General features: G+C 33.5%; 4 protein-coding genes and 1 long non-coding RNA gene across 5 annotated transcripts; 2 read left to right on the plus strand and 3 right to left on the minus strand.

Annotated features, from left to right (window-relative positions):
- Window positions 1-22,808: 22,808 nt before the first annotated feature.
- On the plus strand, window positions 22,809-25,513 carry LOC112706902 (pentatricopeptide repeat-containing protein At2g27610). Its single transcript, XM_025758419.3, has one exon. It carries the CDS (start codon window positions 23,171-23,173, stop codon window positions 25,466-25,468), a length of 2,298 nt encoding a protein of 765 aa, XP_025614204.1. The 5' UTR covers window positions 22,809-23,170; the 3' UTR covers window positions 25,469-25,513.
- A 126-nt stretch (window positions 25,514-25,639) lies between these two features.
- LOC112706904 (protein SUPPRESSOR OF K(+) TRANSPORT GROWTH DEFECT 1) lies at window positions 25,640-28,609 on the minus strand. Its single transcript, XM_025758421.3, has 8 exons — window positions 27,756-28,609; window positions 27,267-27,372; window positions 26,841-27,030; window positions 26,639-26,707; window positions 26,475-26,549; window positions 26,264-26,362; window positions 26,028-26,183; window positions 25,640-25,937 (listed from the first exon to the last, which is right to left on the minus strand). The coding sequence occupies exons 1-8, from the start codon at window positions 28,171-28,173 to the stop codon at window positions 25,812-25,814; spliced, it is 1,239 nt and encodes a 412-aa protein (XP_025614206.1). The 5' UTR covers window positions 28,174-28,609; the 3' UTR covers window positions 25,640-25,811.
- Window positions 28,610-29,258: 649 nt separating this feature from the next.
- LOC112706903 (protein SUPPRESSOR OF K(+) TRANSPORT GROWTH DEFECT 1) lies at window positions 29,259-34,234 on the minus strand. Its single transcript, XM_025758420.2, has 8 exons — window positions 33,377-34,234; window positions 32,712-32,817; window positions 31,793-31,991; window positions 30,299-30,367; window positions 30,143-30,217; window positions 29,944-30,042; window positions 29,701-29,856; window positions 29,259-29,522 (listed from the first exon to the last, which is right to left on the minus strand). Exons 1-8 carry the CDS (start codon window positions 33,855-33,857, stop codon window positions 29,397-29,399), a joined length of 1,311 nt encoding a protein of 436 aa, XP_025614205.1. The 5' UTR covers window positions 33,858-34,234; the 3' UTR covers window positions 29,259-29,396.
- A 2,247-nt stretch (window positions 34,235-36,481) lies between these two features.
- Window positions 36,482-37,033, minus strand: LOC140174829 (uncharacterized). The gene is made up of 2 exons (XR_011864760.1): window positions 36,889-37,033; window positions 36,482-36,721 (listed from the first exon to the last, which is right to left on the minus strand). It is a non-coding gene; the product is annotated as an uncharacterized lncRNA (long non-coding RNA).
- On the plus strand, window positions 36,619-38,077 carry LOC112706905 (zinc finger A20 and AN1 domain-containing stress-associated protein 3). The gene is made up of 2 exons (XM_025758422.2): window positions 36,619-37,174; window positions 37,318-38,077. The coding sequence occupies exon 2, from the start codon at window positions 37,346-37,348 to the stop codon at window positions 37,835-37,837; it is 492 nt and encodes a 163-aa protein (XP_025614207.1). The 5' UTR covers window positions 36,619-37,174; window positions 37,318-37,345; the 3' UTR covers window positions 37,838-38,077.
- The last annotated feature ends 32,411 nt before the right edge of the window (window positions 38,078-70,488 follow it).

Raw genomic sequence — 70,488 nt, forward strand, 5'->3', positions numbered from 1 at the left:
TCTTAGTAGAATAAATAATATATTGCAAGTTCGTTCATCATGTTAATTAGTTTAAATAAGTGAGAATGAAATAAACTTAATTAAACTATGACACTGGCTTTAGAGATGCCATTACATACAATTTCTCAAGGCATATATCAATCAAATTAAATTTCTAATAAGATGGTGGAATAAAGGAGATATACCACATTTTGTTATATTATATTATGTTATCAAAATGAGTAAATCTTGCTTGGTAGATACGGCATGGAATGCGATATTCTGGATTCTAATTGGTGGAAGTTGGGCAGCAGAAGAAGATAACCAAACAATAATTGAAACTCGCTTGCTCCAAGAACGTTATATTCATGACCTTCAACACGCTATATATATCAACAATATTTTTTAAAATTAAATAATATTAATATAGTAGGAGTGAGCAAACCCCATTTTGGTCATTGCTTGTGAATTAAATCTGAGAGATCTATGAACCATGTGCCCAAGTTATAAGGAGGTCCTCCAGCAGCTGGATTTAGATAGTGATAGGTTTTAAAATAAAAGTGAAAGGTTTTAATTTTTTTAATATATTTAATGTGTAAAAAATTTTAAATCTTGTGTTTAATTTACATTTTTATTTGTAATATTTAGAAAATTAAAATACTACTTGTTAACGAGATCTTTTTAACAACAGGTTATAATTTATAAATAGCACATAAATAAAGTTTTTTTTGGAGTAAATAAAATTAAAAATATAACTACTGGACCTTTTTTTTTTTTTCAATTCATGGCAACTCTGGCGAATATGTTGCTGAGAACCCAATTAGGCAAGTGCTATTAAAAATAAAACAAAAAGTAGTAATCAATGCGACAAAGAAAGATGTGTATAGTTTAACCAACAGAGTTGGAAAACACTAAATAAAGAAAGAATAGAAGGACCACAGGCACAAGAAAGTCTCTCAAGTCAATTTCTTTTTCAGGGTAGTGAAAATGATCCATATCATTTCTCTTCATGATATTTTGTTCTACTTTGACAATCAAATCATTCTTCAGTTCTTGCCCCTTGGTCATTTTTGTTCCCAGAAAAATGCAAATAAGAATTTGCTAGTTGCTACTGTCTGTATTCCTTTGTACAATAGATGTATATATGGTGTGTTTGATGTACTACTGGAAATTATTATTAATGTTTTAAATCCTGTGTTACAGAAAGGATAAACCATAAAAAATATACCTGAATTATTTTAGCGCTCACAAAAATATTTTTAAATTTTTTTATTAACAAAAGTATCTTTAAATTATTTAAAAATAAGACAAAAAGTTTAAAAAGAATATTATTTTTTCATAAATGACAAATGACTTTTGTATTTAACAAACTGTTATATATTTGATCCAAAAACTTTATAAGAATATTTAGATAACTATTTAAAAAATATAATAAAAAATCATATTTGATCTCTAGATTTTTTTAAAATATTATTGGCTGTTGACAAAAAAAACCAAAAAAATATATAATTAGCGAAAAATAATCAAATTTTAAGGATAAAAATATTTTATTTTTTTAATAATATTTATAAAAAATCGCATCATAAATCTCTAAAATATTTTTTAAAAATATATCTTTAATATTAGACATTTTTATTATATATTTAAATAATTTAAGAATATTTTTATCAATAATAAATTCGATAATATTTTTATCAACATCAAAATAATTTAAATATATTTTTCATAATTTACCTGTTATATAAATATAGATCATAAAAAACATACAGGTTCGGCTCACATGGCGTGGGAAAAACTCGGACTAGACATTCATTTCCAACTGAAATTAGGCTGGATTTGTTTCTTTTGTTAGAATAATAAAAGTATAAATACAAATATATATATATATATATATATATATATATATATATATATAAATGCACATAAATTTATGTAGTTTGTTTAATTATTAATTAATAAAAAAATATTAATACATTTTTTATTAAAAGCTAATGTAATTTTTAATAAAAAAAATACTATTTTGATCTTCAATGTTTGAGATTAATCTTATTTTGACTTCTAATATTTTAATCGTTTTATTTTTATCCTAAAATATTTAAAATAAAATCAATATTATCCTACTATCAAATTTTTCATTAACACTTAACGAAATTAATGTACTGTTAATCAGTGACGAATTCAAAAAAATTTATCGAAAAACAAAATATATATAATATAATAATAATTTTTATAATTATACTATGGTATTATAAAATATGATTACTCCTCAAAATATTTAACTAACAAATTAAAATAATAATATAATATCAAATAATTTAGAATTTCATTCTTCTAAGTTTCCTATTTTTAAAAAGATTGAATTATTTTTTTATTGTTAATACAATCAAATGTTTCTCTTTCTAAATATGTCACTAAACAATTATTTAAAAATTCATCTCCCATACAGTTACGAAGTCAGCTCTTTATGATGTTAATAGCAGAGAAAGTTTTTTCAACTGATGCAGTTGCTACGGGCAAAACTAAAGCTAATTTCAAAAGAAGAAACACTAATGGATAAACAATAATTTTTCGAGTTTCAACCAATTTCTGAGAAAAGGCACTAATTCCATTTAAATTTGAGAATTGATTATGAGAACGCACATTTAATATGAAGTTCTCAAGTTAATTATCAAGTGCCAAAAATTGAGTGGACGAAAATTTTAATGGATAAAATTGAACTAACTGGATTAACTTCTCCTTATCAAACGCAAAAAATGAGTGTCTTGGATTCAGACAAGTTAGACAAAAAAGCAATTCAGTATTCACTTTTGAAAAATGATAGAATATCTCAATTTGAAAATAATACAAATTTGAGATCTTTTGAGTTTTGTGTCTTGATCTTTCTTGAGACACAAATATATCATCAATTTTTAGAACAGTAATATTATGTTTGTCACAGAACAATAAGACTTCATCAAGTAAAAGAGACCAACCATCATCTCTTATATTTTGTAACCATTGCTTAGACACTTTAACCAATGCCATAGCATTTACAATGTCTTGATCATTTCTTTGTAATACTTGAGATAACTCATTAGTAACTCCCAAGATATTTTTCATCAAGTGCAAGTTGAAAATGAATTCAAAAGATTGAATGACATTCATTAAATGACATGCTTCAACTCTTTATTCCGAATTATTTCCATCTTCTTCAACATATTCAAGAACACTGACCACGAATAGAAACAAAGAAATTAATCTAAGTATAGTTTCATAGTGTGAACCCCATCTAGTGTTTTCAGCTCTTTTTAAAGCTATTTCTTAATTCAAACCACGTTGAGTTGAAATTTTTTAACTTTGTAATGCTTCAATTGTCTTAGTCATCTGACTATCACGAAGCATATCTCTTTGTTTACACGAAACTCCAATAACATTATACAATTTGGTTAACAAATTAAAAAGCAAAACGATTTTAACTTATTTTTTTACAACCATTATAAGAGCTAACTGAAGTTGATAGACAAAACAATGTACATAGAAAACAAAAGAATTTTCTTTTAATATTAAAGTTTTCAAACCATTAAATTTCCCTTACATATTATTTGCATCATCATATCTTTATCCACATATTTTTGATAAACTTAAATTATATGTTTCTAATAATGACTTCAATGCTAATTTTAAAGATAAATCATTGGTATTAGAAACATGAACAAGACCAAAAAAATGCTCCCTAACTTGTCTTTTTTATTCACATACTTTAAATAAACTGACATTTGCTCCTTAATAGAAATGTCACGGCTTCATCAACCAAAATAGCAAACAATTCATTCCCAAGATCATCAACAATAACTTTATCGTTTCACTTGCAGTAGCTCTTACAATGTCTTTTTGAATTGAGGGTGCTCTTAGTTTAAGATTCCCACGAGCATTTTTAAAGCACGATCAATCTCTTCATTATGTTGCGCAAGAAAGTTTAGAAGTTCCAAAAAATTTTTTTGATTAACAAAATCATTTGTCTCATCATTACCACGAAAGGCCAAGCCTTGTCACAAAAGAAATCTAATACAATCAATTGTGATTGTCAAATGAGTTTGATAATTCTTTTTAGCTTGCTTAGATTGCTTTTCAATAGCAGCACTGATTTGTTGTATGTTTTGGCTTCATAAGTGCTTCACATTTTCTCCAAACTTGATTATGAGCACTATTATAAATCCCAACATGAGTTTGTAGTCTCTTTTTTTTTAATTTGAAAAGCCATTAGTTATAAAAGCATCACCATCTCCAGTCTCAGGTTTCATAAGATAATAACAAAGATAAAAAATGTAAGATCCCAAATTTTTGAAAATTAAATAGTAAGTTATTTATAATTTATTATATTTTTTGATAATTTTATTTAAAGAAAATCATTTTTCTAAAAGTAATTAAATTAATTTTTTTATACTTTGAGTTTAAAATCTGTTCATTTTGCCAGGTATCGAACGAGTTGGTTGAACAGAATGGGTGTAAGAGACTGGGAGTCTGGAAGTGGGTTACTGGTGAAGGGACGGACTTTTCAGGTTCGTATAAAAGGATGGACGGCTGGGGCCTCGCGACCTTCCGAGTCGTGGTATTGGAAAGAGGGGGAGCCGCCTGCAAAAAGGACTCCGACGCTCAAGTCAGAATTCGTATAGATGGCAGTAAAAGTGAGGGTATAGTGATGTACCTCGGGGAGGGGTAGGGTCCTCCCCTTATATACCCTGTACCTAGGGCGGGTTCCACAGGAGCAGACTCGCCTTCCAAAAAGTTTCCTTTTCTCCCAGCTGTCGGATGTTGTGCTGGAGGGGTGGAGGTGTCGGGTCGGTCTCCCGATTTGGGTCCGACAACTTCGTAAGGCCGGCCGCCCGAGTCGGGGCATAATGCCAGCTGGGCCGGGCCGGAACAAAATCCATTAGTATTTATAGAATTTTCTAAATAATTAAGTATTTTTATATTAGGAATTTATTTAAAGTTTTAATAATTAAAAATAATGAGAATTTTATACAATTTAAATTGAATAATTGAAAGTTTTGATCAATTTTATGAAGTAAAAGAAAATTTATTTATTTATTTCTAATTTTAAATTAGAGTACTTAATTAAAAATAATTTGTAAGTTGAAAAAAAAATAAATAGTATTCTTAAAATTAATTATATTAGATTAAATTTAGTTTTTAATTAATACTCTACCCAAACCCTAATTCTCAAATCAAAACCCTAATTTTACCTAACCCTGGCCTAACTCACCCACTACCTAAGCCTAGCTGCCACCCCCCTCTTCAGCACACACACGGACTTACCTTCACCACCTTTCACACACACACACACACACACGGAAACAAAAAAGAAAGAAAGTGAAGAGAGAGTTGAATGGAGAAGAAGGAAGGGAAGGGAAGGCCTTGCCGCCGCCAAACTGTCGCATGCGGGGAGCTCAAGGTCGTCGTGGAGATAGGGAACAACACGATCAAAGAGAGGAGGAGGGAGACCCGCGCAGCTGTTGGAGCCATCGTCGTGCCAGTTGCCGCCGCTGCCGATGATGGAGCGATCGCCGAAGCTCGTGTCACTGTCGTCCTTGCCAGCTCACGAGAGAGAAGCACGATGGAGCTCCTCCGTTTCTGCTGCTCTGGTCTGCCAAGAGAGAATCTCGTGGATGGAGGAAGGCCGACTAAGAAAGAATGCCGTTGAGAGAGGGAAGACACCGTTGTCGTGCTTCACGATCGCGGTGATGGAGCCCGCGTCACCGTCACCCTTGATCACCGTTCTTACCATCGCTGATGAAGCTCATTGGAGTTGCTCGGAGGCTACCGCCGCTCTATTTGGTTCTGTTTTGGGCTGCGCCGCCGAAAACCGCCACTGGAGCCCCTCCCTTCTTGGATTGAGTTTCGGTTATTGCATGTTGAGATTCATGGTTGTTGCATGTGAGATCAAGCTACTTCGTCATCACTAGAGCTGCCGCCGCTCCATTTTCTCAGTTATTCGTAAGTCTGGTAAGTTGTTCCTTGTTTCGTACCCTTTTAGTCACTATTTCTGTTATATGTTGTTGAGAAATTTACGACGTTATTATGATAGGGTTGAGTTTTTGAGGTTGTATGTAGCGATTAGAGTCTACGGTTGTTGCGAAAGCGGTATGGAGCTGTAGTTGCTGTTGCCGCTGCTGCAGGCCGGTAGAAAGGGGTTTGCTGCGTTTGATAATTACCGTGTTTCGATAATCGGTGTAGGGTTTTTCTTAAAACTTATTTTCTATTAAGGAATTGTTATAAATAGATTCGATGTGAAAAACATATTTCTGTGATTATGTGAATCTTATGGATGTGATTGTTTGCTTGATGAAATTATTGGTTGCTTTTTTTTACAAAGATAAGAAGACTCAAATTCGCGGTGTGTATGGGGAGACTATGTTATTTGAGTTATAGCTCGTTGGCAAAATTATTGGTTGCTTGCGTGGTGAGTGGTTGCTGATAAAAATGAATTTGAAAAGTTGATTTGATTGAGTATTATGAAAAGTAATTTTCTTGGTTTGGAGTTGAATTGATATTGAAAAATGAATTTATACTGAAAATGGTTGAAATTCGAAGTGGTTTGATATTGAACCTGATTTGATGTCAGAATTGGTTTAAAAATTGGAAAGAATTTGATATTTGATAATTGTTTGATATTGAAAATGGTTGAAAATGGTTTGGAAAATGTGGTTTTGATGGAACCCGTAAGGGTGGCAAAGTCTAAGTTTTAAAAGGGTTGCTATCGAAATTTTTATAAAAATTGGAGACTTCGTTTAAAATGGTTATTTAGAAAGATTTGAATAATGGTTATATGATTTGATTTTGAATTATTAAAAAAATGATTACATTTTGAGTTTGATCTATTTAAAAAATAATGAATTATGTTTCAAGTTTCAATTATTAATGAACGGAACGGAAAGCGTGATAATAAGAAATAATGATGATTGAATTTGAATGAAGGATGACGAGGATTGATTTTAAAGTATGATTTTTGAATGAATTGAATGATATTGAGAATTGATTTGAAAATGAAATTTAATGATTGAGTTATCTAGGCATTAGCAAGGGTTGGGATTCGTCCCACTTGCTCCAGATCAGTGATTGAGGCACCTGCGCAGTAGCAACAGTAGTTGTTTATTTTACTTGCTCCGAGTTGAGCTTGTAAATACCCACCTAGGTAGTAGTAAGGGGTTGTGGTTCAATCCCACTTGCTCCGCGATGTGGTGTTTCTGTCCAAAGTTAGCTACCAGAATATGTCGGGTTGGCAATATAACCGACAGATGATATCATCAGCCGTAGGACAGGCATGCATCATATGTATTTGTGTGCTTTATTTGAGTTTGAATTTATTTTAGTTTGCCTATGTGAATAATTCTGTTTAACTGCTAATTGTTATACTTGATATAATTGCTTTTGATTGTATTTGAACTCCACTACTTGTGATTGTGACTGATTATTTGGATTGTGGTGAATTAAGTGTTGATTTGATTTATTTGGGTCGGAGACCGTGATTGATTATGTGATGGGTCGAAGACCGTAATTGATTTGTGTTTGAGGCTTAGTTAAGTATGAAAAATCAAGTTGGTTTGGTATGACTTAATGAACTTATACTTGGAATAGGTTGGTCATTTATACAGTGTAAAAAACTTTTTAAGATTTTCTTATAGGAAAAGAAAGGTTTTGGATTTTTGATAATTAACTGATTTCATTTAAAAAGGTTTTGGATTTTTGGATGTTAAATCGTTGATTTTTCAAAAGATTCATAAGACAAGCGATGATCAATGTGCTTAAAAACAGTTTTCTTTTCAAATATCTACTTATGATAATTTTGAAAAATCTGTGGTGAGACCATGTGGTTAGGTTCTCACCTCCCTATAGCTTTGTCTTTTCAGGAATCGGATGAAGAAGCTGACGAAGAGTTTAATTGCGTTTTGCTATGCGAAATTGTTATATTAGTTTAGTTATTATTTATTTATCTCTCGCCATTAATATTGTATCTTGTAGAAAGGGTTAGGAGTTGTGATGGTTATATTTGTAAGTTATTGTATAAAAAACTTAGTTTGTGCTTGATTTGTATATATGTATGTGTATTTCCAAACAAAAAGTATTTTCGGTTTTTAAAAGAATAATTTATACGGTTTTGAATTTTACAAAGGCTCCTATTTTATTATTAAGTATATGGAAGAAGTCGTAATACTCCTCACTATCAAATTGGCACAGCCGGAAGCATGACATTCTGGTAGTAAAGGTGTTACAAAAAACATCATCTTTTGATATGCTATACTCTAACCAGTTGCCATAGTCATCAAACGTTTGCGGGAAATCATGAATCCTTGGTTGACAAGGACCTTTTTGCAAATATGCACATCTAACTTTGTCTCTGTCATTCGGATGATAACTTAAAATTTTTGGTCGTTGTTCTGGATTTGCTATAAGACTCTCTACTTCAAATTCTAAAATCCTTCTTTTATTAGAAGAGCTCGATGAATTATTTTGGGATCCAATCTCCAATGATGACATTCTTTTGAAATATTTCTCAATTACTAATAGGATAAAATTATAAACCTAAGTTAATTGATTAAGATAAATAATTCATAATTTTACACAAATTAAAAAATACAGTATAAAACTATGAATACAAAACTGACAAACATGTGTCATTCAAATTAATTTCCAACCGCAACAACTAATAATATCCTAAATTCCTAATTCAAAATAACTCAATACACAAAAATAATTAACAAACAAATTAATAAAACCAAATTAGAAATTACATAGACTGAACAAATTTAATCACAATTAACAAACCAACTAACATAATTATCAAACAATGAAGCAAATAAGCAATGAAGCAAGCAGTCAGTGATTCAGTATTTCAAATTTTTGGTGAATCATGAATGTACAAGAGTCCAAGATTGAACTGCTAAACTCTAGGAGGCAGAACCCAGCAGCCATGTGGCACCCAATGGCAGCAGGACGAAGGTTAAACTGCTGAAGACTAAAAAGTGAAGAGGATCGCAGTAATTCACAGATTCGCATGAGAAGAAGGCAGAAATAGAAGAGGAACGCAATTATGCAAAAGAGAAAGAAGAAGGTAGAACCAGAGCACTAGATAACTAGTAAAGCAGAAGAAAAATGCTGAAGAAAAACGCGGAACCAAATGCCGAAGGAACGTAGCGACAGAACCACACAACCAGTGAGACAGTCACGCGGAAGAAGAAGGCAGCCGTAGAACCAGACGCGGGCACGCGGCTATGCAAGGAGAAACCAGTGGAGCCACACAAGAGAAACACTGAATGCTTGAATGGGACAGCGATATCAGCGACTGTGAGCCAGTGACATTGGCGGAATGGCGGCAGTAACTCTGGAGGACTAGAGTGGAGCTGTGCAGGGCGGAGGCTGGAGTAGAGTAAGAAAATTGGAAAAGGGGAGAGGGAGAAGTATTTGGATTTTTGGAGGGTGGGGTTAAACTTGATTAAGTAGGGGGCAAATTGGAATATTGTTAAGAACTACTCACTAACTTTTGAAATTTCACTGGAGGCACTTGCCCCCACTACCCAATGAATACATTCGTTCCTGCTGTTAATAATATTTTTATTAAAGTTATATTTGTTCAACCCCTCTTTTTCCACCTTCACTCTCTTAACAAGTTTAAAGAGAAATTTGAGGAGAAAGAAAAATGGAGTAAAAGAATGGAGTTTAGACTTATAGAATTTGGTCAAACACAAATTAAACTGTAAATTTTGACATCATTTGATCTATTTCCATATCTACTCATTTAATCATTCGTTCAAACCCAATAAGCACCTAACAACTTTACCGTTAAGGAAAAGATAATAAATGATTTCAAAAATGCTATGTGTCCAAATGTTTTCATTAACTAAGTTAATCAAGTTATTAAAATTTAAACTTCAATCACGCTCCTAGCTCCTTCTCTTCCTCGTCCTCCTCCTCCTCCTTTAATATCGCCATCGTTGGCACAATAAGTTTGTCGCCACCACCAGCATCATCATCGTCACTGCTGTCACTGTCACCTTCCTCCGCCGCCGCTGGCACCATTGTCGTCGTCTTCTTCTTCCGTCTTCTTGTTGTTGTTATTGTTTAATTTCTTCTTCTTTCTGAATTTTATGTATCTTCTTTATTGAGTGAAATTAAAAAGGTATGAATGTCTTTTATATTATTTTTCTATGCTCAATATTTGTGTGTTATATATGTGAATTTGTGTGTTATGCTGAACAAAAATGTGTGCTATGCTTAAGTATTTGTGTGCTGTAATAAACTAGAATTTATTTAATGATATTTGTCAAATTAGTGTGAGTTACCAAACTATTAGCTTTGGTTACTTGTGTGCTGTGAAAATGAAGGAATGTGTGTTGTTTTACTTTGATTTACACATGTGATGTGATATGGTGTAACAAAACTCAATAAAAGAATATACAAATAAATTTTGGTATAACAAAATTTTTGTGTTATACTTCATCAACAATTTGTGTTATAATTTCAAAAATTTATATACTATATACAAAAATTTGTGTATTATATTAATAAATTTGTGTTATGTACTAATTTTTGTATGTTATATTTCAAAAACTTATGTGTTATGTTTTGAAATTTATGTATTTTCTAAGTATAAAAAGACTTGTCTATATAGTACAAGCTCTTTAAATTATACGCTAGTGGAATACTTGAATACGTGTCACTTGTTTTTATTTTAAGAGTATTTTTTATTGTAATCGGATCAACTTAGTTAAACTTAATTACTAAAAAAATTTGTACATATAGCATTAATTAAATATTTTATTTTCACAAAACACATACACATAAAGTTATATTATCTCGTAGAATTCCACATCTTACTAGCTTATCTCTTCTTTTATTGAGTTTTTTCAAAATTACGAACTATGTTAGAAGCTCTCTGATGATTAGATTTTTGACGGTTTAGAATTTCACAAATGAAATCTCGTTGAAGTATAGTCTCTAAACCAACAATAATCCTCTCATACAAAAATTTGTTTGTCACAAGTACAAACCCCTAAAATCTATAAACCGAAGTATTTAAACCTCGGGTCGTCTCTCAAAGGACTTGCAGGGTAGTGTTCTTGTTATTGGTTATGGACTTGTTTATTTTGGGGTTTCGGATGAGAAATATGAATAGTAAATGGTAAGAAAACTTTATTAACAAAATGGTCTTGGCAAGGTTTGGTTGTCAAGGGTCTTCATCATTATCACTAGCCACAAGTATGGTAGTTGCAAGGATTAATCCCACTTAGTTATCCTTAAATCAATTAACAAAGGAAAGTCAAGTGAGTTATATCAATCCTAGTCCATAAATTCTAGCTTTCCACTAATTGGATTAATGAAGGCTAGAGTTAATGGCTATCAACTATCAATCAATTGGACACTAGAAACTCAAGAAATCCTAAGTCACATTCTCAAGCCAAGAACATAGAATTCTACTCTAACATCCTCTCAAGCATTTCATCAAACACTTGGAGGGTAATGAAAGAAAGCATTTTTATTTGTAAGAATAAAAGGAATCAACAACTAACAATTACAAAGAATTAACAAAACAACATCACAATCACATGAATTATCTCAAATTGCATTATTAAAAGAAAACAAAAGAACAAAAATATCTCAATTACAAAATCTAGAAACAAAATAAGAGAAATTACAACAAGAGGATAGGGATAGAAAGAAGAACCAAAGTGTAGCAATCATCAATTGAAGGTAGAAGTAGAAGGAGACTTGAATTAAACCTAGAACTATGAGATCCTAATCTAACCCTAATTCCTAATCCTAATTCTAGAGAGAAGAGAGAGCTTCTCTCTCTAACTCTAACTACTTCTAAAACTAAACTATGACTAATGATTAAAAGTATGTTGATTCCTCTTCAATCCTTGGCTTAAATAGCATCAGAAATGAGTTGGATTGGGCCCACAAGGCTTCTAAAATCGCTGGCCACGTGTTGCATTAAGTGGGTCATGTGCCACCATCGGCGCGTCCGCGTACCGTGCGCGTGCGCGCCCCTATGTGTGATGCAACTATGACAAATCTTATATCGTTTCGAAGCCCCAGATGTTAGCTTTCCAACCCAACTAGAACCGCATCATTTGAACCTCTGTAGCTCAAGTTATGGTCAATTAAGTGCGAAGAGGTCAGGCTTGACAGCTTTTTGGTTCCATCATTTCTTCATGAGTTCTCTAACTTTACATGCTTTTTCTTCATTCCCTTAATCCAATCTTTGCCTCCTAAATCTGAAATCACTTAACAAACATATCAAGGCATCTAATGGAATCAAGGTAAATTACATTTATCTATTTTAAGACCTAAAAGATATGTTTTCACTCTTAAGCACAATTAAAGGAGAATATACAAAACCATGCTATTTCATTGAATAAATATGGGTGAAAGGTGATAAAATCCCCTAAAATAAATACAAGATAAACCCTACAAATGGGGTTTATCAACCTCCCCACACTTAAACCAAGCATGTCCTCATGTTTAAGCCAAGAGAAAGTAAAGGGCATCAACATTTATTCAATGTAAATAAACTATATGCAACCTAAATTATATGCAACTAAATGCAAAATGGTTTTACCTACTTGGTTAAAAATAAATCAATCCTCCAAGTGCATGTATAAACGGGTAGGGCTAAGGTCATATGACAATTCATGAATCCTACCAATTCAAGTGTGGAAATGAAGTTCAAATAGACTTGCGAGAAGAACGCTCATGAAAGCCGGGAATCAAGGAATTGAGCATCGAACCCTCAGTGGGAGTGTTCGCACTCTAGTCGCTCGGTGTTTGGGGTTGATTCTCTCAATTTTCCCCTAATCATGCTTTCCAAGATTTGTTTTTCATCTAACAATCAACAATTATTCAATGCATGCATACATGTATCATGAGGTCTTTTCTTTAGGTTGTAATGGGGCTAGGGTTAAGGTAAGATCATATATGGCTAGTGGACTTAGGATTTGAATCTTTGATTAACTTAAACTTTCCCACCTAACCTATATAATAATAACCTATACAATTAAGTACTAATATAACTCCCCATTCCTCACTTTTTCGCATACTCATGCATTCTCTTTTGATTATCACACATATGCATTGATTTTATTTGAACTTTACTTTGGGGCATTTTGTCCCCTTTTATTGCTTTCTTTTTTTCTTCTTTTTTTTCTTTCTTTTCTATTTTCATATATATCATTTTTTTCCTTTTGTTTTTCTCATTTTTTTTCTAGAATATCAATGCATAAGGTCTTACATTTAATTAACACATGAGTATGTACCCGATTTCCAAATATAAGAGTACAAAACAAAACACATCCTTTTACCTCAACCAATGTCCCTCCCAAGTTTCCCACACTTGAATGATGCTCACACACACTAGCCTAAGCTAATCAAAGATCCAAATAAAGGACATTTATTGTTTTTCGCTTTAAGGCTTGTAATGTGCTAAAATTGAGAATAAGTGGGTTAAGCGTAGGCCCAAAATTAGTTACAATGGAGAGTAAAAGGTAGGCTATTTGGGTAAGTGAGCTAATGAAATGATGGCCTCACTCATATAAATGCATGAATACACAAAATAATGGACATAAAGAATCAAACAAATCAAAGATTACATTCATAGAAAGAGAATAATGCACACAAGAAGGAAAAATAAGTGGTTATAAGATGTAACCACACAATTAGGCTCAAATCTCACAAGCTTGTGTTCTTAGCTCAAAAACCATGTTCCAAAATAAATTCTTTCAAGCAAGTTCCACAAATTTTCTTTTTCAAATTGGTAGGGTGCCCTAAAACAGTTTCTTGGAAAGAAAATCATCACCCTAACCAAGTAGTCCTAATAAGAAAGAAGTGGTAAAAATATGTACAAATTCTAACTAACATGCAACCTATCATGCAATGCAATAGCTACTCTAATAAAGAAAATAAAAATTTGGTGTTGAAAAGGAAATTGTTACCCACGGAGATCGGTCAGACGACCTCCCCACACTTGAAGATTGCACCGTCCTCGGTGCATGCAAAAAAGAGCAAGGTGGACGGGTTGCTACAATTGATGAGCTTCTTCACAAGGTTGTGCGGAGGACTTGTTTGTTGCCCCATTTAAAAGCTTTTCCTTTCTCCCTCCTTGGTGGCCAACCTAAAAGGATAGAAAAGGAAAGGAATATTAAGCCTATAGCAAAGATATCAAAGCAATTAGAACATAGGCGGGGGCTAATGCCAAATAAGAGTATGATTCTCTACTACATGTTAGCTAAGCATGTGAGTGAGAAAACAATGTAAGGTAAGGCATATCATTAAACTCGATGCAAGAGTAAAGTTAAAGCATGAAGAGTGTATTGAGCATCAAGTTCCAATGAGAAGAAGTGGGTTATGAAAGACAATATGAGGTCATATCAATGCGCAAAGACACAAGAGTCATACAAGATGAATCATTGATTTAAAAGTTTCATCACCCAACAATATCAAACAAGTCAAGAAGCACCAAAATAATGTAAGAAAGTCTCAACAATTGAGTAGGAAAGTTCAACACCATTATTAAAATGGAAAACTTAGAAAATAAAATGAGAACAAGGTAGAAAAAATAAAATTAAAATGCAATGAATGAAAATAAGCAAATGCAATAAAAGAAAATGGAGGAAAAGAGAAAAAAAATTTTTGTTTTTTTTTAGTATTTTATTTATTTATTTATTTATCTATTTATTATTATTATATTATTATTATTTTTTTTTATTAAAAGAGAAAAAAAATTTTCCAGAGAGGAAGAAGAAAGAATAAAAAAGAAAAAAAAAGTAGAAAGAAAGAAGAAGAAAAGAGGAAAGAAGGAGAAAGGAGGAAGGAGAAAAGCAGGGTGCAAATCCGCGCGCGCACAGCGTGCTAGCGCGTGGATGCAGCAGGGACAATCTGCGCGCGCGCACACAGCGTGCTTACGCGCGGATGAGATTGTGCTCCCAGCACAATGTTAGCACAAAGCGCGCACAACTCTCTGGTTTTTGTATTGGAAGTTGCGGAAGTGCTATCCGCGCGCGCGCACAGCGTGCTAGCGCGCCGATGCCCTTTTTTTTTTGCCCAAAAAGCAGAGAAAAAAATGCCCAAGAGCTCCCTATAATGCCTACAACTCTTCTTTATTCAATCAAATATCATACAATTCACAAAAATGCAATTTGATTTAAGATTTATTCATCTACTACTAGTGAATACAACATACTAACAACCAATCTTTACAAACAAATCAATATGAAATGAAAATCTACCTACAATGGCAACTCAAATCACTTATTAAACAAAACTAAAAGAGGATGGAAAGAGTTTACCATGGTGGGGTGTCTCCCACCTAGCACTTTTAGTTTAAGTCCTTAAGTTGGACATTTTGAGGAGCTTATTATCATGGTGGCTTATGTTTGTACTCATCCTTGAATCTCCAAGGATCTTTGCTTCTCAATTGGTTGACAGAATTTCCAACCATCATCATCAAGCTTGGGCAAAGTTCTACCCAAGATATGAGTCCCCATAGTTGGTCTTCACATAGCGAACCGGGATCCCATATCTTGTTTTCGCATCCGTCTTCGATTTGGTCTTCATACTCTCTCTTTCCGGGTGGTTGACATATAGAATTCTCTTTAACATACCAAGCCTTCCGTTGAGACCCTTGTAGAGTGACATTCTTCCAATCATCGTTCCTATACCTTGAAGCTTTGATCTTAATGAGCCTAATTCCTAACTTGCAACCACTACACAACTCATTCTTGCTTTTAATTCCACAAAGAGCTCTAAGTTGACCATCATTTTCAATTAAACCATATTCAAGTGAGAAAGTAAAGCTTAGGGATAAGAGTTTTACCCACTTGAATGTTGTGTTGGATGGTGACTTGGGAAGGGAGACCTCCCCACACTTAGACAATGCAAGGTCTACTTCCTTGTGCTCTTCTTTGTGTATTTCCACCTCTTTACGAGCTTCCTCGATTTCAACCTTTCCCCTTTTATCACATGGCTTGGTGTTGTCTTCAAGAACTTTGATGTCTTGCCTAATGGGAGGTGATTCAATTTTGGATAGAAATTCATTGATGAATAAATCCATTTCTTGGTCAACCTCTTCATATTCTTCAATTTCTATATACACCATGCCAATGTTTTCCTCTTGGTAGCTCTCTTTCTCATTGCTCACCAAGGGTATGGGAGGTTGTGCACACTCTTCTATAATTTCAACTCCATGTCCAATGGGAGAGGATTCAATTGTAGATAGAAATTCATCCATGATTGAATCCATCTCTTGATAAGCCTCTTCCAAGTCTTCAACTATGACATGCCTTGGAGGTTGCGCACCCTCTTCAACATCAATATCAAGCTTCTTGGAAGAGTTCTCCATGATGCTACATTCTCTTGGACTTTCAACATCTCCTAAATCTTCAACCACCTTTTCCTTTTCTTCAATGATCATAGGCTTCTCCAATTGTTCCAACACAAAATTCGACTCCTCCTTCTCCACATGATTTTTCAATTTCTCCTTCATGCTTTGCTCTTCTTTTGGTTTTTCGCATGTGGCTACGGAAGTACCTTGAGTGTTCAAACATTGGTAGGCTACGGCGTGCACTACCTTAGTCAAGTTGGCCACAAACTCAAGTGTATCCCGCTTCATGGCCTCTTGTCCTTGAAGTAACAAAGTGAGAGAATCGTCTATTGGGTGTTTGGGGTGGGTAGGAAGGCTCATCATTTTGGAGAGAGGGTTCATAATAGGAAGGTGGTTCTTCTTGGTAAGGTTGTGGAGATTATGTGTATTGAGGTGGTTCTTGGGAGTAATCTTGATAGGGTTGTGGTGGTTCTAGGGGTTCTTGCTCATAATGGTCATAAGAGTATGGTATGCAGGTTTGGTCATATGATGGATATGGATCATAGGGCGGTGTTTGGTAATGAAAGGCTTGTGAGAATGGTTGAGGTTCATGTTGAGGATGAGATTCATAGGCATATGATGGTGGTTGTTAAGTGTCACAAAAAGAGTCATCATAGCCGTTAAATTGACATGCATTAGGATGGGAATTATACCTATAAGTATCCGAGGGTTGTTGCCAATAGGAGTGATCAATTCCTTGAGGCTCCTCCCATCTTTGTTGGTTCCATCCTTGGTACATGTTATCATTGAAGTGCATATTTCCTACAACACAATTAGGACCAAACTCAAAGCCAAAGTGAGAATTCATAGTGAGAGAACAAAATAAAACTAACAAAAATTAAGAAACAAACAAGAGATAAACCTATTAACAATATTCACATATCTACAATAACCAATAACATAACACCATTGCAAATCCCCGGCAACGGCGCCATTTTGATGATTAGGTTTTTGACGGTTTAGAATTTCACAAATAAAATCTCGTTGAAGTATAGTCTCTAAACCAACAATAATCCTCTCATACAAAAATTTGTTTGTCACAAGTACAAACCCCTAAAATCTATAAACTGAAGTATTTAAACCTCGGGTCGTCTCTCAAAGGACTTGCAGGGTAGTGTTCTTGTTATTGGTTATGGACTTGTTTATTTTGGGGTTTCAGATGAGAAATATGAATAGTAAATGGTAAGAAAACTTTATTAACAAAATGGTCTTGGCAAGGTTTGGTTGTCAAGGGTCTTCATCATTATCACTAGCCACAAGTATGGTAGTTGCAAGGATTAATCCCACTTAGTCATCCTTAAATCAATTAACAAAGGAAAGTCAAGTGAGTTATATCAATCCTAGTCCATAAATCCTAGCTTTCCACTAATTGGATTAATGAAGGCTAGAGTTAATGGCTATCAACTATCAATCAATTGGACACTAGAAACTCAAGAAATCCTAAGTCACCTTCTCAAGCCAAGAACATAGAATTTTACTCTAACATCCTCTCAAGCATTTCATCAAACACTTGGAGGGTAATGAAAGAAAGCATTTTTATTTGTAAGAATAAAAGGAATCAACAACTAACAATTACAAAGAATTAACAAAACAACAATCAACAACATCACAATCACATGAATTATCTCAAATTGCATTATTAAAAGAAAACAAAAGAACAAAAATATCTCAATTACAAAACCTAGAAACAAAATAAGAGAAATTACAACAAGAGGATAGGGATAGAAAGAAGAACCAAGTGTAGCAATCATCAATTGAAGGTAGAAGTAGAAGGAGACTTGAATTAAACCTAGAACTATGAGATCCTAATCTAACCCTAATTCCTAATCCTAATTCTAGAGAGAAGAGAGAGCTTCTCTCTCTAACTCTAACTACTTCTAAAACTAAACTATGACTAATGATTAAAAGTATGTTGATTCCTCTTCAATCCTTGGCTTAAATAGCATCAGAAATGAGTTAGATTGGGCCCACAAGGCTTCTAAAATCGCTGGCCACGTGTTGCATTAAGTGGGTCATGTGCCACCATCGGCGCGTTCGCGTACCGTGCGCGTGCGCGCCCCTATGCGCGATGCAACTATGGCAAATCTTATATCGTTTCGAAGCCCCAGATGTTAGCTTTACAACCTAACTAGAACCGCATCATTTGGAACTCTGTAGCTCAAGTTATGGTCAATTAAGTGCGAAGAGGTCAGGCTTGACAGCTTTTTGGTTCCATCATTTCTTCATGAGTTCTCCAACTTTACATGCTTTTTCTTCATTCCCTTAATCCAATCTTTGCCTCCTAAATCTGAAATCACTTAACAAACATATCAAGGCATCTAATGGAATCAAGGTAAATTACTTATCTATTTTAAGACCTAAAAAGCATGTTTTCACTCTTAAACACAATTAAAGGAGAATATACAAAACCATACTATTTCATTGAATAAATATGGGTGAAAAATGATAAAATCCCCTAAAATCAATACAAGATAAACCCTACAAATGAGGTTTATCACTCTCCCGTAATCGGCACCAAATCTTTCCAAAATGTCTTGTCAAGTTATACATATATTAGACTCCACATCTTATTCTTTATTGTTATATGTTATCTGTAAAAAAGATTGAAAAAATTTCAAGTGTACCATTCACTTTATTGGTATTCTGGTGAACCATATACGGATCACGGACAAAAATAAATTGTGTCCCGTTATGCTGTGTATAATGTCAAAAGAGTACAAAGAAGAATATGAGAAAGATGGCTTAGTGTAGTTGCTTCGGCTGCCATGAGCTGAGCCATCCTGGTAAGTGTGCGACTGCTTATTGGACCCAAAGATTGACTTAATGACCCTTTTAGCATGCAGCCGGTTCGTTGTTGGATCCTCTAATCCAGTGAAAAAAGATTTGCATTCTTGGTTTGTTGAAAGACGTGAGAAAATTAAAAAGGTCATATTTATAATTTATTGTTTAATTTTGAGATTAAAAAGGGTCATATTTTAAATAACTAATGAGAAAATAAAATTAACTATCCTAGCATTTTTACTAGTTTAAAAATTTATGATTGAATTTTTATGGTAAATAAAAAATTTGTAATTAATTTTTTACTTGTTATTTTTTTAACAAAAAACAAAATACTAAAAAATTTACTCTTTAGAATATTTTATAATAAGTTTTACATCAAATACAAAAATAAAATTTTTAAAATATTTGTATTTTTTAATAAAAAATAGCTTGAAGAAACCTAATTTATAATTTTTATTTAGGATAAAATATTAAATTGGTCCTTTATGTTTGAGTCTAATCCTCTAAAGTTTAAAGAATCCTATTTGAATCTAAAAATGTTTCATTTAACTTCAACGTAGTCCTACCGTGAAGTTAATGTTAAATAATTGATGAAACCTTAGTTTTCAGATATGAAAAACTTATATAACCAAACTTTTCGATTGTTGAGTAGAGTTCTCTGCAGTAGAGGTGACAATAGCCTTGTTCTTGTTGCTACCAGCGAACTTTTCCGCGGAAAATAAGTTCTCGACAATATTCTCCATGTGTTTGAACCAAGGCTAATGGCTCGTGGTGGTGCATCTGTTGCTGATCCTGTGCCTCTTGAGTTTGTACCTTTTTTCAGGGAAGGAGACATTAAGGTTTGGTGGAACGGTGAGGTTAATTGTTTAACATTGGCTTCGCACTAGGACTACATTGAATCTAAATGAAACTTTTTTGGATTCAAATAGGACACTTTAAATTGCTCATCCAATGAAAACCGATTAAAACCGACTAATTTGAATTTGATTGGATTATATTTTTTGCAAACCAATGGATCTGATCGGATTTCGGATCTACTTCTCATAACCGATCCAATCCAACCCAAACTATACAATGTGCTATAATATTACTATTTTATTTTTATATTTACAATTATACTTATAACATGTTCAATTTATTATACATTTTATATTATTCATGTATTATTATTATTTAATAAATATTTTATGTTTAAAATGTGACTTATTTATTTTATTTTAACTAATCTATAATTTTATTTGTTGATTATTTAAGATATTTTTGAGACTTACTATATCATTATTAGTTATTTAAAATTTGATATTAAAACTTGTTATATATATTTAGTTTTTTTAATTTAGTTCTATTTTATTGTCTAGGAATCGGATTTCGTAGCCCAAAATATGAACCAAATAATAAATAAAAAAAATGCCGAATTTATCAATTACAGTTTTTAGCCCAATAATATAATGCTGGCCAAAATCTATAAAAAACGATGCAGCCGAAACCGATCCATTACCCTCAATAAAATTTTAAAATATTGTATTAATACAGCAATTTTAAAAAATTTGTAACCAGATAGCATCATATATCTTATAGTAATGGAAAGTGTTCACATATCTTTGTGCGGAACGTGATATTTTGCATTCTTGAATCGTTCAGATATAGTATAAAATAGTGGCATGGTTAAGATTAGGGGCACGTGATATTTGGTGGAAAAGGGTCTGCAGTACTCACGGTGGAGTGTCAACAGGATGAAAAATTATTCATTCTATAAGCAATAAGTTGGCATTTATGTTCAAAGGTGAGCTGTTGCTGAGAAGTTATAATGGCGTGGTATGTGGAAGCCGAGTCGAGTGGAATTGGCTTGGGCCAATAGATTTTTTTTGTTCCTTTTCCGCATGGTTTGGGTCTTATTGCATGGTTTGGGTCAGTTAAATTTTATAAAAGAGAAATGATGTGTTGCATGGTTCTAAAAATGTAGAATGTGAACATGGTTTTATTCTTGTTGCTATTTAGAAAAAGAGTACGTAAAATTGGCTTAGCTAGTAAGTGTTTTTGTGCTGTTATTGTTTATTGTCTTGTAATTAGTTCTTAAACAATTATTAGTGCTTAAATAATTAGGAATATTTAAAATAGAGAGTGATTAGTACACAGTAAAAAATTATTTCGTTAAGTTACCATCAAATTTTGAAAGAGATGGGTGGTTAGTATGAGCTATATTGAATAGTGTGAGCCCATAATAAAAATATTTTGTTATTTTATGTTAAAGTCAATTTTTTGTAATGTAATTGTATTATGATAAAATTTGTGAGTGACTTATGTATGTAATATGCCTATATGCATGTTAAAAATTTGGTTAAAGTTATGAGAAATAATTTTTTCTTACGAAAATAATGTTTTAAGTATTGTATGGAAAAAATAAATTTAAAACCCAAGTTCTGCCCGCAGATACACACCGTATGGAGTCCTTCACACATCAACAACCCTCCGCTGGACCAGCATGATCCCCTCTCACTCTATTTCACCATCTCTTACTTTGGTGCTGCACAAATATTAAAACAATTGTGTTACTGGGCAGAAAAATGGTTTGGGCCCAAGCCTTCAGAGTTGCTCTATCATTACCCTTTAAGAAGCCACTCACCAAGTCCAAAAAAAAAAACAAAAGGAGCCACTCACCTTTTGTGCATTTAGGTAGCATTTGTTTTGCAGTACTGAAACAGAGACTGAGAGACTGAGACACAGTATTATATTTGTTGGCTCAGAGATTGATACTAAAATTTCTGTCTCTGTCTCCAAAATTTCAGTATTTCAGTACTTTCAAAATGTAGGGACACAGGGGACTAATATTTTTAGAAATAGAGACTGAAACTTTAATAACATTTTATACCTAAAATACTTTCATTTTAATTAATTAATTCTAATTTTATCTTTTGTGCAAATTAAATTAGAGTTTTATTCTTGTTTCAATTTTTGTCTCTCACTTGACACCAAACAGAATACTAAAACTTATTTCAGTCTCTATCTCTTAGTCTCTGTCTCTTAGACTCAGTCTTTGTCTCTCCACCAAACGCTACCTTACAGCCGATTATTAATGACATTTCATAGTCATTTTCAAAGTTATATCCATCATTTTATCCTTCACTAAAACAAAATTCAAGAGAGCTACTTGATCGTACGCTGAATTTCATGTTCCGCACTTTTTGACCGGCATATGGAATAACTTTCCTTTATAATAATATATAGATAGTATCAAGTTTAGCAAATTACTCCATAAGATACTGCAGTAAGAGATATAATTTGGCTTTATTATATTAGTACCCTTATTATGACATTTAGCATATTATTCAACCTCACATATTATGATTTTCAACTCTTGTAAAGACGTACACTTAACAATTATGTTTTCAACATGTTTACAAATGAAGTCTACAAAATTTAGCAAAAATTTAATGTCACATATATGTTTTTATTAATTACATAAAACAAAAAAATAAAAAGTATATAAGAAATATAATAATATAATTAATTTTGTGGTTGAAAATTAATGCAGTATGTAGATTATTTTCTTCCATAAAATTGATAAAACGTATGTTAAGAAAACATTGAAATATTTTGATATAACTAATTACATAAGAAATATTCCCGAATATATAATATCAAAGATGGATTTTATTTTTAAAAAAATGGAGTGTCTCTTGTGATTAGAGTTATGTAACTGAAAAACAATCCCTTCCATCTCCCTCTTTTTGCTTTTTGAAATTGGTGTGTCTCACTCCCACCACATTGGATGTTCACAAAAAGAAATGTCTCTTAATCTTTCTTTGAGGGGTGTTACTAACATTTCACTATACCCCCTTCTCAGACTTGGAACTCAACTACCACACCGATACTCTGCTTCAAAAATTTCATTTTTCTTGGAACCCTCATAATGCACACAACCTGTTTGATCAATTTCCCCTGAGGGACCTCAGAAACCATAATCACTTGCTCTTTCATTACTCTCGTAATTACCAATCCCAAGAGGCTATTTGTCTTTTCATGGCCATTTGTCGTTATGTTTTGATCCCTAATGCTTCCACCATCTCTTGTGTTCTCAAAGTTTGCACCAACTCCTTCCATGGCAGTGTTGGACTTTTAAACCATGTTAGTGTCGGAACTTCTCTAGATGATATGTACATGAAAAATGAGGTTGTTAGTGATGTGAAGAGAGTTTTTTACGAAATGGGCCACCAGAATGTGTTGTCATGGACTTCCTTGCTTGCCGGATATTCGCAGAATTGTCAAATGCAATGTGAGGGGTATTGGCCTAATCAGTATACAATTTCTACCATGATTGCTGCCTTGGCCAATGAAGGTGAGATTAGCACAGGAATTCAAGTTCATGCCATGGTTATAAAGCATGGTTTTGAGACAGTGACGCATGTGTGTAATTCTCTTATTAATATGTATTCAAAGTCAAGGATGTTTAATGATGCTAAAGCTATCTTTGATGATTTGGAGAATAAGGATTCAGTTTCTTGGAATAGTATTATTGGAGGACATGTGACAAATGGACATGATTCAGAAGCATTGGAAACTTTTAATCAAATGCAACTTGCAGGGGCTAAGCCTACTTGCTTGACATTTGCAACTGTTATCAAGTTATGTGCTAGCATTAGAAAATTGGGATTAGTAAGAATGCTGCATTGTAGGGTTCTAAAGAGTGGGTTTTTTGCTCACCAAAACGTCACAACTGCACTGATGGTTGCATTGAGCAAGTGCAAGGAGATGGATGATGCCTTTAGTATTTTTTCTTTGAACCAAGGAGTTCGAGATGTGGTATCATGGACTGCTATGGTTACTGGGTACTTGCAGAATGATCGAGTTGATCGGGCTATAGATTTGTTCTCTCGCATGAGGAAGGAAGGTGTTAAACCAAATCATTTCACGTATTCTGCCATCCTTACCGTGCAACATATTGCTTTTGTTTCTCAAATACATGCAGAAGTTATCAAAACCAATTACGAGAATTCATCTTCAGTAGGTACTGCTCTTTTAGATGCTTTTGTTAAGATGGGAAGTACTAATGATGCTAGAAAAGTTTTTGATCGAATTGAAGCGAAGGACATAATAGCATGGTCAGCCATTTTAGTGGGGTATACACAAACAGGAGAAACTGCAGATGCTGTCAAAATCTTCCTCCAATTGACGAGGGAGGGGATTAAACCAAATGAGTATACCTTTTCTAGCATCATTAATGCCTGTGCTGCTCCAATGGCCTCAGTAGAACAAGGAAAACAATTCCACGCTTGTGCAATTAAAATGAGATTAAATAATGCTTTGTGTGTAAGTAGTGCTCTTGTTACCATGTATGCAAAGAGAGGCAATATTGAGAGTGCACATGAGGTTTTCAAAAGACAACAGGAGAGGGACTTGGTTTCATGGAACTCGATGATATCGGGATATGCGCAACATGGTCAGGCCAATAAAGCTTTAGAGGTATTCATCAAGATGCAAAAACAAAACATGGAAATGGATGTTGTAACATTTGTTGGCGTCATTTCCGCCTGCGCCCACGCCGGTCTAGTGGACAAGGGTGAAAAGTATTTCAACATAATGATTAATGATCACCACATTAGTCCAACAGTGGAGCACTATTCTTGCATGATTGATCTATATAGCCGTGCAGGGAGGTTGGAGAAAGCCATTGATATCATAAATGGAATGCCATTTACCCCAGGTGCAACCATTTGGCGTACTCTTTTGGCAGCTGCTAGAGTACACCGCAATATAGAGCTAGGAAAACTTGCAGCTGAAAATCTTGTTTCACTTCAGCCGCAACACTCAGCAGCTTATGTTCTGCTATCCAATATGTATGCTGAAGCAGGAAACTGGCGAGAAAAAGCTAATGTGAGGAGGCTAATGGACAGGAGAAAAGTGAAGAAAGAACCTGGTTATAGCTGGATTGAGGTGAAAAACAAAACCTATTCATTCTTGGCTGGTGACACATCACATCCTATGTCAGACAACATTTACGCTAAACTTTCAGAGTTGATTATCCGTTTGAGGGATGCAGGTTATCAGCCTGATACAAACTATGTGTTCCACGATATTGAAGATGAACAAAAAGAAACTGTTCTTTCTCACCATAGTGAAAGGTTGGCAATTGCCTTTGGGTTAATAGCTACAAATCCGGGAATTCCACTCCAGATTGTGAAGAACCTTAGGGTCTGTGTAGATTGTCACAACTTCATTAAGTTAGTATCACTCATTGAACAGAGATATATTGTTGTCAGGGACTCAAATCGGTTTCACCATTTCAAAGATGGTGTGTGCACATGTGGGGACTACTGGTGATTTTTTAGTTATTATGCTCAATTATCTGTTTTGAAGATTCTTCTATAGATTCATCCTTTGTTTGCCAAAAATTTATGAAGCTTTCTAGGAAAGCCTAGTAAATAATTTCTCATGTGAAGAGTGTCATAGGAAGTGACGTATATAGTTAAGAAAGATTATAGATATTCAAAATGAGAAACCAAAACCAACAGAAAACATATGATTCATGTAGCTTTAGAAAATAGTTCATTGATCTGCCAACAAAGCATGAGTTGCCACTCAAAATAACCATATGTCTATAACCAAATTAATTACATTGTATATCAATATAATTTCAAGTCAAGGTAAACTTCCACCATCAAAATTAACCTTCCTCTCCATACTCCTTGGTGAATCTTTCATAAACCTTAAGATCAGCTTTGCTTACTGTAGGTTTTTTCCTAGCAAGTATCTTCTCAAAATCTGTTCTAGTAACTGGGGTTGGAAGGATCTGCATAATTTTTGAAAATAATAAGCAATCAGTGCATAAAAGATCCTAGTCTAAGAACATTTTCATCAATATCTTAAGAATCTTGAATACCTTAGAAGAAAGTCCTTTTGAAGCAAGCTCCTGCATTGTAGTTTGCACAGCACCTTGTTGTTCTGGTTCACAAAGGGTCCACATCCCCTCAGGATTCTCATAGAAGAACATGGCATCTTGGGTTTTCCGAATAGGTTCCAATAAAACATCCTCCACCTGAAGCAGAGATCCAAAAACTTGAAATTCATCTAAGTTCACTGAAACTAGTTATGTTTTCATATAGAAGTTGAACTTACACAGATGGATATATCTGAACCAGAAAATCCCTCTGTCCTGCTCGCCAAGTATTCAAAATCACTCTCAGTCAAGTTATAAGGAGTATCTCCTAAATGCACCTGTTCAAGATATCAAGCAACCAAAATGCATAGTAAAAACCATTTGTTAGGTTTATGTAACTCAATGAAATCCATCTAACATTCATTCAATAATCTTGTTCATTGCTCTTGCCTTGAACATGTGTTGGCGAGCCTTCAAGTCTGGTAGCGGGATGTATATACGCTTATCAAACCGCCGTCTTATTGGCTGCAATTGCAATCTGATCAGTGATCAGATAAAACAACATTGTATTGACTCCATATGAGATCACAAAAACTTTGCTAGTTTTGTCTCACCTGGTCCAAAGCGAAGGGTGCATTTGTTGTTGCAATAACCAGAATTTTCTGATCAGTGTATCCTATATCCTGCAATTGTAAAATATGAAGTGGGTTTATCATCACTGAATTGTGGCCTATTAATATTCACACCATTGACTTGCTGTCGTGTATAATGAAATTAAGGTGTAAACGAACAAACTAATTACCATGAAACTATTACCTGCATCTGTACGATGAGTTCTGTTTTAGTTTTTGTTGAAGCTTCATTCTCATTGCCTTCTCCATAAAGGGTATCTATCTCATCAATAAAAATGAAAGCAGGAGCATTTTCTCTAGCCGTTTGGAAAAGGCTTGAAACCAACTTTGCACTTTCACTCTTCCACTTTGATACAAGGTTTGATGAAGAAACACTGATTATAAAAAATTTCAAAAGGTTAAAAATGTTGGCAATATTAATACCTTAAGGGAAAAAAAACATGTCATTATGAAATTCAGTATATATATAGTTTCACTTATGAATATACATAGGCATTGTAAAGATTTTTCTCTGTAATATGGCAGATTCCTTACCAGGTAGATTTCTAAACCTAGTAAACTCTATTCTGCTCTCAAGAAAAAGATAGAATGAATAATTAAATAAACTTACCTGAAAAATGTGAAGTTAACTTCTGTTGCAACGGCCTTAGCCAAATATGATTTCCCTGTACCAGATGGTCCATACAGCAAAAAAGTTCTCTGTTGTTGTTGTTTACCTATAATAAGACACCATTACAAAGACATTTACCCCACTAAATATACATATTAGCATTTTGTGAATATGAAGCATACGTTGTTCATTAAAAATTTGCATGTAACATTATTATTGTTTTGCAGCTAAGCTAATTTTAACCGTTCAGCTCTTAAAATGTCACTTCAACCAGAAAACTCATCATTTGTGTGTGTGTGTGTGTGTGTAGAGGACTAATGGAAAAGTTGTGAAAGTCACAAATTGCTTAAGGATATGATCAAAATAACTTTATAAATACTATAGTAGATGCTATGTTATTTGGTGAGTTAGCTTTTGAGTTAATCTATAACTTGGTTACATAGTTAACCTCAAAATTAATATTATCTTGTAATGAAAAGCTAAACAAACCAGTAAAGAACTGAGGGAACTTCAAAGGCAAAATAACAGCCTCCTGAAAGGCCTGCTTAGCTCTCTCCAATCCTGCCACGTCACTCCACTTCACATTGGGATTTTCCCTTTTGATCGCTGAGTTCAGCCCAGTCTCACAACCACCGGGCTTTGCAACTGGCCGAAAGTAGGTATGACTGGGCTGTCCTTCATCGAGAACAGCCCGGATCTCCTCGGCCCGGCGCAAGTACACGGTGAACTTGTCCTGGACGGCTTCCCTCATCTTAAGGTTGGGCTCATACTTGAGGTAGGTCTTGAAGTACTCCAAGGCATTCATGTAAAGAGGGAACGCTTTTGCGTAGTTTCCGGCATTGTCTTCTTGCACTGCTTGCTTCACGTACTCTATTGCCTGATCCTTGAAAGAACCATAGCTATACATCTTCTTCTTCTTCCGGAGTTTGCCAAAACTGAATAATTTGGAAGGGACCACTCAATGAAGGTTCCGCCCCATGGAGTTGACCCTATTTTTTGCTTTGGACTATATAGGAATAAGATGCATGTTTGACTTTTTATTTATCTATTTTCTGGAGCTTATTTGTTTAGTGGTTTTTGATAAGAATGAAGACGTGATAGACTGATAGTAATATAAAAACACACGAATATGGCACCAACAAATAAACTAGGACAAGAAAAAAGTTAGGTAGTTGACTTGAAAGAATAAGACAAAAGGGTGGAACAACATTATTCCGTTGCTCTTTTCTTCTTACAGAAGAAAAACAAAAAAAGGCAGCAGCTAAAGAAGGAAGAGGGACGAAGAAGAAGAATATAGATTAAAATTAAAGAGTAGAAAAAAGCTGATTCATTTTGTGTTTTTTTTTTAGACACTTGATTGAAAATTTGATTGAACAATCAGTTACTTGTTCTCTTAGCACACTACTGTGTGTGTGTATATATATGTATGTATATACTATATACACATTCCTTTTTCTTCGTTTCTCTTGGTCTTCATGCAGTTATTGCTAAATGCATACCCAACAGAATAAGTTGAAGTTTTTTCGGGTATATATGTAACTCAAGGTCTTCTCCCTCAATATAACCAAGATAAATAAAATTGTTTAAGTAGGTACATTTTGCACTTTGTTTACGTAACTAGATAAGAGAGAGAGAGAGAGAGAGTTGGGAAATTAGATCACATAAATGAATCAGCAATCAAAGTTCTCAGAAACATTATGGTCACATCAAATGGTTAACAGTACTAATTTTCCAATGATTTATGATTTAATAGAAGCTTAGTGCAGCATATCCACTTAATTTTTCATCCATCTTGATAACCAAAATTGCACTACAGAACTATGGTCACTCAGTTTTGTGAACCCGCCATTATTGCAAGCTAACATACGCAACAAGCATACGGATTTTTTTCTTTTTCTTTTGCAGATTGTTTCAGATTCCGTTATACACAATTTAGGAGAGAATGAGCATCCACCTAGGATTGAAAGAAAGAAAAACAAAAAGGTATCGACATTTATAAATCCATCTTTCATAAGAGGGGACTACAATCCCCAAAAATAGCTATTTCACTTGATTCGACAGCCAAATAAATTACAAAGCATCACAATACACATTAAGGCGTTTCTTCGACGAGAAAGTGCACCTTCAAAATCAACCTTCCTCTCCGAACTCTTTGGTGAATCTTTCATGAACATCAAGGTCAGCTTTGCTAACTGTAGGTCTTTGCCTAGCAAGTACCTTCTCAAAATCCGTTCTAGTAATCGGCGGTGGAAGGATCTGCATAGGGCATTTTAGAAAAGTAAGAATCTACCCACATGAAGTAAGGATAAATATACGAACACAGTCGGAAAAATAAAAATTCAGCTTCTCAAGAACCATTTATCCTTTTATTCCGGGCAAAATAAAATTTCCTACAACCATCATCATTCATCAATATCTTCATAACTTTGAATACCTTAGAAGCAAGTCCTTTTGAAGCAAGGTCCTGCATGGTGGTTTGTATTGCTCCCGGTTGCTTTGGTCCACAAGGGATCCACATACCATCGGGACTCTTATAGAAGTACATGGCATCTTGGGTTTTGCGAACAGGTTCAAATAAAACATCCTTTACCTGAAAAGGTCCAAAAACTTGTTACTTGAAATGCATCGAAGATTACAGAAACCGTTTATTTCATATCAATATCAAAGTCGAACTTACACAGACAGATATATCTGAACCAGAAAATCCATCAGTCCTGCTAGCCAAGTATTCAAAATCCTTTTCAGTCAAGTTGTTGGGAGTATCTCCCAGATGCACCTGTTTAATTCATCAAGCCAGAAAATGCATAGTGAAACCGATTGGTTTATATGGTTCAATAAAATCCATGTCATATGATAATCATGTGCATTGTTCTTGCCTTGAACATGTGTTGGCGAGCCTTTAAATCTGGTAGTGGAATATATATGCGCTTATCAAAACGACGCCTTATTGCCTAAAATTAAAAATCAAGTTAAGACAACATTGTATTGTCTCAATGATATCACATAATGACAGAAACATAATTTTGCCTTACCTGATCTAAAGCATAGGGTGTATTTGTCGCTGCAAGAACAAGAACTTTCTGATCATTGTGTCCTACACCCTACAATATAAAGTGGATAAACTGCATTTTTAATTGCAAAGAGAAAGAAATTCTAAGGCTCTGTTTAGATTTCGTCCCAGGAAGAAAATACGGAGAAAAAATAAAAATATAGACGGAATCTTGTTTTGAGACAAAATCATATAATTGTCTACATTCCCTAGGACAAATTAAGGTAAAATTTTGTTCACTCTAGAATCTAGGACAGGGAGGCAGATAAAAATTATTTTTCTTTCCAAAACTATTCCCTTTGAATTTTCATAATCCAATTATACCCTTTACCTAATTTCAGAAATCACACCTCCCACAGTCCCATCATTCCTCATCACCAGAAACTGCAACTATGACTAGTGCCAATACCGCTGCCACAACCTTGTTTCTCCATCACCAAAATCAGATATGAATCTAATAATGATGCAGATCTGGATCTAAAACTACCACAGCTGCATCCACCTTTCTCTGCCACCATGGCTACACTGCCTCGGGACCCCTTGCCACCTCCTCCCTCAGTACTTTTCTCGATCTCACTTTCTGTCATCCTCCACCGCCCCTGGTTCGTTCTTCTCTTTCTTGATCTCTCTTTTTTGCCCTTTCTCAATCTTATTGTTCCTTAACGCAGGCTGTCCCTCCGCTGCCTCTTCCTCCTTCTCTCCTCTGCATCTGCTTCTCTCTTTCTTTCTGTCTTTCTCGACCACTCTCTCTTTCTCTCTCTCTCTGATCCTCTTTTCTTCTTTTTTTTTTTAAATAAAAAAAGGATTTATTTCTGTTTTGGTTTTGGGTGCTGAGGAAGTTACTGGAGTTTGCTTACTTTGATTTGGATCGATGTTTTTTGTCTTGGTGAGAAGTGGTGGCAGGGTGGAAGGAACAACTTGAAGGTGAAAAGGGCAAAAATGTTATTTTGCAAATTTTATGTTTTATATTTAATACTGTCACCTAACAAGATAAAATAACAATTCTTTTTGTCTCCGTCACACCATCTGTATTTCTATCCCAAGACAATATCCAATCAGAGCCTAAATGTGGTAAACCATACCATAACGATTGATAAGTAATAACTATATTAATATGAAGAAGAAAATCATGTGTTAAAACAAAATTATTCCCTTTTCTGTTTTGTTACTAATGATAGTTCAGATGCTAATTTGTTATTCCACACTTGTGTGAATCGAAGAACAAAATATCAGCAAGCAGGATCAAGCATGAATTGGATCAGCCCCACAATAATATTCACCTACAATGGCCTAGTATGCTGAAACATGAAAATTCTGGCCTCCCCTAGTTCACTTGTTTTCCAATGCAAAAATTAGCATGCAATATGTATATCACGGAACTTGAGAAATGAATTGTGGTTTACTAGCACTTATCATTGTGCATAATGTAATTCAACTGACTCTGTTTATCAACACATCCCCACCATGAAACCATTACCTGCATTTGGACCAGAAGTTCTGTTTTAATTCGTCTAGAAGCTTCACTCTCATTGCCTTCTCCACGCTGACCACAAAGGGAATCTATTTCATCGATAAATATTATAGAAGGAGCACTTTCTCGGGCCATTTGGAAAAGGCTTGAAACCAACTTTTCACTTTCACCCATCCACTTTGAGACAAGGTCTGATGAAGAAATACTGGTGAAGAATTTAAGAATTTAGAAGTTAAAAATTCTTGCAAGAACATGTCTCCTTATGAAACAAGATTGATAACAAAAGTAACAAATCTTCTTTTAATAGGTATTAAATGTATCCCAATGGAACCAAAACTATTGTCAAGAAAAGGACGAGAAATCTTCTTGATGAATTAGAACTGAAAGGTAATTATGAACACAGCACCTTCTAAAAGATACACCACCTGGTATGAATTGTGTCATAACTGAAATTCTATATTTAAAATTATTTTTAAAGCAAAAGGTACAAGATTTTAATTTTTATTTCTCATTTTTATCACATCAAAACTGAAAGTGAAACTGAATCCATAGAGGATAAAGGAAGTCGGTTATAATGATATTCAGTTTTTGATGATTGTACTGTAAGTTTTTAAGAAATTATTGTAAAAAAAAAATGCATATCTTATATGGTTACTGGAGGTACCCCCATACACAACTATGATGACAAAAATCCTATCTTATACTAGATGGCAGGAATTATGTATTTGCAATTCAGGCTTTTATAATGTCTACAAACTGCATGCTAAGCATAAATTGAGACTAACTAACATTTTCACTAATGAATATAAAGGCATTCTAATGATTTTCCCTGAATTTGGCAATTTCCAGAATTGGTAGATTTCTCGACACCATGAAATATACACTATATTCAAATCTTAAACAAGAGAATATATATATATTTAACCTGAAAAATGTGGAGTCAGCTTCTGTTGCAACAGCCTTGGCCAAATATGATTTACCTGTTCCAGGTGGTCCATACAACAAAAATGCTCGCCATGGTCGTCTTTTACCTGAAGGATACCATTAGTAACATTTAATAAAATTCCATAGAAATAAATTAATATTTAATGAACATGAACCATCTCCTATTGCTTACAGAAGTCCAAATCACGTTTTCAATCAAAGCCAATTTGTGGTTGCATAGAAGAGTTAGTAAAAATCCGGTCGTCATAAATTTCAGAATAAGAATCCCTTTACACTTTCTTGATATATCAGATCAAAGATCGGAGAAGGAAAAATTGAAATGTAATCACAGCATCCTATACTTCCCCTTTTCCTCCTACTCAACCAAGCAGACCCTTATTTCAAAAGTATCTGATTTCCACACTAAGCTAAAAACTCGGCAGAAAGAAAACTTTTTTGTCATCCTTAAAGAGTCAGCAACACCTAAGACAATAGTAAATTCACATTAAAAGCACACACAGAATCCCTCTGATTCTCATTAGCAACATTACCATCAACACGCAACAAGCAACGTCATTCAAAATGGATAACGATAAGTCCAAGTTCGAGTTCAATTCAATATTCACATTGCAATTCCTGTAAGTAGAAGCAAAATCATTAACCAACCCGTAAAGAACTGAGGGAACTTGACAGGCAAAATCACAGCCTCCTGCAAAGCCTGCTTGGCACTCTCCAACCCCGCGACATCATTCCACTTCACGTTGGGCTTCTCTCTTATGATCGCGGAGTTCAGCCCGGCCCGCAGCTTCGCCTGCTCCGGGTCTTCCCCATCCCCACCACCACCTTCCCCGCCCTTGGGCTTGGTCTTGGGCCTAGCGGCAACTGCAGCATCCCCGTTGGATGCCCCCGGGCCGGGGCCACCGTCGTCGAGGACGGCACGGATCTCCTCAGCACGACGAAGGTACTCGGTGAACTTCTGGGTAATTGCTTCTCTGATCTTAGGGTTCTTCTCGTACTTGAGGTGGGTCTTGAAGTACTCCAAGGCGTTCATGTACAAAGGGAACGCTTTGGCGTAGTTTCCGGCATTGTCTTCTTGCACCGCTTGTTTCACGTACTCTATTGCTTGCTCCTTGAAATTGCTATACATCTTCTTCTTACGGTCCTCAACCTAGAGCTACAATATGGCATATGGAGAAGAAGAAGAAGAAGAAGAAGAAGAAAATTTTGGAATTGAGAGTTTTGATGAGGATTGGGGAAAACCCTAGAGATTCGAAGAAGCCATGGATCTTTGGAATTGAAATTCCAAGGTGTGAGGATCTAAGCGATCGGGTTCAGGTGAAGGGAAATGGAATCTGAATAATTTTAGGGATGCTTTTGGATGAAGCGCGTTTCGATTAATTTCGGGTTGATTAAGCTAAAGGAAGGGGTTACTGTTCTCTCACTGTGAAGCTATTTTTGTCTTAATGGCTGCTTTTTCTTGGTGCAACTCTTTTTGAACATTGGTGGAATTAAATTTACGACAATAAATACCATATAGATATAATTTACGAGAACAAATATTATTATTTTAGATCTTTGACTAATAATAATTTATATTTATATTTATTAAATTTTATATATATAAATACGTAAAATTTATTTATTGAAAATAATATAATATTTGTATCGATTAAATTTAACTAAAATTGTTAAAAAACATGTTGGTCCTAAATTTTCTGTTTCTTTAGCTAAAAAGCCCATTTCATTATCTTTTTTTTGGGTCTTGCCGTTTTATTGTCTTATAAGGCCCAAAAAGTTTATTTAGGCTATTTGGGCCTCTCTAGAATGACCTCGAAGATACAAATGTGCCCCAAAAACCAAAAACATAGAGGGAGGATGTGGAGACAATGCCGAGAGCCCAGCCCACGCATGAAACTACCAGCCAAGGCCATTAAGAAAAAATGGTAAATTATATACTTCCAATTTAATCACCAAAGAGAAAAGTTTAGTGGCAAATTGAAATAAGGGTTTAGCTAAGTTGCCAATTAAAAAAAATTTATAAAAAATATATAATATTTAAATTCTATTACACTTGTTGTATATTTATTAAAATAAAAATTCATAATATATTCAAATACATACCTTAACTAAACTTGTAAAATGACTATAATACGTAAAAGGAAAAGAACTAGAGTTGCAACCACAGAGGTCTTTGTAGTGGAATCATTATACCCTGTGCAAATTGGACGGAAAAAACCTGCAAGTTGCAGGGGAGAGGTGAATTAAAGAACTCTTCCAAGCTATAAGTATAGCTGTATAGGATCAGTAGATACACTGATACAGTAATATTATTAGAAGTTAAAACACGTTGGTACAAATGAAGGCTCCAACGTTCAAGTTTGTGTTGCCTTTATTATTATTATTATCGGTTTACCCAGGCGTGTAAATTGGGGTTTAATGAGTCACATATTCACATCGCAGGGTTGACACTTGACACATGATGATGATATTCTAGGAACCATTTTCCAAGGCGGAGGCGGAGGCCAACAACGACATTCGACTTGTCAGCTTTCACTCTATGGCTAAGGGTGTGTTTGGTAACTACGTTTGAAAGAAAAAAGTACGTTAGGGCTTCTTGAAAGCTTCACTTTTTTGTTTGGCTAATTTTCTTCTCTACAAACGTAGAGGTGCTTTTGTTCCTAAACCCACATTTACAAGAAGCAATAATTTCTAGCTTCTCCGTTGCACTAACGTGCTTTTAGCTAATACCTTCCATATTTATTTTTCTTTTACTAACTTTATCCTTTATACATATTATTGCATTATTTATAGAATTCTTATTATTCCTCTTTATATGAATTTTTTTTATTATTTTTTATTAATTTTTTTATTTGACATTATATATTTTTATAGTTATAATTTTTGTGTATTATATTTATTATTATCTTTTTATAATAGAATTTATTGATCCCATTAAATAATAATAATAATAGTTAAAAATTATAATGTACTAAAAAAGAGTACTAAAAGTATTAAAAATATACTATATAAAAAATATATAAGAAAAAAATATAAAAAAAATTAAACATGTATAAAAAAATAATATTATAATTTAATGTCATATCTTTTTAAGTAATTATCTATTTAAAAGTGATTTTAACTAATATTATCCAAACAAAATTTATTTTATCAAAATCAATTTTGGTAAAGAGTTACCAAACATAAATCATGTTGACACAAACTTACTTCTATCCAAAATCAATTCTATAAAATCACTTTTATTCAAACTCCAGTTTAACCGGCCACAATCCAAACACACACTAATTAACTATGCCCTATGCATATGTGAACGTGATGTCAAACTTCAAAGGACCAAGCCTTTTTCACTTTTTTTTTAATTGTTTTTTTTAAGAGAAAGTATAAAAATAGAAGCAAATGTATGAATCAACAGCCTAGAAAGCTTATGCGCTGAATCTGGTGGACTCATTCCTCACGGCGCCGTATGTATTACCGCCCACCTTCCTTAGGACGGTCCAAATTTGCCAGCCACTTTAAGGTTACCCTAGTAAGTGTAATTAAAAATTTTTTAACGTAAAATATCTTGAAAAAATAAACTAACAGTTTTATGTTCATATTCGTTGTATTTTTTTTAAGAAAGAAATATGTGGTTAGATAGATAATCATATTTGTTATATCACCCAAAATAGTTTTTTCTATTTATTATTTAAATGACAATTATTAAGAAAATAATTCAATTAGACAATAATATAAAAATGTTTGTAGAAAATGCAGTAACAAAAAAAATGAGAATTTATTTGTCCACGGAAAATATCTTGACACTAGTAAATACTATTGGCAACGAGAATTATGTGGGGGAAATTCGCGATATCACATGTAAATAAATAAATAATCACAAGGTGACAATTGACAACAAACAAACCCATAATAATTCGTTTGTAGAAAAGAAGTAGCGTAGCTTAAACGGCTTCCAGAAGATACTGAATCACGGCCCCATACGCCTCACCTCATCTCCTGCGCAAGAGAGAGAAACAAAGTGCCCTCAATAACCTCACTTTTTCCCCCAAAGCGGAATAATAAATAAATAATAGACGCGCTAGGTGCACAAAAAAACCCCAAAGACGAAAACATAAAAGGAAAAGAGAAACAGTTAAAAATAAAAAAAAGGGGGGGAAAAAAACCTCAGTAATAGAAGATTTGAGAGAAAGAAAGTATCTGGAATTTTCCAAAGAGGAAGAGAGGAGGAATCCCAGACGGAGCGTCCTTTGGTGTGTCCCCATCTCTCTCTCTCTCTATTTCTCTTTTGGGGTTCTTTTCTTTGGGATTTCCCTTCAAAATCCCTTCATTCCATCCCAGATTCCGTTCTTTGTTTTCCTTCAAAGCCCAACCAAACCCCTCTCTTTTATTTCCCCCTTTCCATTCTCTTCAATTCTCATCACTCATCTCAATATTCCAATTCTCCTAACGGTAATTTCTCCTCCTCGTCTTTTCTTCTCTTCGAATCACAGATTTCTGATTTTCTCTCCAACCAAACAGTTTTCCTTTTTTTTTTCTTCGGGTTAATTTGAATCTTATTATTCATTGATCGGTTCCGATCTCATTCGTTGCAGGTTTGGTGAGACAAACAACAAAACAGAAATGGCGGAAGAACACAGATGCCAAGCACCGCGCCTCTGCGCCAACAACTGCGGATTCTTCGGCAGCGCCGCCACGCAGAACCTCTGCTCCAAGTGTTACCGCGATCTCCAGCTCAAGGAGCAACAATCCTCCTCCGCCAAGCTCGTTCTCAACCAATCCTTGGTTCCGCCATCTCCGTCACCCGCCGCCGTTGCTCAGCCGTCTTCCTCTTCGTTTCCGCCAGCTGCAGCGATCGATTCGTCATCTTCGGCGGTAGATGCTGTGGATCAGCCACGCGCGGAGGCGGCGAAACCGGTTCTGCAGAACCGGTGCATGACGTGCAAGAGGCGCGTGGGGCTCACGGGGTTCAAGTGCCGGTGCGGGTTGACGCTGTGCGGGGTCCACCGGTATCCTGAGCAGCATGGTTGTGAGTTCGATTTCAAGGGATTAGGGAGGGATCAGATCGCGAAGGCGAATCCCGTCATCAAGGCTGAGAAGCTTGACAAGATCTGAAGGAAGAAGGAACAGAATGAAAGGGTAGTATGGTCATTTCGTATTTGCGATTGTTACCTTTAAAACCGGGATTATTTCGGATCCGGGTCCGAGTATTGGACTGTTAGGTTGCTTACGGATCGGCCGCCGTAATGGGCGGTTAGAGGGTGGGTCAATGGTCGTTGTTAAGTGGTTGCGTTCCTGTGTAAATTAAATTTGGGAAGGAAAAAAAGAAAACACTTTCATAGTCGTTGACATTTATTTGCGGTTGAATTTATTTCTCCTTTATCTCGCACCGGAAAACTCTGTTTTCTACTTTTCTTCGTTTGGAATAGATGGGCCTATTCTGCCCATGTAAGTTTCGAAGAGTTCAAAAGTAATTTTCCTATATAACAGCGAAACAAAATGATTTCCCATGCCCATGGTTTTTCTTTTTAACGAATAAAAATAAAAGTTACTGCAAATTGAGAATTAAGGTGATTAATTGCGCATGTCGATAATTTTCCTTTAGGTTATTAGATTTAACTAACATATGTTATTGGTAAAAAAAAATTTAATATTTTTTTAAATAATTACAAAACAAATATATTAAAATTTAAATTTTTATATTTTTAATTTGTAAATTTAACGTATGCAGTTACAAATTACAATACAAGATAAATAAATTTTATGTTATTTGAGATACAAAATTCCAGTTTTTTTAATGAGAAGAGGTAGGATCAGTAAATTTTGTGATTTATAATTATCAATTAGTTATTATTAATATTAGATTTATAATTATCAATTAGTCATTATTAATATTCTTTTGTTGATTAAGTGTTGGCTAAATTTTAATAAGAGAAAGTATTGGGAATCAATACTAATTGTGTATAATGGATTAAAAAAAAGATAAAATTATAATTAAAAATTATATCATTAATTATTTAATTTTAAATTTCAAAATTTGAAAAATTAGGATTAATATTTAAACTCATTCACACAAAATATATTTCTAATATTACCGTAAACTCCAATACACATTCAAAATTCACTGTCATCTTCTCCGGTCCTCATCTTGCATCACTGAATTCCTCGTCGGCCATACCGACGCCGCCGCATCCTCCCACCGACACCGTCCTCACCTTCGCCGGTCAGCCCCATGCGCCTCGTCCTTCGACGCTTAACCTAACGTTGCTGTCGCTTTTTCGCGTGCCTCTCTTTCGAACTCGCTTCGTCTTCTCCCATTCTTTCAATCCTCTTCTCACCGATGATACCACCATGCTCTTCTTCGTAGGATACGAGCATGGTTAGCTTCTTTCAGATTTGAGCCCTATGCTTCACAACAGTGCCGTTTTCGTCTTGCCTAGCCTCTCAAAACTATGTTTCACCACAATAGTTATTTTTTCTGTTTATTCATCTTCTTCTTCTTCTATTTTAATGGTCATTTTAGCATGGTCATTTTAGTATGTATGCGGATGGTTATTTTAATTTTTATATAGATGATTATTTTGATTGGATTGGGTTTAGTTATATATATATATATAATTAAAATATGTTAGATGTCCAATTCATTAGGTATGCGGATGATTATTTTTATCCTTAAGTGGATGGTTATTTTTACTGAGGGTGAATGGCGTGTGGCAAGTCAAGTAACGACAGTGAAATGGGATGATTATTGATGAAGGTGGGGTGGCCGCCGGTTGAAAAAGAAGAGAGTATTGAAGTGAAATGCTTTAGTAAATTAGGATTTCAGATGATTATTTTTTTGAAATAAATAATTGGATTTTTTAAAAATTTAAAATTTGAAATGAGAGAATTTGAAATTTGAAAATTGATGTGAAATAATTGAATGAAAGTTTTTAAATTTATTATTTACCATGGTACAGATTGTTAAGATTTCTCATTGGCTCTCTAACGGAATTTTAATAATAAAAATGCTGACTCACTTTTTCTATTTTAATATCTCTAAAAATTAAAGATATTGTATATTGAAATTTTTGTGAATAGAGATTAAAATGTTAACAATATTTTATTTCTAAAATACCCTTTTTCACCTCTCACTTTCTTCTTCTCTCGCTCCCTCTCCCTTTTCTCAACATAGCCTTACTCATTTTTATCCGTGCTCCGTTGCCATCTTTCTTTCATCATCGATCACTCTGTAGCCAACAACATCTCATTCTATACGATGAAGCGGTGAAGTCTGCAATTACGTGTAGAGATACATAAGCAAAGATATAAGTTGGAGCCGCTTAAACACCGATTCTTCTCCTCCAATGAAAGATTACTTTAGTTCTGCACTTCTGCTCTTGGCGAGGTGATCGCCGCCAGATACGGAAGCGTCAATGGAATGGCAGGATTTGGAGGACGTCACGGGCGGGATTTTGACGGTGAGAGAGGTTTTCGAGGTAGCCATGTTAACAAAGATGCCGCCAGGGAAGGCTCCAGAGTGGGGGTCGAGGAGGATGGAGCGAACATCGGAGGGATAGCTGACAATGGAGAAGACGACGTTGAAGTTGGAGGGGAGGGAGAGGGTTTATCGGCCCAGTGGATATTTAAGTTTCTAGTAAGAATATTACAGTCATTTCACTTATTTAAATTTTTTTTTATCTTAAATAAAATAAAATATTAACACATAATTCAATTTTATATATTTTATACTAAATATAAAACAAAAATTTAATTTAGTCTCTATTTTTTATTATCCATCTTCCTTTCAAATGCTACCTTACAATATTATTTTAGAGAAACAAATTTTGAATATGATCCCTTAGTTATAACTCGGGTTAAAAGAAACTTATGAACCCGAAATTCAAGCAAATTCAAATAACTATGTGCCAACCTTAAATTACCGCAAGAATTTTTTCGCAAATCTATCTAAACAAACCCAAACGGGTCACTAAAACATAGTTATTGGATGAACAGCCAAAACTCCTTAAACTAGTTACGGAAATACTGATAACAGTCACAAACACAACAACTTTATAAATATAAGTGACTCACTAGGTCACAGATCACTTGAGTATTGGAGTTCCGTTTTAGGTTTCCACCGCCGCCATTTCTTTGAACATCCGACCTATATCTCGCCTTACTCGAGGAGAAGCATGTTTGAACATCGAACAGGACGAGTTATACCTTGATACCGGTTACTCACACAGGAACAGAACATATACACTATGTTCGGTTGCAGAGAAAATGAAAGAGAAAAAAATGAATGAAAGATAGTATTTTTCTTTACTTGGATATCAAAAAAAATAGGAAGGAAAGAAAATTTTTATGTAAGTGAAAAACAAGAAAATAAGAGAAAAATACTATTTTTTTTGAAATTTCTAATACTATCCTTAATTATATTATTATTAACAATTATTAATATAAACTTAATTTTAATAGTTTTAATATATTACTATAATAGAGATTCACATTTAAATGTTATGTGTATTAGACAAATAATTTAAATCGAATATAGAAAATTATAATATTTTATAATATTTATAAAATACAATATCATAAATAAATAAATAAAATTATACAGTATTTTATGATAAGCGTGTTAATGTAATTTTATACCATTATGATTTTTTTGTTCTTATTTTTTTATCTAAAAAAAATTCTCTTTATTTTCTTTCCATCCATTTTCTCTTCATCCAAACAACATACAAATAACACTATTTTTCCTTCTATTTTCTTTTCTCTCATTTTCTTTCCTCTTATTTTATTTCCTTTGGTTTTCTTTCTTATATTCAAACAAAATGATAAATGAACTTTTTTTTTAATATTGGGCCAAGGGTGGTGTTAGCCACCAAAATGTCTCCACAAGTGAAATTAACAGCGATAGAGGAGCCGTTAGTGTTAACGACGAAAACGTCGACGCCATTAAATAAAAAATGACGCTGACATTTTGTGTAAAACGTCAGCAACGTTTTGTTCTACATGGTCGACACGTGGTAACCCCCTCTCTCTTTTCACACATTAACCAAAAAGTCAATCCACCTCTTCCTCCATTTTTTTTCGGTCCCAATCCCATCACCATTGCCCCATTCATTTTGAAAAATAAATCTAAAAGTTGAAAGTTGACTTTTCGTCATTCAATATTAAAAAAAACGGCAGCCTCATATATAAAAAAATATACATATTCTATACGTTTTATTAGAAGTTAATTAGAGTTAATTCTAATTTTTTGAGCTAAAAGTTCTAGAAATAAACTCTATATAATTTTTTTAAATTATTTTTTTGTTTAGTAGATAAATAAATTAGTTGTTAATGGATTAAGAGTAGTTAGAAAATATATATTCTTTGTCATAGTTATAATAATAATATTGGTTTTTAGTGTTAGTAAATTGTTGTTAGTGTATAGTATTAATTGGAAGTTAGTATATATTTTTTTAATTTTAGTTTTAGTTTCATTAGTTTTTTAAAAAAAACAGAAATTTTATTAATTTTAGTTTTATTTTATATATATTTTTTTTGAAAAATAGCCCGTTTTAGTAATTTTAGTTTTGTTTAAATTTTTTTTGAAAAACATAATTATTTAATAATTTTAGTTTTATTTTAAATAATTGATTTAAAAAAAATTTATTTAATACTTGTTAGTGTATAATTTTTTAGTGATTTAGCTTTTTGGATTAAAATTTGACTAAATGTTAGATATTTCAGTTTTAATTAGTCGATATTTCTAGTTAATTTATATGTGTAGTGAATTTAGTTTTTAATAAAAAAATTGAATTATTTTTAATTATTAATATATATTGTTAGGTTTTTTATTTTAATTATTTATTAAAAAACTGAATTTTTGATATTAAATTTTAGCTATGTTTATTTTTTGCAAACTTTATTGGAAATAAGAAAAACATATTTAGATTGGATAATTATTAATACTTAAGATATGTTTTTAATAAATAGATTTAGAATTATTATTATTAGTATTTTTAGTAAAAAAAAAGAAAAATATAAGTAACAGTTCGTATATTTTTTTTTTTTGTGAGTTAAAGATAAAAATAGAAAAACGTGACATCACACATGCTGATGTTAGAGGGGTGGCAATGGGTAGGGTATGATTTGGAGCCAACCTTAATTCTATCCGCAAATTGAGAATATTCCAACTCTAACTCTACCCGTTCTTAACCTGCGGTATCCGATCCTATCAGTGGGTTACACAAAATATACAACATTATTATATAACTCGATAATAATTTAAAATAGAATTGACTTTTATGTAAAAAAAAATTATTAACTTACCAATTAATGATCTTCTTTTAGTAGCTAAGGATCTTTTGCATTTAATGAGATGTCTTAGATTTAACATTCACTTAAAATATATTTTTATATAAGTATATAACATATACATATATAGGCAGTGACGGATTCAGAAAATTTTGACAGTGGAGGCAATATATATATATATATATATATATATATATATATATATATATATATATATATATATATAATAATAATAATAATAATAATAATAATAATTTGGGTTTAGCTAATATGTGTCCTAAAGACACATGACAAGCTTAGTATTAGTGGAACATTTTAAATTTTTTTATTTAATAACTTTAAAATAAATACATTAGAAACTTAAAATATTTTATATTTTAAATAAAAATATTCTCAATTTGTTATCTTAATATGTTCCTTTAGAACACAAAATAAATATTCTCAATTTGTTATCTTAATATGTTCCTTTATCTTAATATCTTAATATGTACATAAAAATCAGCTATAAAATTATTCATTAACCATTATGTATTTGTATATAAATATATTTATTGTTTAATTTATTTTCAATATGTATTTTGTATTTCAATATGTATTTTATATAAGTAGTTACTTTTTATGTACATATAACATAATTATTATTATAATTATATTTTGTTATTGTAAAATGTTATTAGTCTTCAAAATATATAATTTATAAATTAAAATATTAAAATAATAATTTAAATAATAATATATAATTTATAATTCTATTTTTTAGGTTTCATATTTTTTAAAATATTGAGTAAATTCTTTTAACAATTTATATATATATATATATATATATATATATATATCACTAAATAATTATTTAGAAATTCACTTTTCATACAATCAAAAGCCAATTCTCAGTGATATTTATAGTTACAAAAATTCTTTCAATTGATATAGTTGCTTTTGGAAAAATTAAAACTAATTTAAAAAAATAAATAATATTTTTTGAGTTCATTTTTAGGAAAGAACACTAATTTTATTTAAATTAAAAATTAATCATTCTAATAAATATTTAATATGAAATTCTTAAACTGACTATTAAGTATCAAAAGTTGAGTAAAAAATCATTGTGAGGTCAAATTCAACAAATAAATATTATTCTTATATATTATTCAAAAAAAATTTAATTGTAGTGGGGCACTTGCCCCCACTACAATGTATATAGATCCGTCCCTATATATAGGGTGCAGGTTGTCGGGTAAGCTTGAGGCTCAACCCACACCCTACATCGATCCACACGAAAACCCTACCCGCTACAGATCGGGTTGGCAACTCTACCTGATTGGGTGGGGTCGGGTTGGGTACCCGCGAATAGGGTGCATGTTGCCGCCCCTAGCTGACGAGCATATATTAGAATACCTTTAACATCCTGTATATGTAAATAATTTTTATGTTTACTGTTGTACTTAAGAATTAGTAATTCAGTTAGTAATTATAAATTATTTGGATTTTTAGTAATTATTAATTATATTTGTTACTAAACCGAGTATTAATTTAGTAATAGTAATTATTGACTAGTTCTGGTTATTGACTATTAGTTATTACTTTCGTTTTTAGGGTTCAAGAAATTTACATACGAGACACTTACATCAAGTACACACACATGATGTTCAGGTGAGAAACAAATAAGAGAGAGCGTGTTCTATTATATATCTCAGATTGGGAGGATCTTGTCTCAGCCTGATTATAAACACACTGGTTGAAAGGTGGCGTCCTGAGACGCACACGTTTCATCTTTCACACGGCGAGTGCACGAATGCCTTAGACGACGCCGCCGTGATTTTCGGACTCCGAACTCACGGCTTGCCAATGACTAGATCAACTAGCTATAGCACAAGTGGATTAGAGAATGAGTGTATGACCCAATTCGGTAGTGCTCTTAGCCCGAATGATCATAGAGGAAACAGAATCAAGTTAGCATGGTTCCACACCCTAAAGCGGTGCTAACATTTGACTGATCGAGTAAGTTGGAAAATTTATGTGAAATGTCACATAATGTGTCTATTTGGAACGACGTTATTTAAAGACACGTTTGGAGTCACTGTACACTAGAAGTATTTGCCGTTGCTGCGTAATTTTTCTTAGATTCAAAAGTTTAGTTGGGGTTCAGCTTACCTTGCACACATGTATTGATCCTTATGTCGAATATCGAGGTATGATTGTAAAGATATGGATGGTCCTTTGGCATTGTTCCTTGTGTTGGTCTAGATACGGATGCCGTCAATAGGACCGCTGCCGATGAATACTAACTTTTCACTCGCTCGCAGGTAAAATTTAGCTAAGATGTGGATTTAGAAATTTTTTATGTAGTAGCTGATATTACGAATAAGTTATGATTTAATTTGATGATATTGTGGCTGATGGTTATGAATTGAGGAAACCCTTAAGGTAGGTTAAGTCCATTTTTAGGAAAGGTTATGTCCGAATTTATAAAAATACGAGTTGTTACAATATGCCAGATGGAATGATTATCAACCTAATATCGAAGAATATAAAAAGTGGACAACCGCTGGCATCAGAAGAAGGTTGGACAATCTTTCTCCAGATAGGATACGTCTTTTGTCAATTAGAATTTTTCTTATGTTAAATTAAATTAGAAGTTTGCGCATTTATACCTTTTAGATTTGATATGTTTTTACAATTTGTGTGGGACTCATATAGTCCTAACCAGATTGCGCCGCATCTTATTCCACATGAAATCAATAGCGGTGCAGATCTCTAGAGTGCAACTATGCCCTTAATATGCTTTGAGGCTGTGGAGTGGCATCTAACTAATAGGATTAGAAGACAGTTTGGCTTTCATCAACACCCTTCTGTCAGACCTATGAATCTCGAAACGTCCGATAACATAGTTCTGACGGGTCCAAAGAACAAGAACTCGAGAGTAGAGCACAAAAAGTGGATCTCTCAATGGTTAAACAGTCCTGCATACGTATTGATTGGTATACAAGTCGACCACTATCAACCATTTGACCAGTACATGAACTAGTATATTGGTAAATTTGGTGATCACCTGCGACTTTTTGAGCATGCCGATCAAGAGGAACAACCACAGTAAGAGCAACCAAATCAACAAGAACAACTACTTCAGCAACAATCATCTTGGCAAGAATAACCACCATAACCACAACCACATGCATACCCACCGTATCCATATCTACCACATCCACAGTCATATTCATAACCACCATAATATCCATACCCAGCATACCCACCATACTCATACGAATATGCAAAACCTTCTGGCCAGCCTACCATACAGTTATATAGTCAGCCTTCTACTATACATGAGGAATACATACCGACACAGATACTGTACTATTCATTGTTATAATTACTAGGAAGATCGGTACAGAATGAGGAATAGTATAGGCACATTAGAAGCTCTGTGTTTGATGTAAAATATGTGAATAGTCCTCGAGTGTTGCCATGCTCCATTAGTACGATCTACAGTTGAGATAATGAACTCGTGTCGATCAGAGATAAGACTACACCATCCCGATTAACTACATGCGTTCATAGATGGCTAAGAAAAAAGTGTCAAGTATCGGCGGTCTCACCCTCGACTATGGAAAATGCAAGAGGTACGGTATTTCCATTGCCATATTGTGATACTACAACTAAAAGAGCCATTTTATATTTTTCATACAAGTGTGTATCGTCTACTTGTACTAGCGGCTTGCAGCTTCTGAATGCTTTAATACAAGGATAGAAAGCCCAAAAGACTCTTGTCAAAATCTTGATACATTCAACCAACTCATCCCCTCGCTAAGCATATGCAGTTTCGTACTCAACGGCTGTTGATAGTTCTTTTGTAACCATTGCTTCAAACTATGTTGGCAAAGCTTCATAAGAAGCTTCCCACACACCAAATATTTTTTCAATTGCTATTTGTTTAGCCAATCATACTTTGCGATAACTTATCATATAGTTGAACTTCGACTGCATTTCAGCAATTACAGATCTCACCTTTAGGGACATGTCGGCTTCAACTAATGATTTTATCACTTCTATAATTATACCAGAGTCCAGTTTAGCATGATCTTGAGAGATGGTAGGTTTGATGCACGTGTGACTACCGTTATACCTTCTTATCACCCAACAATACTGTCTTTTTAAAAGACTAACTCTGATAAGTCAATCATAACTTGTTCTGTATTGTGCGCATTTACCATAGAATGTCGTCGGTTCTAATTCATACACCCTATAATCAACACCCCTCTTGATGGTATACTCTTTAACTGCTGCAATCACAACCTCTCTAGAATTAAACTCCATTCCAACAACGAATTCACTATTTGCGAAAATAGCAGGAACTGCACGAATGATAAAACAAAAGAATAAATAACAACAACAATAATAATAACCACCATTGCATAACAATAATAACAACAACAACAACAACTACAACAACAACAACAACAACAACAACAACAACAACAACTACAACAACAACAACAACAACAACAACAACAATAATAATAAGGGCAAAGTATACGTTTTGTCCCTAAAGTCTGACAAAAGTTTCAAAAATACTCCTAAATTTTATTTTGTTTCAATTTTGTCCCAAAAATTTTTGATTTGCATCAAATATACCCCTGACGGCTAATTTTTCAAAAAGTTTATGATCAATTCAACAATAATTTCATAGGAACAACCCTCAACACAAGCCAATCAAGCATAATTTTCATGCATTATTGTTAGATTGGTCTTAAATTTTTTAAAAATTTAGCCGTCGAGGGTATATTTGATGCAAATAAAAAATTTTTGGAACAAAATTGAAACAAAATAAAACTTAGGGATATTTTTAAAACTTTTGCCAAACTTTAGGGACAAAAAATATACTTTACCCTAATAATAAAATTACCTATACTGATGTATTCAGAAAATTCCGGTGCATGCATGGCATCAAGATTCAAAATATGCATAAACAATGGCTCTCCAGATTGATGTTGATCCACTAGAGCGTGAGCAACATCTGCCACATCTCCCTCAACCGATATATAATCTTCTTTCACATCTTCAGTTTCACTAACAACTTGATAATTACCTTCAAACTCTTCATCACTTTCGGTATTATAACCTATCAAGTCTATATTGTGTTTTGGAAAATCAACATCTTTGATTTTCTCGAACTCAATATATAACTCTATAAGTGAGACTCGTGCTCCAGTTTGATAGTAGGTCGAAAACATTCCTTGCATACCAGCTTCATCAGCCATATGCATTATTTGAAATTGAACGAACCACCAAATACTAGTACAGGTTACCTGTACAAAATATTTATCACTCTCTTCAGGCCTTGATGATCTACACTCTAACAAAATATACTCTTAAGTCCTTCATATATTATTAAAAGAGGGACAACAATAATACATGGATTTTCAAACAAAAAACTCACACTCTCAGGTGTATCATGCAAAATCTAACAATCGAAATATATTCTTAAACTAACATAACTCTCAATTTTATACAATCCCTATATTTACCTACAACTTTTTTCACTCAACAAATGCAGAACAACTTCAACTGCTAAATAGTTAAGAGCTCTGAGCTCTCTCAAAATTTAAAGACAAAAACCTTTGTGTTGCTCACTTTCTACCCTGCTCAAAATATTTCCATCATAACACCAATGTTCCTTTTATAGTTGATTTTATATTTTTTATTCATATTAGTACAAAATGTCAATGACATTTTTATTTTTCTGCAAAATTTCAACACTGTTTTGACCATTTTAAACTTTAAAATTTGTGTTAACACAAAATGGCACCGCCGTTTCCCATTTTTTAATTAAAATAATTATTCAATTACCAATCGGCAAAGTCGATTTTCATTTCTATCTCTTTTTTAATATTTATTTCTACATAAAACGGCAACACCGTTTTTTCTTTAACCATAAAAAGTTTTAACTTCATACAAAACGTTTTTACCGTTTTGTGTGTTCTAACAAAAAAAATTCTTTTTCATAATAGTGTTAAACTCATGTATAGAAAAATATCAAAGAGAATTACACATCTCCTTACAATATTTAAAAAACTTAGCTGATAAGGTGTAGTAATAATGTAGATACAATTTTATCCTTTCAAAAAAAAAATGTAGATATACTTTTACATCTTTATCTGAAATTTGAACTAAATTATGTTAAGACCGCTTATAATTTTACCAGTTCTAATTTAAAAGTTTAAAAGAATGATTTATGAAAGTTGTAAAAAACAATGATAAGATAAATATAAAAAGAAGGACTATTACATCAATGACTATTACGTCAATACGGTAAATATAAGATAAAAAAAAATTAATACATGTATAAACTTTTATATTCATGCATTATGTATTTAAATTTGTCATGAGGTTAGTTGGTTTTTTTTTTTTGGAAAGGGAGAACCTTTTCTGTGTCTATGTAAGAGAGTGTGGTTATTTTGGGAACGGAGATGTTGAAGAAGTAAGAACCTTTTTAAATACACAATGCAATAATATATTTCTTAACTTACAAACTGATATTGAATATGTATATTAAAATTTATTTTTGTTTTTTATATAAAAAAAGGCAATTTACACAAATAAAATAATTTGAAAGAAAGCTTACGCAAATATAACTTTATAAATTACGAGACGCATTTGCAACTTTCCAATTTGTATGTAAACCGCTACACCCTGTCGCGAATTCCAATAACACGTAAACCGCTATACCTTGTCGCGGTTTACGTTCAAAAACACTAAGAGTATAAGCCGCTACACCCTGTAGCGGTTTATGAAGGGATAAATGTATAGGATAATCTGCGGTACCCTGTAGCAGATTATGAGGTAGTTGGCTGACTATATAAATCGCATGAGGCTGTAGCGGATTTCATTTGTGAAAATTGTAAGTGAGATAGAAAGAGAAAGTAGAGAGAAGTTAGAGTTTCCAAAGGTTGAGTTTTGTTTAAGTTTCTTGGAGCAATTTCTGCAAGTGGAATCATGGCAGATGAAAGGCGCTTGTACTGGCTCAATGGCGTTGCTCACGTAGCCGGCGGCATCAATGAATAGGTAAGTTTTTTTTGTCCTCTTTCGTTTGGTTAATATATGTACATTTATTTATTTAGTATTAAAAGACTTATCTATTAATTGGAAAAACACGACCTTAGTTTAGTTTAGGGTTTCAAAATTAAAATTTATATTTTAAAAACAAATGTAGAAATTGAAGTTATATGTTTAAAAAAAAGATTGAAATGTAAAATATAGAATTTGGCTTAGGGGGCAAATAGCGGCCTTAGCCCCCAAATAAATTTTAAAAACTCATATATTAGTATATTAGATGTATTGTATATAGTAAAATTTAGCAGTATTGTGATAGTCATTATGTAAATTTAAATTAAATTAAAGTATTTTTATATAATATATTTTTATGTATTAAGATTTAAATTTCTCGACATGTATTTATATTATTAGTATTTTTTATTTAATTTAGACTTTTTTTCATTTATTTCTTTAGAATTAATTTTATCGTTTGTAATCATAAAAAATTACTTGAATATTATTTATAATATTGTTATTTTTTTCTAATTTTATTTAGTTATTTCTTTTTTATTATTTTTTAATTAATTTGTATCCCTGTTATTATATAAAAATACTTTAATATATTTTACATTTACATAATAACATTATTAGAATTTAATGATGTGTTTTTTATTTTTGTCACAATATGCAGCCAAATCGGTGTGTTTATAGCGTTCGCAGGCAACAGAATATGCCGTTACATGATAGGATCATACTCTATTTGGTAGGGGTGTGCATGGCCCGATCCGACTCGAAGACCCGACTCGGCACCGAACACTTTAGGGGCTAATTTGGTGTGATTTCACCGGGTAAGGGTCTCAAAAATAGATCCGGTCATTATTTCAGATCGGGTCAGGGGCCATGGATCGGGTCACCCGAAATCGGCCCGGTGGCCCGGTCATCATACACAATTAATATTTTGTGTTACTAGTGATTGATGATGGCTATTCTTATATGGAATTTAAGTATTGTAAACCTTAATATTTTGTGTTATTAGTTATTATAAGACTATTTAGTTAATATTTTATGTTTAAAATGCATAAGATTTTAGACTAATTAATGCATAATATTGTGTTATTTGTATTGATTTAAATATTTGGTGTTATTAGACATTATTAGTATTGATTATGGTTATGTTTTAATTTTAGAGAAGAGTTGGTTCTTGTTTTATTTTTCTAAGTGAATTTTACCATGTCAAATAATGGTTGGAGTATTGAAAATTTGGATATTTTCACATGCTAGCTTATAAGAAGGTATCAAGGTAATGGAATGTTAACGGTCCAGTTTTTACTCGATTTTTACCCAGTATAATCATGGCCCGAAAGTGTATATGTTTCATCGAGTCTAGGGTCAGGTTCGAGTCTAATAAATAGGCCCGGTATATGTTTCGGGTCGGGTCTTGGTCACATCAAATCTAGTTTCACCGACCCATGCACACCCCTACTATTTGGAGAAGACTGGGTTATACCACTTTGCAAGGCTGAACGCACATTGGTTCTGGTTGGATGAGCCTCTCGTCAGCGTATTTATCGAGCGGTGGCGGCCCGAGACCCACATCTTTCATATGTTATTCGGAGAGTGCATTATCACGCTCCAGGATGTGGCATATCAGCTGGGGCTACCCGTGGATGGACAACCTATTTCTGGGTGCCTGACTGACTTTCACCTGCACATTGAGGGGGGCAGACCGGCATGGGAGTGGTTCCACGAGTTATTTGGTGAGCTTCCACAATCGGAGAAGGTGAAGTAGTACATGGTCCACTTCACATAGTTCCATGAGAGGTTCAGGGTGTTATCCGCTGATGTTTCTGAGGAGACTGTGTGCATATATGCACGTGCATATATTATGATGCTTCTCTCGACTCAGCTATTTGGGGACAAGAGTGGGAATTGGGTCCATATTCGATGGTTGCCATTTGTGGTGAGACTTGTCGACATGGGCAGCTTTAGCTGGGGGTCAGCTGCGTTGGCATGGCTATACCGATGCATGTGTCGGATGGCCAACAGAAATGTGACCAACTTTGCTGGTCCCCCACATTTGCTGCAGTCATGGATATTTTGGTGGTTTCCGACACTCAGGTCGCAAGGATTTGACGAGTTCTCTTTTCCGTTGGGCCATTCACACATTGTCAGATTCTCAGTCCACATGATATCAAACGAATAGTCAAACTCTGCCTCTGTCTTTGCATAAGCAGCATTCACAAGTAAATGCTTTGCATCCGTGCCCTTGAAACTAAGTGAGAAGTTAGCTGTAATATGCCAAATGCAAAATGCTCGATACGCATGAGGGGGTAAGCACCCACTATCCGAGATGACCAATATCCCCTCTTGCAGAGTCACATGGTGGCGCAGGTTGGTAAGAAAGAAAGATCAAGACTCCGCATTTTACCCTTCCACGAGACAAAAGGAAATTGGCAAGATGTTGGAGTTTTCATCTTGTGCGATGGCCAAAATCAAAGTCCCGCCATATTTGCCATACAGATAAGTACCGTCTATGCTGACTAAAGGCTTGCAATGTCGGAAGGCTTCAATACAAGGAGGAAATGTCCAAAAAAGACAATGAAAGTACACGGTGGAATCATCAGCCTGATCACCAATTCGAACCGGAGAAGTCTTCAACAAGGCAACGGTTCTCTCCATGGTAGACTGCACACCAAGGATCCAATGGTGTAGCTCAGCATAGGACTCTTTTTAATTCCCGTAGAATTGTGTTACTGCCTTCTATTTTGCCAACCAGATCTTCCTGTAACTTGGCCTGAAACCGTACGTTGCTTTGGTAGCTTCTTGCAGCACCTTGATAAACCCAATTTGTAGGGTTTATCTTGTATTGATTTTAGGGGATTTTATCACCCTTTACCCACATTTATTCAATGAAATAGCATGGTTTTGTATATTCTCCTTTAATTATGCTTAAGAGTGAAAACATGCTTTTTAGGACTTAAAATAGCTAAATCTAATTTCCCTTGATTCCATTAGATGCATTGATATGTTTGTTAAGTGATTTAAGGTTTAGGAGGCAAAGATTGGATGAAGAGAATGAAGAAAGAAGCATGAAAAGTTGGAGAACTCATGAAGAAATGAAAGAACCGGAAAGCTGTCAAGCTGACCTCTTCGCACTTAAACGACCATAACTTGAGCTACAGAGGTCCAAATGATGCGGTTCCAGTTGGGTTAGAAAGCTAACATCCGGGGCTTCAAAATGATATAAGATTTGCCATAGTTGCTATACGTATGGTGGCGCGCATGCGCATAGTACGTGCACGCGCCGTTGCTGCCACCTGGTTCACTTAAAGCAAAACGTGGCCAGCGATTTTAGAAGCCTTGTGGGCCCAATCCAACTCATTTCTGATGCTATTTAAGCCAAGGATTGAAGGGGAAATGAAGATACTCTCATACTTGAGAAGTTAGTTACCAATTAGTCATAGTTTAGTTTATAGTTAGTTTCTAGAGAGAGAAGCTCTCACTTCTCTCTAGAATTAGGATTAGGTTTAGGTTAATCTCCTTCTTAGATCTAGGTTTAATTCATGCTTTGATTCACTTTTCATTTACCAATTCTTAATCTTCTCCTCTTTTTCTTTCTAGTTATGTACTTTAATAATTGTAATTCTTCATTTTGTTTTGGATAGATTGTTGTTCCTTTATTTTCTTTCAATAATTCAATTTGAGGTAATTCATGATAATTGTGATTTTCTTGATTGTTGTTGTTAATTCTTTGCAATAATTGTTGTTAGATTCTACTATTCTTGTTGATTTACTATATTTTCTTTTTGTGCCTTCCAAGTGTTTGATGAAATGCTTGGTTGGATTTTAGTGTAGGTTTTGTTCCTCTTGGCCTAGGTAGAGTAATTAGTGACTCTTGAGTTATCTAATTCCTTTGTTGATTGATAATTAGAAGTTGCTAATTGATTTGAATACCTCTAAAGCTAGTCTTTCCCTTAGGAGTTAATTAGGATTTGAGGAATCAAATTGATTCATCCACTTAACTTTCCTTTATTTAGTAAAGGTTAACTAAGTGGTAGCAATGAACAAATCTCATCACAATTGAGGAGGATAACTAGGATAGGACTTCTAATTCTCCTAACTTGCCAAGAGCCTTTTATATTTGTTAGTTTATTTTCATTGCCATGTACTTTTCATGCTTCTTATCCAAAACCCCAAAATAACTCATAACCAATAACAAGACACTTTATTGTAATTCCTAGGGAGAACGACCCGAGGTTCAATACTTCGGTTTATAAATTTAGGGGTTTGTTTTAGTGACAAACAACTTTTTGTATGAAAGGATTATTGCTTGGTTTAGAAACTATACTTCGACGAGATTTTATTTGAGAAATTCTAAACCGCAAAAATCCAATCATCACACCTTAATTGATACCGCCGCATCGACTCGAACCAGAGGAAAGATCTTCGCACAGATGACATGATAATCAAGCTGTCGGTGGTCACTGGATATTGATGTAGCCAAGCATGTGTGTGGTCCATTGTACCGTCGAACCTCCCAGGTGCTCTTTCGCTGCCGAAGGCTGATGCGAATCATCCACGTGCAACCTTGACCAAACTCCATGCACCTCCCATGATATTTAACATGATATAAATTCATCACCCTGTACTCAACACCACGGCAAATGCTGTAATTCTCTACACTCAGAATAGCTTCCTCCTTACTTTGGAAAGATTGGCCAACTTGAAATTCAACTGCAGCATTGCCCTCGGGCAATCCTTGACCCCCAAAGGTTGGAACTGTGTCCGGTGGTTGGCCGATGGCTTCCAAATTCAGAGTAGAGAAGTGTGGAGGATGCTGATATGTGCCACTACTTGACGGCACCTGACCTGCTGCTAGATTTGTTGGAATATCATTGTCACTATTCCAACCAATTTCATGAGGCTCTTCATCCGAATCATCCTGTCGTATTGTATTTTCAACCCGATCTGATTTTCCCTCATGTCCAACATCTGGAATCGGACGGGCTTACCCCAACTGCACCAGCTGGACGATTACCTAACAAACAATCAAGTGCAATGATAGGCATCGAGGTAGAAGCACCACCTATCGTAGTCGACTGAGGATTTGGCGTCGATGTCCCAGAACTATTGATGCCATGTTCCAACTTCGCAAACAACTCGTGTATCTTCACTTCCGGAAAACTCCGGCGACAATGAAACAACACCTGCATATCTTCATCGGACCCTATCACAAATGTTTCATATTTCACGCCGGTTGACACAACCGCAATAGGAATCTTATAGAACAGCTTCTTCACCCACTTTATGCCACACACGCCCAACTTCTGCAATATACTGGTTTTCAGATCTAACAGTGTATTAGATGACCTGATAAAAATAATCAGTGGTTCTCTATCGGTAAACTTTACACCATCACTTTGCTCTTTTTTATTTTTCCAGAGCAATGCACTAACACTAAAAAGCTCTCCTCACTCTCCATTCTAAAGTTTTCAATGAAAATGACACACACTACACAAATGGCTGGGTATATATATAGGCATTTTAAAAAACTGCCACGCTCCTCATAAACCGCTACAAGGTATCGCGGATTACCCTTGAAGCTTCTCTATTCATAAACCGCTACACCCATGTTGTTTTAGCTTCTAACGTAAACCTTGACAGGGTGTAGCGGTTTACGTATATGTTAAATCCGCTTTAGGGTGTCGCAGTTTACATACAAATTGAAAAGTTGCAATTGCGTCTCCTATTTTGTAATGTTGTAATTTGGTAAACACTCTTTCAAATTGTTTTATTTGCGTCAATTACCCACAAAAAATGATCCAGCACATATAAGTAAGATAACATAGTTGATATATATACATTAGATCATAAATATATATTAATTTTTTATAAATAAACTATATATAAATACAATAAAATAAATTATGTACACGACCAGGGTATAGCCCAAACTTTACACTAGTTGATAAAAAAGCTGATATCTGAAATCGTCCCCTCTACCTTCCACCCTCTCACCTTCCACAAAAAAATTTCAGACAGCCCGGGTACTCTTGAAATAGCAGTGAGGGACTCTATTGTCTTGAAAAATATTAAAAAATAAAAAAAATTACTCTACTTTCTTTCTTTGTTTCACCCTTCTTCCTAAGACAATTCACATCTCTCTCTCTTGTCTTTCTATTTTTTTTTTGGTCATGGGCTTAGCCCTACAATGACTTAACCCTCCCAAAAAAAAATCCTCCCAACCCACCCAGACACCCAAGATGCTATCCCAACCAAACTGAAGCAAATTGTGCTCTTCTCCTTCACTGCTGCCAATTTGAAAGACCAATCTCCATGGGTGCCTGACTCTCCCTTTCTCCTACCTAAATCGGTGATAGCTTCATGCCCAATCTCTTCTTGGACGGAATCAGCTCCTTGCTCATGGACGACATGCTACGCCACCGTGCTGCCAGCAACACTACAAAACCTGCCCAAACAACAATCTGAATGCCGATCCTTTTCTAATACCATCGTCGTTCTCGGAGGGTTGTTCAGCGCCGTCTTCCTCAGTCGCAGGGTTGTCTCCTTCGTCAACCTGGTATCAATTTCCACCGCTGCCTTCTACTTTGCTATGATGATACTCCGATCTCGAGGAAGCAAAGAAACGCTGCTACTGCTGAGGAGAAGGCCACTGCTGCTGATTTAGACCTGGATTAGCTTGAGTACCAGAATCCACGATACATCCATTTTGGTCCTCAATTGTATGGCACATTGTTCCTCTTTTATTAAAGCTTAGTTCTTTGTTGATCCTTAAATTTTAATCAAATTGAATTTCGCTTATAATGATTCTGTGGATGTTTGTAGGTGGTTGAGTGCTCTAATTATGGTGCAATGTCCCTATTTCTGTTGCCTTGGCTATTTCATGGACAAGGAGATTCCCGTTTCTAGAAGTCCATGTTAATCCCTTTTCCGGTAATTGTTCCATTAGCATATTAATGTCTTGAAGAATTTCTGAAATTTCTCCTATTGAACCCTTTGATTTAATTGCTTGTATGAGTTTCAAATTATCATGTTCTATTAGAGTCTTTTCCATCTGAAGATTATTAACTATTATTATGGCTTGTCTAACTGCTGTTGCTTCTACTGTAATGCTTGAATTTGCTTGAATTTTCCCTATAAAGCCTAATACAATTCTTCCTCTGTTATCCCTGACTACCACAGATATTGCACCAGAACCCTTTTTTTTCCTGAATGCTGCATCGACGTTTGCCTTCTGCCATCCAGTTAGAGAAGGTCTCTATCTTACCAGGTTTGTTTTGTTCTCTTTTTCTCTAATCATCGCTCTTGCTTGTTTTTCTTTTAGTCTCCAGTAAAGATTTTTCATAATATTTACTTTTTTATTGTCCACTTTGGATTTATTTCTAGATGTTGAAAAAATTTGTCGTTTCTATCTTTCATATTTCCCACATCAAGAACCCAAAATTATTGATTCTCTTCTCTTGTTCTTCACCTCCTGCTACTATAATTTTTCTTATATTTTCTAATAACCAATTCTTAATAGATGTGACTGTCTCTCTAGTTGGAATACTTTGACATTCAGTCCCAAACAATGTAGCTCTTACCCAATCACATAGCAAGAAATCATGTTCCACTATTTCCATTTCATTAGAACAAACTTGGCAAATTGGATTTTGTATTATCTTTCTCTTATACAGATTGTGACCCACTAGCAATATATGCTGGCTTGCTCTCCATAGCAGCATTCTAATTTTTTGTGGGACATCCATTTTCTATATTTCTTCCATAGGTCCCTTCTATCTTCACTTGTTGACGGATTTTGTTTCTTCAATTCTTGACTTGCCATTTTAGTCACATGATATCCTGTTCTGACTGTGCAACTCCCATCCTCTTTCCATGGCCAATACAAGCAATCTATTTTGTTTACGACACTAATATGGGTCTTTAAAATTGCTCTGCTGATCTCGTGGGAAAACATTCCTACAATTTTCCTTTCATTCCATCCCTCTCCCTCCATAATCATCTCGCTAACTTTGGTCATGTCACTACTTTCTGCATTCAGAGCCTTATTCTTTCTGGCAATCCAATTGTCTTTCCAAATTCACACTTTTGACCCATCTCCTATGCTCTACTTGCCTCTTTCTCTAAGAAGCTCTCTTCCATGCAAAATGCTTCTCCAAATCCATGATGCTCCTTTTCCTTTTTTTGATATCCAGAAATTGCCTTCTAGAAAGTATAACGATCTTAGAATTTGGACCCAAACCAAATTCGGGTTTTTGACAGCTTTCCAAGCTTATTTTGCAAGAAAAGCAGTGTTTTGTGATTTCAGATTCTTGAATCCCAACCCCCCATCCAACTTACCCTTAGTAATGGATTCCCACTTTTTTCAATGGATACCTCGATCTCTTCCTGATGCTGCCCACCAGAATTGTGCCACCTTAGCACATATTTTTCTGCAAAATTGTTTTGAAAATTTTATGACGTTCATAGCGTATGATGGTACTGTTTGAATTACCGCTTTGATTAGAGTTTCCTTGCACACTTGATTTAATAGCTTCTCATTCCATCCTTCTAATTTATGCATTATTTTCTCTTCAATCGATGCTAAAGCTTTGGTTTGAGATCTTCCCCAAGTAGCTAGAAGACCAAGGTACTTTCCAGGTGTCCCCCACTATGCCATGCCTAGTATCTTCTCAATGTCAACCCTTTTTCTTAATTGATACATGACTTCCAAAAGTGATATCTGACTTATTCAGATTTATCCTTTGTCCAGACGCCTCTGTGTATTCATTCAGCACTGAAATAATTTGATATGCTTCTTCCTCTTTAGCTTCTGCAAAAATAATACAATCATCTGCAAACAAAAGATGAGTAATTGTAGGGGTTGTAGGAGCAATCTTTAATCCAGAGATGTTGCCTTCATTCTGTGCTTCCTGCATCAAAATAGTAAAAACTTCGGCTGCCAAAATAAATAGGTAGGGAGATAAAGGATCACCCTGTCTTAGGCCTCTTTGCGGCTTGATTTTTTTGGACAACTCGCCATTGACCTAAAATCTGTAATTGGTACTTCTAACACATTTCATCACTAATTCCACATATCTTTCATTAAATCCAAACTTCTTTAATACATTCTCAAGAAAATCTCATTCTAATCTATCATATGCTTTATTCATGTCTAACTTGATTGCCATGTTATTAGATCCTTTTCTTCCCTTTCTATTCAAGCTATGATATATCTCTTGCACGATCACCACGTTATCTTGTATCAATCTCCCTCCTATAAATGCACTTTGAATTGGTGAAATTATGTCCTCCATTAGTCCTTTCAGCCTCACCACTAAAATCCTTGATATAATCTTATATATGAAATTACAACAACTAATGGGTCTTAGTTGGTTAAGTCCTTCTGGATTTTTAATTTTTGGGATCAAGACCACTGTGGTTTCACTAATGTATTCTGGCAGTAGTCCGCTTTTGAAAAATTCTTTGAGAACCTCACATACCTCCTTCTTGATTACCTTCCAATATTTCTGATAGAATAACCCGTTTAAGCCATCTGGCCCGAGGGCTTTGAGACTCCCCATGCTGAAAACTGCATTTCTTATCTCATCGTTTGATACCTCAGAAATCAACCCTCTGTTCATTTCTTCCGTGACCCTCATTGGAATCTTACTTAGGGCATTGTCATACCTTTGTCTTGTAATCGAAGTGAACAATGCTTTAAAATGATCTTCAATGTGCCTTATTATTTCTTCCCTCTCTTCCAACCAATAACCTGCTTCATTTTTCAATCTTTCAATGTGGTTTCTCTCTCTTCTCTAGATAGTTGTTGCATGAAAGAAGAATGTGTTCCTATCGCCTCACTTCAACCACTTCAATCTGGATCTCTGACCCCAAAATTTCTCCTCTTACTTCCATAATGCTTTTATTTTCTCCTTTAAGACTTGTACCCGATTCTGCTTCTCTTCGATGAAATCTGAATCTTGTAACTTTTTCTACTCTTCTTTCAACCTATTTATTTTCTTATCTGTCCGTTTAAATGTAGATTTACTCTACTTTTTCAGTTCTTCCTTGCAATTATTCATCCTCCTTGTTATCCTTGTTCATTCGCAGCTTTGTGAGACCTTTTTCTCCCATCCATTTTTAACAATTTTTTCACATTCCTCATTGTCAGCCCGAAATACCTCAAATTTAAAGCTCTTTCTTATCCTATATACCGGTTTTAGGTCCAAGATTAACGGACTATGATCCAAGCTTATAGTAGGCAAAGTTGTAAGTGAGAATCGTGGACAAAAAAATAACTATATTTTTAGTATGCAAAATTATTTTTGACGGGCTTATTATGCATTGTTCAATACTAAGGGTGAAATTGGGCCTAGTTATTGAATAAAACTTATGACTCAAATTTATGTTTGACTTAGACTTGTTTTATATAATATTTACAATTGTTTCTTTTTTAAAATCTATAGTTAATAGATTATGGCTAGTGTTCTTGTCTGATCGGGCCGATGTATAGCTCGTCCTTTGATGGAGATCGGCGAACTTCTTGATTGGAGCGTAGTATACGTCGACAATGGAGGAACAAAGGAGGTGGCCAGGTGGGTACCTGCAAAAGGCACTTCTATATTCAAGTAAGTGAACGGGTATATGGATAAAGGATATTTCTTGAAAAGATTGCATACCTTCTAAAATTTTCTCGTCCTTCTTTATACCTAAGAAGACGAGGTCGACCGTTTCTTCCGAGTAATAACACCCAGGAAGAAAATTAAATGTATATTTGACGTTACAGAATAAGGATCGATTATGACTATAATTAACTATATTAATATGTCGATTATGATTTGAATAAAAATTTTACGTTTTCGAGCTATAATTCGTAACCGATATTTACTGGTCATATCAGCTAGGATCGAAAATGAACTAACCTAAGATAAGTCAGGTTAAACTCAAGATTGACTCACGAATATTGAATCCGAGTTATAAATAATCAAACGTAACTAAAAAACTTAAATTTGGCCCATCAAAAATTTATAAATCAATTTAAATTTACCGATTCAAGCTCACAAATTAATTCAAATAACTTGAATATATAAATAATTTATCATTTATAAAGCCCATCAATTATATATATGTTTGTGTGTAAAAGTATATAATATTATTATAAATTAAAAATATAAAATATATAATAAATATATTAATATAAATAATTATAATAAGTAATATTTAGGTAAAGGGCTAACACCCAAAACCAAGAAACTAAAAGAGGCCAGAGAGCTAACACACAATAAAAAACCAAAATCACCGAAGAGCCTTAACTTAGATGGCGTTTCATCCTCTCTCCACTATTAAGGTCTAGAGTTCAAACTTTAAAGAATGCAATGGATGAAAAATTATGATAAATGTGTGAGGAGTGTGTGAATGTGTTGTATATCTAGGATTGAAAATTTTTCAATTCATTGAAATACCTAGGATTGGAGTTGTCCAATCCACTAGCCCAAAAAAAAAAAATACCAAAATCAATCTTTTGGTTCTCTTGTTAGGTGACAAAGTTACCCCAACTTCATCAAGAACAAAAGCAGCCACCACCATCTATGGTGCTTTTTCTCAGATTGCAAGTTCTTGTTGTCCTTCTATTGTCCTCTTTGTAAGCTTGTCAACTACAATATTTTTCTCTCTGTAAATATGTTTGAACAAAGGGAACCAATTTCTCTTCATCAGTTGATGGATTCTTCTCATTAAGGTATGTTCATTATTCTCTCTTGTAATGATCTTTGTGATTATTTTTAATTGCTGTGCTTGAGTCACTTTGGATGATAATTCTTTTTATTCCTTTTTCCCACGCTAGATTTAGCCTAATTAAGATATTCCAAAACTCTGCATTAATCACATCACATATTTCCAATTTCTTTGCAAAGCCAAATATCCATTTTTCATTGTCATCTCGAAGGACTTTTACTGCGCTATCGCATCAAATTAAACTAGTTCGTTGGACTGGCTCATTCGATATAATATTTTAAAGTTATATGAATAAAAGGACGTGTATTTGAATTTTAATCTTGATGTTATAACGTGAACAATAATTATCTTGCTTTCTTTTAATCTTTTGAAACATGAGTTTTGTTGATATTTGCTGAATTGGTAATATAAAATTGTATAAGATATCAACGTAGTACTAATTATTTTTTTATTGAAAGGAAGAGTTTAAATGCTCCAGTTTAGTACTAACTCGGTTCTATTATATGTGATTTATATATTATTTTAATATAATTTTAAATTTAATTTGTTTATAAATTAACTATGGTTGTAAATATGATTGATATATTAATAAATTATAAATTATAATTCATTAAGTTGGTTTTCTAATAGGCTTTTGAACCTATTGACTTTTAAGTAGGTTAGGAACGACATTTTTAAAAAAAGTCTAAACATAAATTGTCACATATTTACTATATAAATTAGATTGAATAAGGTTTATTTGATCCAACTATTTCTATTTTTAAAAGTGGTCAAATCGATCTTGCTAAAAAGAGGTAGGCTGAATTAGAATTTAAATAAATTTCGTTAAATAAAAAATTACCAATTTCGCATTTAGAACAGTGATTAGTATTACAACAATTAATAAGGACATATTTTTTAAACACATTTTTTTCATTCTAATTTTTATTATTAACTTTATTCATATATGCTCAAATGATGTAACTTGTATTTTAAAAGAGTAAAGTATATTTTTTGTTTTTAAAATTTATTAAAAATTTTTAAAATATTTTTAAATTTTATTTTATTTTAATTTTGTCTCAAAAATTTTTTATTTACATCAAATATACCTTTAACAGTTAAATTTTTAAAAAATTTAGAACTAATTCAATAATAATACATGATAATTATCTCTAGTTTTCTAAGGATATTTTTTAGGTTAATAGTGAAATTAGTCTCTGAAAGATAAGACATTCTTCAAATTCATTCTTAAAAATTTTTTTCAATCAAATTAGTCATTCAAAGATTACAAACTAATGATATTTGTCCTTCAATCACTCTATTAACAATTTTCTTCAAAGATTGATGTTGTAAAACATTAATTAATAATATATATAATACTTGATATGTCTAATTGAATATTGACATGAAAATTTATTAATTTAGTCATTTTTTAATTATAAAAATCTTATTCCTAATATGACCTAGTGACTAAATTGATAGATTTTTGTAAACATATTTAGTCAACATCTAAATGAACATGTTATGTGTCATGTATACTTTCAGTTAATATTTCACATTATCAATCGTTGACGAAAATTATGAGTAAAATAATTGAAGAACAGATATGATTAATTTATAATTTTTAAAGAATCAATTTAATTAAAAAATATTTTAAAAATAAATTTAAAAATATCTTCTCTTTTAAAGACTAAAGACTAATGATAAATTTGTGAAAGAATAAGAAAATAAAAGAATGCGAACTTTTATTGATTGTTGATCGATTAAATTGAATTGTAGTGTTGTAAACTATGAGGATAAAACTAAATATATATAGAGCATTGTCCTATGAAAGATAAAAGTAAATATAAGACAAGAAGAGAAGATAACATAAAGATAAGATAAGATAAAATAATAAAGACTAAAATTAGAACTGAATTTATGTATTCTGTTGGGCTGAATTTGTGGGGCACAAGACTTTTTTATTGTTGTCATGGGCTAATATAGAAGAGTAATTTAATACGCCCCCGCAAGCTGGTGGATGGAAGATGTCAATAATCCACAGCGGATAAGTTCCAATAAAATTGTTGAGGAAGACGCGTTTGACGTAGTTACGTGACGCGGAGAAAGATGCGTGCGGCGGAGCTTGAGCTGCCGGCGGCAAAAATATAAAAGGAGATGAGCAGTGATCTTCAAAAAATGCGCGCAACGGAGCTTGAGCTGCCGGCGGCAAAAATATAAAAGGAGATACTGTACTTGAGCAGCGATCTTCAAAAAATGCACGCAGCGGAGCTTGAGCTGCCGGCGGCAAAAATATAAAAGGAGATGCTGTGCTTGAGTAGCGATCTTCAAAAAAATGCGTATGTATGACGCAATAACTTCAAATGGCACATAGAGCGCGATAAAAAAAGAGGGCGCGTGGAGCGCAATAAGAGTGCAGATGAAACTGCTAAAACATATGCAGATTAAACTGCTGAAACAAAATGCAGATATGACTGCTGAAACAGAATGCAGGCGAAATTGCTGGTAAAGAACCGGGGTAACCAAAACTGGGGTAGAATTTTCACTTGGATGCCTTTAACAAAGATTGGTTGGATCTTGAACTGAATTGGAATATTGATTATTCATTGTGAGGGGAGGTTGAAAAAGATATAGGGTGATTTCTCACCGAAAGATGATAGCTTATGTATCCTCTTCAAGGAGAATACCAAGGCTCTGATACCATGATAAAATTGTGAAAGAATAAGGAAAGGCAAAGAAATAATTTTTATTGATTATTGATTGATTGAATTGTACTGAAGTGTTGTAAACTATGAAGGTAAAACTAAATATATATAGAGCATTGTCCTATGAAAGATAAAAGTAAAGATAAGATAAGAAGAGAAGATAACATAAAGATAAGATAAGATAAACTAATTAAGACTAAAATTAGAATTGAATTTATGTATTCTGTTGGGCTGAATTTGTGGGCCACAAGACTTCTTTATTGTTGTCATGGACTAATATAGGAGAGTAGTTTAATATGCCCCGCAAGCTGGTGGATGGAAGATGTCAATAATCCACAGCTTGGATAAGTTCCAATGAAATTGTTGAGGAAGACGCGTCTGACGTAGTGACGCGAAGGAAGATGCGTGCGGCGGAGCTTGAGCTGCCGGCGGCAAAAATATAAAAGGAGATGCTGTACTTGAGCAGCGATCTTCAAAAAATGCGCGCAGCAGAGCTTGAGCTGCCGGCGGCAAAAATATAAAAGGTGATGCTGTACATAAGCAACGATCTTCAAAATAATGCGCGCAGCGGAGCTTGAGCTGCCGGCGGCAAAAATATAAAAGGAAGAGCAGCGATCTTCAAAAAATGCGTACGTATGACGTAATAACTTCAAATGGCGCATAGAGCGCGATAAAAAAAAAGAGGGCATGTGGAGCGCAATAAGAGTGCAGATGAAACTGCTAAAACATATGCAGATTAAACTGCTGAAACAAAATGCAGATATGACTGCTGAAACAGAATGCAGACGAAATTGTCGGAAGAAAGGAGGCGCAGACGGAATTGCTGGTAAAGAACCGGGGTAACCAAAACTGGGTAGGATTTTCACTTGGATGCCTTTAACAAAGATTGGTTGGATCTTGAACTGAATTGGAAGATTGATTATTCATTGTGAGAGGAGGTTGAAAAAGAGGCAGGGTGATTTCTCACTGAAAAGATGATAGCTTATGTATCTATCCTCTTCAAGGAGGATACCAAGGCTCTGATACCATGATAAAATTGTGAAAGAATAAGAAAAGAAAAGAATGCGAACTTTTATTGATTGTTGATTGATTAAATTGAATTGTAGTATTGTAAACTATGAGGATAAAACTAAATATATATAGAGCATTGTCCTATGAAAGATAAAAGTAAATATAAGATAAGAAGAGAAGATAACATAAAGATAAGATAAGATAAAATAATAAAGACTAAAATTAGAACTGAATTTATGTATTCTATTGGGCTGAATTTGTGAGTCACAAGATTTTTTTATTGTTGTCATAGGCTAATATAGAATAGTAGTTTAATAACTAATTTGACCGTTAAACTAATTTATAGTGGAACGGACTATCTGCTTTACTACCATATTATTTGGATTCAATATACGAATGTAACAGGAAAAAAAATATAATACGAATAAGAAGTCATCAAATGCATGAACATGTGTCACAATAGGACGTATGGTAAATTTTTAATGAACATGTATTTGAAAAATAGTTAAATTAGTATTTTTATAAAAGATAAATATAATGATTGATTTAAGAATTAATTTTTTTGTGTATATATAATTTTTTAAATTTTTAATTACATTAGTTTTGAGAAACCAATAGGTTTTAATAGAATAATTGGAAAATTAATTGTTGAATTATTATAATACATAAGTTTTTCAATTCAACAATAGTATTTCAGACGTCAAAAGAATAATGCCATTACATTATTCTATTCAACTTCAATTTCATATTTTGATATATCATTATTATATTCACTTCAAAATTAGAAAAGTCTGATACGATAACACAATAGAATGAAGATTCCTACTAGGAGAGTTTAGTACCATACTATCATCCTCCGTGGAGAGAACTTTGACTAATCACGAGAACCATAAGAAGAAGAGAGATTAAAAAGTGGTCCAAGCTAAGTGGCTTTGAGACCTTCATGAACAATTTTTTAGTTGACTATTCATGAACCTTAATAACCTTTTCCTATAACAATTAAGATATTCATCCGTTTTAGAGAATTATTTTCTTTAATCAATATTTGACTAATAAAATAATAGATAAATACAAAAGGATTAAATTTTGAGTTGCTATTATAAAAAAGGTTTAACAGAAAAATATGAGTGATTGCCTTAATTAATTAGTTGAAAAAAGTTAAATTTTCCCGAATACAAAAATCATATGAATTGACAAAATTATCCTCAAAATCTTAAAATACAATCTTCAATAAATACTACATTCATTTTTTTCTTAAAACTCTTTGGGAATTGAATAGAAAAATAATACCACTTAATTATTATAAGAAAAAAGTTTAAGACCAGCAATTTTAATTTATTTTTTAATTAATATTTTGTATTAATAGTCTAATAGTTTAGTATTATATTTTTAATTAATATTTTAAAATATTACTAATTAGCTAACACTAACTAAAAATAATAAATTATACTAATCATATAGTATTGCTCTTATTATAAATAACACAAATATTTTAAAATTATAACACAGGTAGATAAAATATGATTATATACAATAATTTCTTCCTTGACATTTCCAAACTTTTGTTATTCCTTCCTACTATAATAAGTAAATTTCGCTTATACATTCTTTAGTTTATTCAAAAATTAGATTGGACTCCATTTTGTTAGAGTATTAATTAGAAGACAGAGTAGTCTTTTTAATATAATCAGAGTTGGTTTATATATATAACTTTATTCTTTAGAAAACAGTGAATGTGATATTATTTTTTAATATTCAATCTATTAAGTTCATCTTTTTTTCTCTTTCTCTAGATGATTTATATACACTTTTTTATTATGCTACTTATTCAATCTTGTTAGTCAAGATTATATTCTATTATGCTATCAAGAACTTAAATTCTTGAAATATTTTTTTATTTTATTATAGAAATCGAATTCAACGATTTCATCATCAAAAAATTTTTCACTGTCATAGTTGATAAATTAAATGAAGACAACTATTCAATTTGAAAGTATCTTACTTTACTCACCATCCAGAGTTTCGATTTGGAAGATCATTTAAACACAGTAAAGATTTCTTTTAAATTTGTTACAGATAAAGCAAAGAAAACTGTTATCGAATTGGAGGACTTCAAAAAATGGCGTCTCCAAGACCTATCCTTCACAATTTGAATCGTGGCATCTATGACCACTAACTTTAAAAATAAGGTAATACATCTCACCAGATTTCATCTGGTTTGAAAAAAACTTAATGATTACTTTACCATCGCATTCTCAGTATGTATTTAGAGCCTCAAATCACAGCTCAAGTCAATGAAGATGACAGACACCGTATCTGATTATCCTATTCAAATTCAAAAATTAATAGATTTTTTATTTGCAATTGGCTATCAAGTTTATGAGGATAACCACATTCAAATTATTCTCGATGGTCTTCTAGAAGAGTACATAGTCTATAGTACTTCGGTAATGTCAAGATTGGGTTCCTTCAAGGTTGTAGAGGCTAAATCTTTTTTTTTTGGTATTTAAAAATATGCTTGACAAATATAAGAATCTTGGAATAGCTATGCCGGTGGCCAACTTCACTCAACCCTTCAGCTTCAACAGAGGAGGAGGAGCAAGAAGAGGTAGAAGTGGAAGAGACTTTCGAGGAGGTGGCAGGTTTTGATTCATAAATCAAAGATCCCAATGTCAACCATGTGGTCGTTCTGGCCATATGGTTTGAAACTATTATCATCGATTTGATACATATTTTCAACCAAATTTGACTAATTCTTCTAATCAGCATCAAATACAGTATGAAAATTTTCAGTCACCACCTTCATCTTCCACCTTTCATCAACTAAGAGCATATATTTCTACACCATTATCAGTTAGTGAAGCTTCATGGTTCCCAAATTCAAGAGTAAGTCACCACATTACTGCAGACTCAACAATTTACTCGCGGCCTCTTTCATGAATCTTGATTCAGACTAGCTTTATGTAGGTAATGGGGCAGGTATATCAATTTCTTCTTCAGATTCTTCTATTCTTTTAACCTTTTCACTAACATTGATTATTGTTTAAATGATCTTTTTCATGTTCCTCAAATTATGCAGAATCTATTAAGTGTTTCAAAATTTTTCTTTGATAATCATGTTTATTTTGAATTCTGGCCTGATCTTTGTTTAATTCGTGACCAGGATACCAAGAACCTACTCCTACGAAGCAATGCTAGGAATGAAATTTATACCTTAGATAATTTTAGGATCCCAAGATCTTTAAATACTAATTCTGGAATTATTTGTAATAATGCTAATGTTCAGCAGCTTCAAACTAAATCTATTGTACTCAACAATTGGCCTATTTCTGATTTTAGTCATTCACATATATTAGACTCATATTTGGATCCGGCTTTTAATTCTCCGGTTAATAAAAATAAAGATGTGCAATTATGACACAAGAGGTGAGGCTATAGTGCTATTCAGATTGTTTTTACTGTTCTTAATCAAACTTATAATTTTTCTGGTTCTGCTACTAACATGTATGTAAAATCTGCTCTATGACAATTGACAAAGATGCATCGCTTATTTTTTTCTGTCTCTGAAACTTGTTATACATAGCCCTTACAACTTGTTTTTGTAGACATTTAGGTAGCGTTTGGTTACTGAGACATAGACACTGAGACATAGACACAGTGGTACACGGTGACACATGTCTGCTGTTTGGTTTGGTGAGACACAGATTTTCGAAGGACACGGGAGGACACGGATGGACACGGAGACACTAAATTTGTGTACCTCCAATTTGGTGAGCACTGAGACACAACTTGTGAGACACTAATTTTTTACTCTTTTACCCTTATTGAGTTTTTAAAATTTGTCCTCTTATCTTCCCAAATCTTTTTTTTCTCTTTCTCTTTTAGATTCTACAACTAAATTTACTTTTCTATTTTTTTCAAAAAAAATTTGTACATTTAATTTTTTTTATTTATTTAAATTTTGATTAATCTTTGATAAATTCTGAACTTTAATTTTCTATTTTTTTTCAAGAACAATTATATATTTAATATTTAAATGATAATTTAAGATGGTATTAGAAGAAATAAAAAAATATTAGAAGAAATAAAAATTTAATGGTGATGGCAAGCATTGTTTAGGATAATAGGTGTATTGTAATGGTGGTAAAACTTGTGGTTGAATGAAGGGTAATTTCAGTCTTTTTTAAATATATGTGTCTTGTTTCTTATTTTTACCAAACACAATACATAGACACAAATATTTTATGTCCATGTCTTTAATGTCTGTGTCTCTGTGTCTATGTCTCATCAAATACATCAACCAAACGGAGACCAGTCCCATGAACTCTAAAAATAAATTTCGATACTATATATGTTTTATTAATGCATATATAAAATATACTTGTCTTTATTTGCTAACTAACAAATTACAAGCATTCGTTACATTTCAAAATTATAAAGCTTTTATGGAGAAGCAAAGTGGTCACAAAATCAAAGCAATACAATCGGATAAAGGTATGAAATTTTTTTCAAAAGATTTTACTTTATTCTTGATATCAGAAGGCATTTTGCACAGGCAGTTTTGTGATTACACACAACATCAACAAAGAAGTACGGAAAGAAAGCATAGGCACATCATAGAGATGGACCTATTTTTACTTGCCACAGCTTCCTTACCCATAAATTTCTGAGAGAATGCCTTCATTAGTGCAGCTTATATCATCAATAGACTCCCTACGAAGGTGTTGCAAGATATGAGTCCTTACGAGATATTGTTTAATAAAAAATCAAACTACAATTTCTTTAAAAATTTTGGTTGTGCCTGTTACCCTTTCTTAAAATCATATAATAAGATAAAGTTTGCATATAAATCAGAATAATGTTTGTTTTTAGGGTATGATGCTAATTATAAAGACTGTAGGTATATGACAAAAAATGGCAAAGTGAACTTAACAAGACATGTTAATTTTAATAAATCTGTTTTTTTTTATGGTAAAATTTTCTAAGTTTGATTCTTCTTCTAAAAATTCTGAATCG

This window comes from Arachis hypogaea, chromosome 8 (assembly GCF_003086295.3).
Source record: "Arachis hypogaea cultivar Tifrunner chromosome 8, arahy.Tifrunner.gnm2.J5K5, whole genome shotgun sequence".
Lineage (NCBI taxonomy): Eukaryota > Viridiplantae > Streptophyta > Magnoliopsida > Fabales > Fabaceae > Arachis > Arachis hypogaea.

Coding starts and splice junctions, on each gene's coding strand:
- LOC112706903 (XM_025758420.2), bottom strand. CDS start 33,857: ATGTATAGCAATTTCAAGGAGCAAGCAATAGAGTACGTGAAACAAGCG. Junction 30,043..30,142: donor CTCGCCAACACATGTTCAAG/GCAAGAACAATG, acceptor TGAATTAAACAG/GTGCATCTGGGAGATACTCC. Junction 29,523..29,700: donor CAAAAGGACTTGCTTCTAAG/GTATTCAAAGTT, acceptor TGCCCTATGCAG/ATCCTTCCACCGCCGATTAC.
- LOC112706904 (XM_025758421.3), bottom strand. CDS start 28,173: ATGTATAGCTATGGTTCTTTCAAGGATCAGGCAATAGAGTACGTGAAG. Junction 27,373..27,755: donor GTTCCCTCAGTTCTTTACTG/GTTTGTTTAGCT, acceptor GTCTTATTATAG/GTAAACAACAACAACAGAGA. Junction 26,184..26,263: donor GTTCAGATATATCCATCTGT/GTAAGTTCAACT, acceptor TCTCTGCTTCAG/GTGGAGGATGTTTTATTGGA.
- LOC112706902 (XM_025758419.3), top strand. CDS start 23,171: ATGGCCATTTGTCGTTATGTTTTGATCCCTAATGCTTCCACCATCTCT.
- LOC112706905 (XM_025758422.2), top strand. CDS start 37,346: ATGGCGGAAGAACACAGATGCCAAGCACCGCGCCTCTGCGCCAACAAC.